Source organism: Prionailurus bengalensis, chromosome C2, assembly GCF_016509475.1.
Source record: "Prionailurus bengalensis isolate Pbe53 chromosome C2, Fcat_Pben_1.1_paternal_pri, whole genome shotgun sequence".
NCBI classification, from domain to species: domain Eukaryota; kingdom Metazoa; phylum Chordata; class Mammalia; order Carnivora; family Felidae; genus Prionailurus; species Prionailurus bengalensis.
This window is the reverse complement of record NC_057350.1, coordinates 6,109,401-6,180,528: the sequence shown is the minus strand read 5'-3', so window position 1 is coordinate 6,180,528 and position 71,128 is coordinate 6,109,401. Positions and strand designations below refer to the sequence as shown.

At 47.9% G+C, this 71,128-nt stretch overlaps 1 protein-coding gene across 2 annotated transcripts; it reads left to right on the top strand.

Moving 5' to 3' along the window:
- The first annotated feature begins 36,303 nt into the window (after positions 1-36,303).
- B3GALT5 (beta-1,3-galactosyltransferase 5) lies at positions 36,304-70,413 on the top strand. Of its 2 annotated transcripts, XM_043593569.1 has the most exons (6): positions 36,304-36,478; positions 47,870-47,931; positions 62,322-62,426; positions 62,814-62,982; positions 68,182-68,342; positions 69,382-70,413. In XM_043593569.1, the coding sequence occupies exon 6, from the start codon at positions 69,382-69,384 to the stop codon at positions 70,315-70,317; it is 936 nt and encodes a 311-aa protein (XP_043449504.1). In that variant the 5' UTR covers positions 36,304-36,478; positions 47,870-47,931; positions 62,322-62,426; positions 62,814-62,982; positions 68,182-68,342; the 3' UTR covers positions 70,318-70,413. The 2 variants fall into 2 exon arrangements, with proteins under 2 accessions (XP_043449504.1, XP_043449505.1); XM_043593570.1 differs by lacking the exons at positions 62,322-62,426; positions 62,814-62,982.
- The last annotated feature ends 715 nt before the right edge of the window (positions 70,414-71,128 follow it).

The window sequence follows — 71,128 nt, the reverse complement described above, 5'->3', positions numbered from 1 at the left end:
ACCTTCAATCCTTGCCTCTCTTCCCTCCAGGAAGACTTTGCTTCCTTGATGTTTTCAAATACTGTGTTTTCCTTCACAGGAAGTACGAGGTTCAGTAAGGCCAGCAGATCAGGAGACAGTTGCCGTCGAAATGATAGTTGCTTATTCACAGCTCCCAGAGGAGGGAGCGCACCACGCTATGACACGGGGCGGGGAACATGTGGATAAACCCCAGGTGGGTCAGGAGACAGAGGGAGAGGGGAAATGCGGGCAGGAGCCTTTACTATGGTTCCCACAGGAAGGCACAACCTTCGCAGAGTAAGCAGGCATGGTACAGGCCGGCTGGAAAGATTTCAGCAGACTCTGGAGCATAGGGACTGTCCCTCATTGTTTGGTACGTGGCCCCAGGTGATGAGGCCCAGGCGGCTAGCGGAGAGAAAGCATGAGTGTGAGGGAAAGTGGTCAGGCGTGTGGGCTCTGCCTTGGTGGGTTTGCACTTGGGTTTGCACTTGAAAAGCATGCAAGTTGTTTACCGTCTCTAGGAACTGGCTAGTCCTGGGTGGGCAGTCTCTCCAGGGTCAACAGGGCCCCAGGTGTCAGAGCATCAGAATAGAGAGAAGAAGGCGTGGCTAATACATCAGGAGGGTAAACAGCACTAGGTCTTAGATCTCAGGACTGGAGATAATCCGAAATGCCCTGTTTTGGGAACCCAAAAGTACTGGGGAATACTGCTAAGACGGGCGTAGAGGTCATGGGCGAGGAGGCCGCGTAAGGTGGCCATACGCTGAGGAGATGGGTCTGAAAAAGCAGCGACAACCACCAAGTGGACAAGCCAAGTCTGTAGGAATCTTAAGTCTATGCAGAGGCTGAACGAATCCTGAAAGAGACCAGACTGGCTTGTGTCATAGAGCGCTCGCAGTGTTCACAGGGACTCGAGTGTTACTTGTTTGAGGCGCCCTGCATGGGGACTGAACTAAGTTGGGAGCTCCTCGCTAAAATGTTGGCCCACATCCAGGCATTGTTACCCTGCACACCTTCCGACCTGTTCACGTTGTTATGTCGGAGCCCGGAATGCGTGTAGTTCTTTATTATTCGGGCCAATATATAGTGGGATCGAATAAAGTGTTTGATGTGTGTGCAAAGGCAGAGTTGATTTCTAACAATCCATAAATGGTGTCTCAAATGTTTAACTCACGCACACACACACACACACACACACACACACACACACTTGGATCTGCCATCAGAATGGCACAGTTACCCAGCTCTTGGAATCAGGGAAATAAATCTGGTTCTTAGTGGAAATGTCTCAGCAAAAGGTGGAAAAACCCTTAAGCCTCATTTCTTCGGTAATCTTTGCTCCCTGCCTCCCAGGGCCAGTCCTGAAGCCGATGAATGTTGCAAATGGCAGCAGGTGACCTCTTATATTTCCTGTGGCTAGAAGTCCGGCCGGTACTCGATTTTACTGCCCCTCATGGGTAGGAGGGTGGTTTAGTGGCCCCGAGTAATTCTGAGTAACAACCCAGCCTCTGAGGCCCCCTTTTGGCTCTGCTCTGGAGAATGGGCACGGGGACAGAATGACTGTTCCACTGAGACAAGAGAAGGAAGCCAACGGGGAAAGACTGAGAGTTGCAGAAGCACCTCAAGCTGGAGCCTCGTTTTGTCTCCTTTGTGATATTCCTGTTTCAGGGGGAGGTAGTGGTGTGGGTCCTTTTCTTTCTTTCTTTCTTTAAAAAAAAATTTTTTTTTTAATGTTTATTTATTTTGGGGACAGAGAGAGACAGAGCATGAACGGGGGAGGGGCAGAGAGAGAGGGAGACACAGAATCGGAAACAGGCTCCAGGCTCCGAGCCATCAGCCCAGAGCCCGACGCGGGGCTCGAACTCCCGGACCGCGAGATCGTGACCTGAGCTGAAGTCGGACGCTTAACTGACTGAGCCACCCAGGTGCCCCATTTCTTTCTTTCTTTTAATGGTTTCTTATTTATTTTTGAGAGAGGGAGAGTGCACACGTGCACGAGTAGAGGAGGGGCAGAGAGAGGGGGAGAGAGGGCGAGAACCCCAAGCAGGCTCAGCACTGTCAGCGCAGAGCCTGACATGGGGCTCGAAGGCGTGAACCATGAGATCATGACCTTGTAGCGGCCCCTCAGATCAACGTGATGCTTGAAACATCCTATTGGAGGAAAACATTAACTAGAACTGTAAAACAAACGATATAGCTATAAGAAAAACCTCTACCGAAATGTCTCTCTGGGGAGGCGGTTGATTGACGTTGCTGAGGCCCCGCTGCTGGGAACGCCTGGCCCGCTCAGGGTGGACCGCTGCCTGCTTCCTTTGCTCACACTTCTCCGCTTTCTCAGGGACCATGACCACCTACTATGGATCTGATCAGATTCTGTGGATCCGATCAGATGCTTTGATTGTGCCCCCTCAACCCTAGATGACTCCCGCCGCGCGTTCAACAAGTTCTGTTTTCCTCCTGAGAACACTCCTTAAACAATGTGATGAGTTGTGACGTCCGCTGATGATTGATATCATTTTCCCAATAAATAGGAGAATGAGGAATTGTTCGGGGCGACCGTCCTTCCAGCTGTCGTCCCCGGCTCGCTGTCTCTTGCAGCGGACTTGTTTGTGCCTCGTTCTTCTCCCTGGGTTACGAAACCGGCACGACCTGAGCCAACCTGTGTGGTCTGAGGGCAAGGTCAAATGGTAAATTCTGGAACTGACAGAGATTGCTCAGGGGTCCTGAATACATACATGTCGGAGTCAGGGTTTGAATCATTATCTAAAAGCCACAACTCGGGGCGCCTGGGTGGCGCAGTCGGTTAAGCGTCCGACTTCAGCCAGGTCGCGATCTCGCGGTCCATGAGTTCGAGCCCCGCGTCGGGCTCTGGGCTGATGGCTCAGAGCCTGGAGCCTGTTTCCGATTCTGTGTCTCCCTCTCTCTCTGCCCCTCCCCCGTTCATGCTCTGTCTCTCTCTGTCCCAAAAATAAATAAACGTTGAAAAAAAAAAAGCCACAACTCATCTTCTCTTACCCTGTTTATATACAACAGGAGGTGATAAGCGCTGTAAATACTCCCACCTGCCAGCCTCCCTCTCTTCCTTTTCTCTCCTTCTCTTCCCCGAGGCTCCCGCTCGCCTCTCTCTCTCTCTCTCTCTCTCCTTTCTCCTCCTGCTCCTTCCCCCCTCCTTCCTGTCACCCTCCTCCTCCTTTCTCCAACCCCACCCCTCGCCCACCTTCTTGCTTATTATTATAGCTCCACCCACTGAACGTTTACTGCCTTCCGAGCATTGTGTCCAACACTTCGCCTAGAGCTTCTCATTAAGTCATACAGTTGGCATCACCATCCCCTTTTTGCCACAAGGAGGCTGACTTAGAAACAGCGGGCGGCTCCCCTAAGTTCTCGTGGCTCCCCAGGGGCCGGGACTCGACTCCAGATTTGCCTGACTTCAAAGCTGGTGCGCTTAGCTACTCTGGCCGTGGCCTGCTCATATGGCTCCTTATGTCCATTTATCTTTAACTCTCACTGGTGCAGAAAGAACAGCACATAGTTTTTCCTCTCGGCATCAGTCGTCCCCAGACCTAACTGTAAGTTTTATGAAACTTCAAAGTAAATAGTAACTGCCCCTTGCATCATTTAAAAAACATCTTTTTTAATGTTTATTTATTTTGGAGAGAGACACAGCACAAGTGGGGAGGGGCAGAGAGAGAGAGGGAGACACAGAATCTGGAGCAGGCTCCAGGCTCTGAGCTGTCAGCACAGACCCGACATGGGGCTCGAACCCTGAACCGCAAGATGATGATCTGGGCCAAAGTCGGATGCTTACCCGACTGAGCCACCCAGGCGCCCCTGCCCCTTGTATCATTATATATTAATGTAGGTTGGGTTGACCTTACCTTCATAGTGACAGTTGAGATTCTGGCCCTCATGGAGCTGGTCATTTCTTTTTGCGCGTACTGTGCTTACCATGACTGGTGCGTGGGGGGCCAGCCTCTGGCCGTCTCTCCAGAGACCTCTCTTGCAGCCCCTTAAGTGATGCTAACAATTCCCCCAGGACCTTTGCTTTCCTCTAAGGTCCAATATGGTACATCTGTGATTCACCGTAAGTAATCCTGATCTCCGGAAAGGAATTCACGCCTACAAAACATAAATGATGGTTTTTAGTTGGTCACTATTATTTTTACTTTATTCTATTCTATCAGTAATACATGTTTGAAGAAGAGTAGTTTTTTTTTTTTCCTTGTTGAAGTGACTCGTCATGGGATTTCCACCAAGACGTGAAATAGACAGAATGTAAGGACATTTGTGTAAAGGCATAAATTCTGTTGGTAAGGCCACACTGTGCTCCCGAGTGTGGAATACTGGCCCCAAGATGGATTATCCTCCTAAGTCAGAGGGTCACAGTGGCTTTCCATTCAAGAATAAAGCCACTACAAACTACATAAATAGACACCAAGGAACCAGTCTGTTTTCAAGAAATTTCTGTAGGGGCGCCTGGGTGGTTCAGTCCATTGAACATCTGACTTCAGCTCAGGTCATGATCTCACAGTTCATGAGTTCGAGCCCCGTGTCGGGCTTTGTGCTGACAGCTCGGAGCCTGGAGCCTGGAGCCTGGAGCCTGGAGCCTGGAGCCTGGAGCCTGCTTCGGATTCTGGGTCTCCCTGTCTTTCTCTGCCCCTCCTCAGCTCATGCTCTTTCACTCTCTGTCTCTGTCTCTCTCTCTCTCCAAAATAAATAAACAAACAAACAAACTTTGAAAACAGATTTAAAAAAAAGAAAAGACGTCTGTAATTTGGAAAGCACCCTCTATTTCCCGACAAACTATTTGTCCGTTTGAAAATCCAAATAGGTTAGCAATTACAGATGGCTTTCTAAAATCCTCTGCACCTTTCTTTCCTCTTTCAAAATAGTTTTTTATATTTGACGTCAACAACTAATCATCTAGGCCAATTTACTAGCATGTGGCCCAGCTTTAAGTTTTATTTATTTATTTCCACCCCCCCCCCCCAGTCTTTTGTGGTGAGGTGTGGAGAGTGGAGGAGGGCCTGGTAACTATGGCAACGGCATTGCCACAAGGAAGTAGCTTTCAGAGCTAAGGCGCTCAGACCAGGAGGCTAATTCCTCTAACAAAGCCTTTTTTGTGTTCGAGTGGGCCCAGGAGAGCTCAGGGTTGTGACAATGGCTGACAAACCTTCAGCCCCAGGACCTGTGAGGGAAAGATGTGAATCTTAATCTTCGCATCATTAATCATTTTATGAAAAAATGAATTTAAAAAATGCTAGCAAACCTCGGGGCACCTGGGTGGATCTGCTGGTTAAGCATCCGACTTTGGTTCAGGTCATGACCTCGTGGTTTACAGGTTCGAGCCCCACGTCGGGCTCTGTGCTGACAGCTCGAAGCCTGGAGCCTGCTTCGGATTCTGTGTCTCCCTCTCTCTCTGCCCCTCCCCCCCCTTCTTCTGTCGCTCTCTCTGTCTCAAAAAAGGAATAAACATTAAAAAAAAAATTTTTTTTTTAATGCTACCAAACCTGATGAATGTCCTCCTATGATTCGGGTTCCTCTCCTAAAAGGTATCATTGCCTCACTAGACATGTTCCCACAGAAATGCATTTAGGGCTTGTCCACATAGTCTGGACGTGTTCTTTCAATCTTTCTCATTTTGTGCCCCAAATGCCCAGTGACCAAAGCTGTCTCAAATGGCTGAACGGGATTGGAAACACCATCCTTTCTAAAATGGGTTTGTTTTAAGATGGTTCCTAAGACGGTTCCTACTGTTAGAATGTCATCCTTCCTTCCGATGCCGCTGGCTTACTCGGTTTTACCCTCAGTTTTCCGACCGAAATGAAGTGGGATGAAAAGTAGCATCTTTGGGGCGCCTGGGTGGCTCAGTCGGTTAAGCGTCCGACTTCTGCTCAGGTCACGATCTCGCGGTCTGTGAGTTCGAGCCCCGCGTCGGGCTCTCCGCTGATGGCTCAGAGCCTGGAGCCTGCTTTGGATTCTGTGTCTCCCTCTCTCTCTGCCCCTCCCCCGTTCATGCTCTGTCTCTCTCTGTCTCAAAAATAAATAAAAACGTTAAAAAAATTTTTTTAATTAAAAAAAAAAAAAGAAAAGTAGCATCTTTGCCATGGTCATATCACTTATTTCTAAGGCTGTCTGCTTTAGCCACATTATTTAGGGAGTTTACCATCAACTAGCAGCTCAATGTAATGAAGTCAAGAGAAAATCGATCCAAAGGTAAGAAAATGTTTGGGGTGGGAAGTATTGAGCCCGAAAGGAGGCTCACTTTTGAATTCTAGAGGAAGAGTGCTCAGTTTGCAAATTTTAGGACAGTAAACATGTCCCTGAATTCCAGTTCTTTCAATCCATGATGACAGCTACGTTGGAATTTACAATGGCGAAAATCTTAGGTGTCATGGCTTGATTTTGGGCTTCTTGTTTTCCAGGTATGAAATTTTTGATGAATTATTAAATATCGTTTTGGGTGATTCTTGAGTGCTAAAGTGGGAATACAAATAGTACCAACCCCGAGAACGTTGTGAACGTTAACTAATTTGGCCTGGGTAGTGTACTATGTAATGTACGTGAGGACAGGAGGTGCTTCTTCACCTGTGTGTTATGATGTCAGTACAAGCTTCATGGCCCCACGATGGCTGTTAGTCAGACCATGTGCACATTTCTTTGGAAACTATTACTTCAGTACGGAATGTGGTGATGGGAAGGTCCAGTAAGAATTAGCCTAATTCTTGGCTTGAGTTTAAGGTTATTCAAGATGCTGGTTTCAACTTCTGGACTTTACAGCTTACCAGTAGGGTTCGCCATGGGATTGGCAAACCATTCTGTTCTCTACACGACGTCCTGCCCTGGTGATGGGGAGAGTGTTCTTTTTCCAACAGAGGAGAATTAGAATGAAATGTCTGCAGGTGAGTGGTGTTCCTTCAGCACCTGCAAGCTTGGGGTCTAAAGCAGGGTAAAGGGAATGCCAAAAGGAATTCCAAAGGCAGGAAGTTAGAAATCAGCATCCAGGTCATTTCCAGCCCAAGAGCCTTGACCTGTGGTTACAAATCTATGACAGCACAGTGTCCTGTGGATCTTACAACTCAAGAATCAGAGCAGTTGAAGGTCTAGCCAGACGGCCTCTTCCAGATGGCTCGGGTTTCCGTTCTTGAAACCGTAAGGGCGGGATCTGCCAGAGCCTGTGTGTGAAGACCTGAGTCTACGACTTTGCCGGGAGTAGGGGAAAGGGGCAGGCCTCCCAGCTCATCTGCTTTATGGCTGCGTGAACTTGAGTGGCCTTGGTGCCGTCAGGAGAGCCTTGAAGTATGCCAGTAGGTGACATGCAGGAACAATGTGCATATTGATGAGGGAGCATAAGGCAGGCTGACACCCGGCAAACACCCCCACCCCCATCCCAGGTGGGATGTGTGTGACATTCCTCAGTCACCCCTGGCTGCCTCAGAACAAAGGAAAGGAAAGAAAACAAATGGTTAACTGATAGAGATCACAGGACCCGGGTCTCCATCAATTTGCAAATGTTTTAGTAAATTACATGGAAAAGACAATCTTATCCACAGCCTAATCTCCAGAAACCCATAGACTCAGTTTCCTGGAGCCCCAACATCACCCTCCCCTCCATAGTGATGTGGGGAACAAAGGCAGAAGGAAATGGCAGGTAAGATTTAGTTTCCTTATAACCTGCAGCCCACTGACAGCACTTGAGGCAAATCCAGAGTAGGATTTTCTCCAGGAACCCCCTGCCGTCCTAATGTTGATGACTTAGTAGAGGGAAAACAACCTTAGTTTGACCATAGCAAGGCTGCAGGTAACTTAGGAGTCCTCTTTAGCACATGGAAGTCCTTTTGGAGACCTCCCTCTTGCCTTTACCCCTGCCCCCAACTCCCTAGTATATAAGCAGTCGCTCCACACAACCCCAGTGTAGCTCTTTCTGCCCACGGGTCCTGTCCCCCGTGCTTTAATAAATTCACCTTTTTGCACCAAAGAAGCCTTCATGAATTCTTTCTTGGCCGTCAGCTCCGGAGCCCCACCGCTCCAAAACCCTATCACGTATTACGTGAAAATATACCCTAAGTCCCTAGCACAGCTCATGGTGCCCCCAAAGCCCTCAGCTCAGGCATAAGGGCTTCCTAAGGGGCTTGGGGGCTTCTGACCGCCCAAGGGCAAGTGCTCCCCCACACCTCCCTGCTGTGCTCTGAATTAGGTGAGCTCCCTATGGGGTGATGCGGGGTGGCTCCGAGAGTCAGAGAGTCGAGTCGTGGGGTTCTGGGCTGTAGGTGCAAGGAGACTCCCTCCCCCTCCCCCACCCTCATGAGCCACAAACATTGGTGGAGTCTCCCTGGGAAGCAAACCCAGAAAAGTAACCACCTGTGTTAAGGGTTTTAGGCTCCTAATGCCTTCAGAGGTCCCTGTGAGGACCCTGGACACCTCCACAAAGCTGGTTAGGGCTGGAGACAAGCTTGCAGCCCCCTCTGTGTCAGTCTCTATCTCTCCTTCCTTCTGGCTGTTTCTCTCTGTCTCTGTCTCTGTAGACAGCAGTAGAAGTTACAGGGCAGAGACAAATCCTAACGCACTCCGAAAAGACCCAATTAACCGTGCACACGTGTAATGACAACCCAAAGAAGGTCAAGAACTTTCTCGAAAGGGCAAAGTCCTCGAAGCATGGGTATAAACTATGTCAGGATATCAATAAGCAGCGACTCACAGGAACAGTTATAAGTTTGCTCCGAGTGCCCCTGACCTGCAGGGTGAGGCCTCCCCGACGCCCCTCGACTTCAGCATCGGCATCGTCTTTCTGAAAAATCATAAAAATAATTCATGCTCGTGGTAAAAAGAAAAGATTCAGAGAAGGGAGAGTAAAATTTCCCTTTCACTTGCTGATCCTTCTTTGAGTCTTTACCATTTAATAAAGGCTAATTGTTAGTAACTTATTAATAGTTAATAAAAACGATTAATATAGTTTGGCATATTCTTCTAGAATTCAAATACATATTTCCTAACAGAGAGAAAGCAAGTTGTAGAATGATATGAAGGCTATAATATAGTGTAATGGGTATAATATGTATTACTATGGGTAATAGTATAGCATGGGATGATACATTTTGTTGGATGATACATTTTGTTCTGACTTTGTTTCCTTTCTATGTAAAATATCCAGGCAGTGTTTCCCTATCCGCAGGCTTAGATTTCCTTACTGTTTCGAAAAGCCAAGGTCAGTGTTACTATACTGACTTACCCAGGCTTACACTGTACACTTTGGGGATCGTTTCTCGTTCTTTGCTATAACAAATAATGCTACCACGGACATTTCTGTAGAGCTGTTATTGCGTATTTATGTAAATATCGACAGGCTACATTCTTAAACAGGATTTTAAGAATTTAAACGCTGTTAGCTTGTACACTTTAAATAAATGTTGCCAAATTCCTTCCCAGATATTGTACTTACAATCCAGCCCACGGTGTATAAGAATGTCTGTCTCCCATACTTCAACTGAAAATTGTTGCCAACATTGGAAGTAACGCATTTTTATTATTTTTCTCTTAGTTTCTGTATGAGCCGGTTTGAGACAGTTTTCCTATGCTTTCATGTGAACTACCTATGCCAATCCCGTTTTTCTCTCCCTGTGGGTGGCTCCTTACAGATTTGTAAAAGCTCTTTGTGTGGTGAAGAAGTAAGTTCTGTCTACCCATGTGCCGGACTTACTGGGACTAGATTAATCATCATTTGTCTTCTGACTTCGGTTATGATGTTGTGTTTTTCTCTCATGCAGAAATTGGGAAGGGTCATGGACTTAAATTATTAGCCTCTTTTATGGCGTCTGGGGTCAGCAGTCTTTAACTAGCAAGGGGGTGTCTGAGGTTGACGTGACATTTTTGTGGTGGGGGTAGAATATCTTGTGACTGGAGAAGCAGCTGGGTTTTTGTCGAACAGTGCCTGCTTCCCTTACTTTAGGGCCCTGGGAAAATCTCAGAAAGACTCACTAAAATATCGCCACCCTCCTGCTTCTAGGGATGCTTCTAGTTCTGTGGTTATCAGAGCAGGCCTCCGTAGGTGTCTCCTGAAGAAGTGGCACGTTGCTCTGCCTGACTCATCGGATGTTGTGGGAAGTGGGCCTTTGGTCCCGATTAATAGGGCAGACTCTGCTTGATCCAGCTCCTGAGTTTTCTGTAGAGACAGCTGCTCGGGTGAAAATCCCAAAGGAGATGTACAGAGGCAGTAGAACCCCACACGCCTTCCTTTTCTCCTGAAGCTCTGGGGTAAACCCAAGGGGTGGCGATTAAGACAAGTCAGGAGACATCGGGTCTGTTAGTGATCTGGCCACACTCTTTCTGGACAGACCTGGAATGATGGGTTAATAAACCATAACCTCCAAAAGTTTCCTTTTTTTTTTTTTAATTATTATTTTGTATAATTCTTTCAGATTAATTGTTTGCCTCAGGTTATGAGGTGTTTCCATGATGGTTCAAATAAGATTTGTGTTTAATTTAACGGTATTAGTCTCCTGGGTAACAAATTACCATAAATTTGGTGACTGCAAACGGCAAAAATTTATTCTCTCACAGTTCTGGAGGCCAGAAGTCCAAAACCATGGTGTCAGCAAGGCTGTGCTCCCTCGAAAGGCTCTAGAGAGGATCCTTCCTTATTTCTTCAGCTTCTGGTGGCTCCAGGCACCTGTTGGCTTGTGTCTGCCTCTCACCCATCTTTGTCTCCATTTTCATGTGGCCTTCCCTTCGATGCATCTGTGTGTCCTTTCCTCCTCTTATAAGGACACCGCTGTTGAATTTAGGGTCCACCCTAAACCTAGGATGATCTAATCTTGAGAACTTCAAGTGAACTTCCCTGCAGTGATACTGTTTCTAATAAACTAATGTTCTGAGTTTCTGGGCGGACATGAATTTTGGGGAGACGCTATTTAATTCACTACATCAATTGGAGAAAATAATCTCAAAACTTTTAGGAAAATGTAGACTCTTTTTAAGGGGTTAATATCCAAAATATACAAAGAACTACAACTCAACACGAAAGAAACAAACAATCCTAGGGGCGCCTGGGTGGCTCAGTCGGTTAAGCGTCTGACTTCGGCCCAGGTCATGATCTCACGGTTCGTGGGTTTGAGCCCCGTGTCGGGCTCTGGGCTGATGGCTCAGAGCCTGGAGCCTGCTTCCGATTCTGTGTCTCCCTCTCTCTCTGCCCCTCCCCCGTTCATGCTCTGTCTCTCTTTGTCTCAAAAATAAAATAAAAACATTAAAAAAAAATTAAAAAAAAATTAAGAAACAAACAACCCTATCAAAAAATGGGCAGAGGACCTGAATAGACATTTTTCCAAAGAAGATATACAGATGGCCAACAGGCACATGAAAGGATGCCCATCACCCATCATCAGGGAAATGAAAATCAAAACCACAACGAGATATTACTTTATACCTATCAGAATGGCTAAAATCAAGAAGGCAGGAAACAAGTGTTGGCGAGGATGTGGAGCAAAAGGAACACTTGTACGCTGTTGGTAAGAATATACACTGGCAGCCACTGTGGATACGGCATAGAGGTTCCTCAAGAAATTAAAAATATAAATACCATATGATCCAATATTACTACTACTGAGTATTTACCCAGTGACAATGAAAACACTAACATGACAAGATATATGCACCCCTATGTTTATTGCGGTGTTACTTACAATAGTCAAGACATGAAAGTGACCTCTGTGTCCATCAGTAGACGAACGGATAAGGAAAATGTGATATATACACACAATGGAATATTACACAGCCATAAAAAGGAGGAGACTTTGTGCCATTTGAGGCAACATGGAGGGACCTGGAGGGATTTATACTAAGTCAAATAAGTCAGACTGAGAAAGACAAACACCATACGATTCCACTCATAAATGGAATCTTAAAAATCCACACAGCGGATACAATGAAAATGTTTGGGGATATAGGTGTTTCTTAAAAACAAGTCATAAAAGAAGCTCAGAGAAAGGCCCAGGTGTAGAATTATAAATAGTTGGATTTTATCAGAATGATAGTGGGGGGGCACCTAGTGGAGGTTTCCCCACGTCTCCTTTGTGACCTCCCCCAGCCTCCTGTGGTGGAAGGCGCCCCAGTCACCTGGTCGCCTGCTCTTCCTCCCGCAGGTCACCGGGAAATGCCTCGCTGGCTGAGATATTGTTGCCGGGACTCAAAACTGCTTTCGATGGGAGCTCACCGATCATGCCAGAAAACGGGTATCAAAACTTTCACCACACATCATTTGGGGCCCAAAATGACACGATGCAGGTGCGTCATCTGTGTGTTGTTCATCAGACGGGGGTGTGTCCCAAGAGCAAAGCCACCTTCCCAAAGAGGACGTGGCCTGACTTGGCCAGAGGGTCTGGAAGGCTCTTGTGAGCAATGTGGGTGTTGCTGTTGGGAGTGTTAGAGGCTCCCTGGGATACAGGATTCTGATGCCCAGTCGTCCCCCCGACTGCGGTGTATGAACAGTGCTCTAAGGTGGGCATGGCTGTCTTCCTCTCCACCAGCTGGAGGTGGTCGGTTTCCAGAAGCCACAGGTAAATGCGTCCCCGGTACAGAGCGCATGCCAGAGGTCTAAGCAGGGATTCTGAGAAGAAAAGCGCCCTCGGAACCTGACAGAACGATGATGACCCTGGAAGACCTGCTTCCTCAGGGCCTGGCTCTGCTTTGCCTGGCAGGCGATTCGGTCCTTTCAAAGTCCCTGGAAAGCTAGCTATGGTGGGCACGCAATTCCCAGGGAGAGGAGTTAAGGGGAGCGCCTGCCTCCCAGCACGGTTTCTCTGCTCTCTGCCCCCATCCTGGGAACGCTGCTGGGCTGGGTGGGAGAGGAGGAGATGGGCAGGTGAGATCTAAACACTGGTGAGAAATGAAATTATTTGGCTAAATTTGGAACTTTTGAGTATGGTTTACATTCACTGCGTGTAAGCATATCACAAGAGGACAAAATATGTACAGACCTTAAAACCAGTTGATGGTCACGTTTATGTTGATTTAGGGTGAAAGGTCAGAAGAACTCTTCCGTGGATGACACTTGCAGGTGGTGGGGACCATCTGTCCAATCACTAAGAGAGCCTTGAGTTGAGACTTCCAGCTCTTGAATTCTGGACTGTTCTGAAACCCAATGAGTGGGTCATAAAATGAATGTTCAATGCCCTGAGCCAGCCTCCCTATGCTAGAGACTGGGGAGCTGGGTGATGCCATTTTTACTTCTCCCTCGTATGTGCATACATGCCGATCCACCCCAGTAAGGCAAGCAGCGCCACCTAGAGGAGAACAGAGCTGTTACACCAAGCCCCGCCCAACTGCGCCAACCAAGCCCTAGAGGACCACCGCAAATCTCTCCAGCTGCTTAGTTTATGGACTATAAAGTGCTTCATAGTTTGACTTCTTGGGGAAACTGGATGTAGATTCGTTCGGATTTCATTCTGCTCGCTGGTCCATGTATTCAATTTTTTCTTCTCTTATTCTTGTATACAGAAAGAGAAAGGTTTTATTTGCATTTTCTCTTTTCATAAAAATATTTTTCTTTAACCTTTTTCCGCTATAATTTTTACTTTTTAAAATTTTTTTGTAAATTTTTAAATTCTATTTTGCTTTCTTCATTTCATTTTATTCTATTTTATTGTATGCACTTTAAAATTTTTTTAACCTTTTCTTACTTTTTTTTCCCTTTTCTTTTCTTTCCCTTTTTTCTCTAATCTGTAAAGCTTCTTTCAACAACCAGACCAAAAGACACCTACGATCTAGCTTCCTTTATTTGATTTTGTGTGTGTGTGTGTGTTGTTTTAATTTTTAAAATTTTATTTTTTACTTTATTTAAGATTATTTATTTTGAAAGAGGGGGAGAGGAGAAAGAGAGGTGGGGGAGAGGCAGAGAGAGAGAGAAGGAGAGAGAGCATCCCAAGCAGGCTCTGCACTGTCAGCACAGAGCTCGATTGATACAGGGCTCAATCTCATGAACCGTGAGATCATGACCCGAGCCCAAATTAAGAGTCAGAGCCTTAACCAACTGAGCCACCCAGGGACCCCTGAGGAATCCTTTTATTTATTTATTTATTTATTTATTTATTTATTTCTTTTTAAAAATATTATTAACAATCTTTTTTTTTTAATGTTTATTTATTTTTGAGACAGAGAAAGACAGAGCATGAATGGGGGAGGGGCAGAGAGAGAGGGAGACACAGAATCCGAAGCAGGCTCCAGGCTCTGGGCCATCAGCCCAGAGCCTGACGTGGGGCTCGAACTCACGAACCATGAGATCGTGACCTGAGCTGAAGTCGGACGCTCAACCGACTGAGCCACCCAGGCGCCCCAGGAATCCTTTTATTTATTTATTTATTTTTATTTAAAAAAAAAAATTTTTTTTTCAACATTTATTTATTTTTGGGACAGAGAGAGACAGAGCATGAACGGGGGAGGGGCATAGAGAGGGAGACACAGAATCGGAAGCAGGCTCCAGGCTCTGAGCCATCAGCCCAGAGCCTGACGCGGGGCTCGAACTCACGGACCGTGAGATCGTGACCTGGCTGAAGTCGGACACTTAACCGACTGCGCCACCCAGGCGCCCCATGGAATCCTTTTAAATAGAGGAATGTGCACACCTCTCCACTGACTGACTGACTCACTTATTTATTTGTTTATTTTAGAGTTTATTTATTTTTGAGAGAGAGAGACAGACAGGCAGAGCATGAGTGGGGGAGGGCCGGAGAGAGAGAGAGGGAGACCCAGAATCCGAAACAGGCTCCAGGCTCTGAGCTGTCAGCACAGAGCCTGACATGGGGCTCGAACTCGGGAACAGTGAGATCGTGACCTGAGCCGAAGTTGGATGCTTAGCCAGCTGAGCCACCCAGGCGCCCCTCTCAGCTGACATATTTAAATGGGGGCTAAGCTTTGCTTCAGTCCTTGGGGAGGGTGTCTTCTACAGCAACATTATGCTTTAGAATTTCACCTTGGGTGGGTGCCCTGAGGACTGAATGGCTTATTTAGAAACATGTTTGTCCGTTTGGGTTTAGAACATCCTGTTTGCCAAACATGACTAAGTCTGATGCTTTTGATCTTTCTGTCATAAAACCTCATTTGAATGTTCCGATTCAATGCCTACTGTAGAAAAAGAAATCCTCATGTCTTAGGGAACATACATACACAACTGTTCACTGTGGTTTGTCTCTGGGTTGTGCCCATGGCATTTGCAGAACTTGGTGCAGCTCTGGAACGTTTGGATTATTTCACAGCAAGCAAGTGTACTTTTGATGTTTTCAGTGCAACTATGGGAAAAATCATGTGCGTCTCTGCTGATGTCCCCAAATATCCCTTTTCTATTCTGATGATGTGGAAGTGGCTTCCTACTTTTGATGTTCTTGTACTATAAATTCTGACCATGATCTCTTTTCAGTGGTCACAAACTTCTCAAACTCTTTTGTTGGCATCCCCTTGACGTAGTCTCCTGTTGAAACACAAATTTCCCCACTATCTGGATTTTTCTGTTCTCTTTATTTTTAAAAATATCTTAAAATTCAATGATCCAACTACAGACTCTTAGAAGGGATATTTAGCCTAGGGAAAAGAAGATTTGAAAAAACAAAATGACGTTTCAAAACTCACCAGTGATATTACAGGGAAAGGCATCTGAAGAAGACGGAAGGCCGCAGTGGAACGTCTTGGAGCTCAGCTTTGAGAAATCATGTATAAAGGTTGGAGGGGGAGGCGCTCTATCTAAATGGAGTAAAACTCTTTGGCAGGGATCTGTACGAAGAGGGTCAGGGGACTGAAAAACGTAAGATCTTTCCTTGAGAAAGATACTGTTATGCAGGAGAAGGAGGAAGGCCAGAAGAATCGCTCAGTCTGTGGTCTGCCAAAGAGGCTAGAAAGAGTGGAACAATATACAAAGGGAGGCGGACATAGGAGACGTGGAAGGGTAGCCATAAAGTCTAACAGGCACTTATATGGTGGATGGAAGCATCAGCTCCAGATGAGACAGAGCCCAGAGAATTCCTTGGTGCTCCTGCAAGGTACCTTTAAGGCTGCACAGTCATGAATAAGGGCTCCAAAGACTGGGAATAGACTCGTGCGAGTCCTTTTCAGAAAAAAGGGAAAAACAGACTCTCTGGACCGGTGAACGTCAAGTCGGCCCCTGGTAGCTTCTGGAATGGTGCGTGAAGCAGACGGTTTCTGAACATTCACAAAAGGAAATCGTGAACTCTGAGTGCCAGCTGAGGTTCCTGATGAACCATCACCAATTAGCCTCATTTTCCTTCTTGTTTTTAATGAGCGCATTTAGGAATATTGCATGCATGTTTTCATCTCATGAAAACACTTGATGAAGTTTCTCATACTCTTCAACGAGTTGGGGACATGGAGAAATAGGCTAACAGCCAGAAGGTGGATCTTTTTTTTTTTTTTTTTTTTCGTGGCAAAGGCTTTGTTTTTTAATTTTTTAAAAATGTAAATCCAAGTTAGTTAACATAGTGCAGTATTGGTTTCACGAATGGAATTTAGTGATTCATCACTTACATATGACACCCAGTGCTCATCCCAACAAATGCCCATCCCCCATTTACCAATTCCTCCCCCCCCCCGCCCCCCACCCTGCCCCAGCAGCCCTCAGTTTGTTCTCTGTATTAAGAGTCTCTTACGGTTGGCCTCCTTCTCTGATTTAATCTCATTTTTCCAGAAGGTGGATTCTTAACCGATGAATGACTGTGTTCAAATAGAGTCAATTAAGGACATGGTGTTGAGGTAAAGAGCTGTAACCTTGGGCCACAAGTTTCTGCCTGGGATGGTTTTTGCTGTTAATCATGCAGATGAAGAGCTAGTGGATTGCTTATGAGACCACAGGGTCCCTGCAAGCAGTCTTGTAGACATTCGTGTCCCACATACAGCTTTGGCTAATGACTTGCACGTATTGGGTGATCAGTGAGTATTTGTCGAGAGAATCAATGAAGAAACGGAATGCTTGTGAATTAAAATTCACAAAAAAATCTCAATGGAAACTGCCATTGAATACTGAAGATGAAAACTTTCTCTAAATATTGGAATACCTGCCAAAAACCAATATACGATTTTAAAAGAGGACCTTTCTGAGTCACTGGCCATGCAGGTTGGGGTTGCCTGAGCTGGGAATCCTGCATCAGGATGCTTAAAACCTTATCAAAAATGTTTGGTCACGGGGCACCTGGATGGCTCAGTCAGTTGAATGTCCGACTTCAGCTCAGGTCATGATCTCACAGTTTGTGGGTTCAAGCCCCGTGTCAGGCTTTGTGCTGATAGCTCGGAGCCTGGAGCCCGCTTCGGATTCTGTGTCTCCCTCTCTCTCTGCCCCACCCCCGCTCACGCTCTGTCTCTGTCTCTCTCAAAAATAACATTAAAAAAAAAAAGTTTGGTCACCATGAAGCCTTAGGATACCCAGGTTTACCGGGAGATTTGGGTACGAAGGGGGTTAATGGGCTTCCTTGTTTATAAAATCAGGAGCGCTGATAAAAGGAAGTAAAGCTTTGAAAGCTACGAGTCCTGTACCTGCTCAGGGTCATCATTAGCCAGCTTCCCTTGGCGTGTACATCTGATGGAACATGCTTCTGGCTGCAAATCTCAGCAAGCCCTGTTGGATGGGAACATGAAGCATCGCTGTACTTGTAGACGTGGTATTTCCTTTGTGGTGTGAATCAATTATACCTGTGAGATGCCAAAAAAAAAAAAAAAAGATTTAAGAAGAATAAATAAATATTTTTTGCACTTAGCGTATTCTCTTTTTCCCCCCACTGCATGTGCTGTGGGTGTGCTATGCCTATGGTTGGGGCTACGGAAAAACTCAGGCCACACGGATAGAAAAGTGGTGTCTGTCTGGTCCCATTTTTTTGTCTGTAGTGGCCGGATCACACCTAGAGTATTGTATCTATTTATATGTGACATGTTTTCAAAAGGAATGTACAGACTGGACCAAGTCTAGAAACGGGCAACTGGAAACAACAATTTTACAGAACTGGTGAAAAGGATGAGAGATATTCAACTGAGGAGGAGGAAACTTGAAGGAGAACCGGTTGCTAGAATGGTGTACCAGATTAGTGCTGGCCCTGGAACCGATTGCATCCAAATCCACTGGGGACATTCTCAAAACTGAGGATTTCCAAGACCCAACCCAAGATCCTGTCCAACTCCAAGAATCTGTCACAAGACAAAGCAGAGGTATTTTTGTAGGTTGTCATGTATCTATGGCCCTAGGGGAGCATTACCTTGGAAGAATCCACCGGGACCCAGGTAGATTGGGTGTAGGAAGTAAGAGTGACTCAAATCAAAAACCAAAACCAACCAAACAAAGATCTGGCGGTTGACAGATCTAGTGATGGGCGAATTGTCCTCACGTGTGGTTGAGAGCTCCCTGCCGCTGGAGAGGCTTAGAGAGGGGGTGGATTACTAAGATGCTATTAAAAAGGACTCCAGCTTTGGGAGGGGAATTAATTTAGAAAAGCTTAAAGGTTCTTCAATTAATTCAACAAAGACTCACTGAGAGGTACTACAGGGCTAAGGATAAAGGGTTGAGCAAGAACAAGGCCCTGTCCTCCTGGAGCTCACATTTTATGATACAATGGTTTCAACAAAGTGCAGCCTTAAAGAAGGCCAGAGTAGGAGATGGAAAAGCCATGGGCCAGCAATTACACGGGGAGCCATTTCACTTAGAAATAAATGGATTCCCATTTATTTAGCAAGCCATTAAGTTGAAAGAAAAGAAACAGGGAAAATTGGTTTTGAGTGTAAAATTTAGGCTAAGAAAGTTGGCCAGTATATAATGCACCATTAAGTCTTCTGACTTATAGAGAGAGAGAAATTTAGTGTTGCTGTGTTCAATAGAATGAAATCCTGATGCTTAGCCTTCAGACGGACGAGAAGAGCAGACAGGCAGGTTGGTGATCCCAGAAGGGAGTCATGGGTGCACCTGGTTTTAGTCATTGGCCTTGGAAAGGGGTGTCAGCTGGTAGGTAGGTTTTTTGGGAAAAGGGCCCTTCGGCAGTAATGTTTTTGCACTTCTTTTGAGTGTCAATCAGAGGAAATTTATTTATTTACTTATTTCAATCTGTATTTTTGAGGAAAAGACGGAGTGTGAGTGGGGGAGGGGCAGAGAGAGAGGGAGACACAGAATCAGAAGCAGGCTCCCTGCTGTGAGCCATTAGCACAGAGCCTGACGATGGGCTCCAACCCACCAACCATGAGATCTGAGATCGCGACCTGAGCCAAAGTCAGACGCTCAACCATTTAACCCACTGAGCCACCCGGGTACCCCCAGGCCAGGATATTTTTACTTCACAGGGTTTCCAAACTCCAGAGGAGCAGAGAGCTTGGTAAAGAGGCTGTCCCATGGCTCTGCGTCCCCAGCGTTGTGCACATCCAGGCAGAGTCTTGTTCCTACACGTGCTGTTGTTCGTACACGTGCAGAGGCTGTTGTGAAACGGCAGGTACAAATTTGTGTAAAATTTACAAGGCTTTTTGATCCATGTTTCTCTTCCTAGACAACACACATCATCACGTGGGGGGTGGGGTGGGGATGCAGGGCATCTTTTTTTTTATGTAATGAGAAGAAAAGAAGAACAAACAGTCCTTTTGCTAAATATGTGGGAATCCCTGAACTTGGCTTTTCACCCAGGGCCCTCAAGCACTGTGTGCACGGTGCTGCCCCGGCTTCCACGCCGTCTGCAGCCTCTCGCTGGGCAGTGCGGACTCCTGACTTCCTGCGGGAAAGGAGATCCCCTTTTGGTTTGAACTTCACACGCCATGCTGATCGTAGGGAGATTTTGGTTAGCAATGCAGGGTTTAAATCCATCTTTACCCATGTTTTAGCACCTGTGGCTCAGAATCTCAGCCCACCCTACACTCATCTGTTCATTCATTCATCCATTCATTCCTTCACTCTTCCTGTAGCCCTTGCTGAGGCCGCTGGGCACCAGGCCTGTTCCCACTGAACCCGCACCCGGCCCGGACGTCTGGGAATGCTTCAGTGGACTCGCCAAGGTTGTGAGCTTGTATGAGGGAGGGCCTGGCCTTTGGATCCATTTTATAGGGTTCCCCTGTTTTAGGAGTACGTATTTCTACTCAGTCTACTTTCTCACCTTGACAAATAATTACTAAATGAATGCCCGTTCAATACCTCCTATACTTTTCATCAAAGGGCTGGCGTCGTCTGCCTTTCTGGAACTCCTCTTCCCTGGAGACCCTCTGCCCCGCTCTGTTTCTGGCTGAGCCCTGCTGGGGATGCAGTGAGCCCAGGGATGAGGCAGGTGGGGTTCCCAGACAATGCAGGGTCAGCCAGTTGGCCAAGGCCTGCGTACAGGTGAATGGAGCCCTGAGGCCACAGCCACAGGGGTCCCTGGAAAAGTGGGATACTTTAAGTTGGGTCTACGTGAGTGCCATATTTTCTCTCTTCTATGAGAGTTAGGAGAGTTCAGTGGGAAGGTGTACATGTCACAGGATAGATTCAAATAAAAAATGCTGTGAAATCGTCATAAAACAGGGCCATGAGTGTGTACCTGGGTGGTCGAAAGAACACCTGCTGTGCACTGGTCAGTGTGGATAATTCTTGGACAAAGGAATGTTGTACGTGGAGTCGAATCCTTCCCACCCTCCTGGGGCCCTCCTGCTGCCTGAGATGACTGGCTGACCACAGAAAGGAAAGCGAGCCATCACACCCAGGTCTACACTACCATCTTGGATTCAGTTTGTCACAAAAGTTGCAAGTAGAAATTTCATGACTCAACGATACTGAACAAATTAAATAGAAATCATGCCCGTTTGCAATTCTCACAATAATTAATAATACCAGAATGAGAGAAAATAGTTTCCTTTAAGGCATGATATATATACATTTATAAGGATATTGTCAATAATTACCTTAAGGTAGGAACGTATTACAGCCAGCAGAGATGGGCTTTATCTTTTTTATTTTTATTTATTTATTTAAAAAAATTTTTTTTCAACGTTTATTTATTTTTGGGACAGAAAGAGACAGAGCATGAACGGGGGAGGGGCAGAGAGAGAGGGAGACACAGAATTCGGAAACAGGCTCCAGGCTCTGAGCCATCAGCCCAGAGCCTGACGTGGGGCTCGAACTCCCGGACCGCGAGATCGTGACCTGGCTGAAGTCGGACGCTCAACCGACTGCGCCACCCAGGCGCCCCTCTTTTTTATTTTTTTTAATGAAACAAAAATTTTAAGTAATCTCCACACCCATCGTGGGGCTCCAACGCAGGACCTTCTAGATCAGGAGTCACACACTCTACCCACGGAGCCACTGAGATGGGCTTTATCTTAAAATGTAGTGTGTTCGGATTATCCTCAGTTGAGAAGGGTACTTATGGGTAGAAACAAACTTTCTTAAAACAAATTAACTGGCAGTTAACACATCAGTCTTTGTACTTGACCACGAGTATCCTTCTCAACCTGAAAAGTATATAATTAAGGGAGCATAAGGTAGGCTGATGCTCTGCAAAGAGCACCCCTCCCCCGCCTCCCCCCCCCCCCCCCAGCCAAGAACAAAGGGGAAAACAAGTGATTAACTGATACAGATCAGAGTCATGCAGGACACCAGTCTCCATCAGTCTACAAATATCTTAGTAAATTAAAAGAAAAAGGCAGTCTTATCCACAGCCTAATCTCCAGAAACCCACAGACTCAGTTCCCTGGAGCCCCAACATCACCCTCCCCTCCACAGTGATGTGGGGAACAAAGGCAGAAGGAAATGGCAGGTAAGATTAAATTTCCTTATAACGGCCCATTGACAGATACTTGAGGCAAATCCAGAGTAGAAAGCTTCCCCCCCCCCCCAACCCCTACTGTCCTAATGTTGATGACTTACTAGAGGGAAAACAACCTTAGTTTGACCATAGCAAGGCCTCAGGTAACTTAGGAGTCCTCTTTAGCACATGAAAATCCTTCTGGAGGCCTCCCTTTCGACTTTACCACCCCTGCCCACAGGTCTCTTTCTGCCCACAGGTCCCCCGTGCTTTAATAAATTCACCTATTTTGCCCCAAAGACCTCTGAAGAATTCTTTCTTGGCCTTCAGCTCCAAACCTCCATCACTCCAAAACCTCTTCATAATCGCTAAGACATAGCTACATTAGCAACACATTACCTCTATAAAATTAAACTAGGAAGACTAAGTTTCTCTTTTATTTATTTATTTTTTAATATTCTGGGTTTGAGAAACAAAAGAGCTCTCATGATGGTTTTGACTTCATTAAAATCTAGAGAATGCCCAACAACCCCAATTATTTTTGTTAGTTCTCCTTTTATAAGGCAAAGGAGCCAATATTCATGTTTACCTGGTGGCTGTCCAGGAAACCGCAAAACTATTTTAGGTGTAAAAGACATCTTAACAGCTTCGTGATTCTAAATTTGGGACCTGAATTTAGGAAAACAGTATTAAAGTGACTTGTCAAAAGAGATTGGCCGCAGAGCAAGAAATATGTTGTCTTGGCATCCTCATCACTAAGACTGAAAATACAGCTTTTAACATGAACATGCTGGGGCGCCTGGGTGGCTCAGTTGGTTAAGCGTCTGACTTCGGCTCAGGTCATGATCTCACGGTTCATGGGTTCAAGCCCTGAGTCGGGCCTCTGCGCTGACCTCACAGAACCTGCTTGGGATTCTGTCTCTCCCTCTCTCTACCCCCCCTCTGCTCTCTTTCTCTCTCTCTCAAAATAAATAACATTAAAAAAAAAACTTCGCTCATTGGGGTGCGGTGCCTGGGTGGCTCAGTCCGTTGAGTGTCTGACTCATAATCTCGGCCCAGGTCATGACGTCACGGTTTGTGAGATCGAGCCCTGGGTAGGGCTCTGTGCTGATAGCGTGGAGATTCACTCTCCTTCTCTTGCTTTCTCTCTCTCAAAATCATTAATAAACATTACAAAAATAAAATGAACATGCTGAAAGCTAACATAACAATAATTCAGAATATCAATCCTCACCGAGGAAGAGTCTGTATTGCTGCATCTAAAGTGACCCAAGACCATCCGCTTCTGGAGCTGCCTAATATGGAGCAAGCTTTTCTCTTCCGCAGATTGTACAGATTCCACTGTAATCTACCACCGTAGCTTTTCTCTATCACAGTTTACAGCTAAAAACTCTGGACAAAACATGCATAGAAATTACCCGATGACTCTGAAAAGCAAAAATGGCCGACGGATCAAGGAGAGGGTGAATTTTCCCTTGTGTGAAACTCACCTGGGGTGAGTTTTCTGTTTCTGTTTTTGCTTTTTTTCTTTCATTTCTTACTCTTTCAGCTCTGACCTGTGGGTTGTCCTGGTTGGGGAAGTGTGTGCTCAGCGTGGGCAGCAAAACCTTGAAGAGAAGCCGCATGTGTCTGGCCAGGGTGCCTGGAGAGATGGGCTTGTGTGCTCCAAAGAGCTACTTTCTCCCTCCCTTTTCCCTCATTGCTTTGCCCTGAGTTAGAATCCAGCTGCATTGAACACCATGGTAGCAGTGGGAGCTGCTGACACTCTTCTAGAAATTTGCTTTTCTGGATGGAGATTCAGGACAGGGGGCTTCCAGGAGCTAGAGGATGCAGAGACAATTCTGACTCTGAAAACTGAACGGACGTTGAAGCCATTGCCAGAGAGGGTGAAGCAAAACTCGTGGTCTGAACTAACCGGTTGGTTGACAGCTAAGATAATAATACAGAAAAACATCAACAGTCTCCGGAAGATTGTAACATGACCCGGAATCTCACAACACAGTATTTGAACTGTCTAGGATATAATACATATTTATTCAACTTACAAAGAAACAAAAAAATGTGACCCATTCTCAAGGGAAAACACAGCCCCAAGATCCCCGAGATGTTGGACTGATCGGACACACACATTAAGGCAGCTATTGTAACCGTAACAATCTTGAAATGAACGGAAAGTTAGAACTTCTCAGCAGAAAAATGTGGAGCAGAAAAAGTAACATGGAAAGTTTAGAAGCGAAAAATGCAACTCTCAAATTAAAAAACAAAACAAAACAAAACTCACAATGCTAGACAGACCCAATAGCAGAGTGGAGCTGACAGATGATGACACAGGAAAAAGTGAGGGAGCTTGTAGAGAGATTCAACGTGTGACCCCAAACTTCTCAAATTCTGTAAGACATAACTTCATACAGTTAAGACACTCAGCAAACCCCAAACAGGATAAAAAGTAAAGAAAAGCAGGGGCACCTGGGTGGCGCAGTCAGTTACGCATCCGACTCTGGTTCAGGTCATGACCTCACGGTCCATGAGTTCGAGCCCCGAGTCGGGCTCTGTGCTGACAGCTCAGAGCCCGGAGCCTGCTTTGGGTTCTGTTTCTTCTCTTTCTGCCCCTCCCCCACTTGCGCTCTGTCTCTCTCTCTCTCTCTCTCTCTCTCTCAAAATAAATAAATAAACAATGAAAAAAAAAAAAAGTAAAGAAAAGCATATCCAGACACGGAAAAACAAAATTGCTGAAAACCAAAGAGAAAGAAAACACCTGGAAACAGCCACAGAGAAAGGAAAGTTTGCATACAGGTGACTACGGTCCTCGTCTGAAACCCTGGAGGCTGGAAGGCAGTGGGTACCAGGCTGGCTCAGCTGGGCTCTAGGCTGAGGCCGAGGGTGGCTGGTAACTCAAGACACGGGGGTACCTGAGCCAGGAGCTGAACAGAAGAGTCAGGGTCCCAATGCCAGAGACCAGGCAGGGTGGGACTGCTGTCCAGAGGGTTCAGAGGGTGGATGGAAGCCTGGGCATGTGGCCCACAAATAAAATGGGATGGAAGATTCTGGAACCTCCCTATGGGGGAGGGGAGCTGAGGTCACCTGACTGATTGCCCAAATGGCTGCTTCTGTGTGAAGTTTTGCTTTGCTGGCAGAGGGTGAGACAACCTGGCTTGGGAACTGGGATGGGGGGGGGGGCGGTTCCTCGGGCTACTCCTTTCCTGATACCCATCATGCTCTTGGGAATCGTTATCCATACGCTTCTCTCCCTTGTCACACTTCTTCCTGAAGGCCCACCAGGATGCCCCATTTGTTTCTACATTAGCATCTAGCACTGTGCCTGACATACAATGACTCCCCATGGATCTGTGTTGAACAGAGGAATCGATAAAGAAATATAGTTTGCAACCACCACTGTTTTATGATTTTTATCATAATGCACAGCAGGTTTGGGGGAATGACTGGCTGAGAAGGCAAAGCCAGGAGGAAGTTGTGGCAGGGATTTTAACACTCAATTTGGATTCAACAGGGGTATGTAACCTGATGTGAGCCCTCGGGGCAATCACAGAGGATGCCCAGTGAAAACACTGTCGGTTCCAGGGGCGCCTAGGGGGGCTCAGTGGGTTAGGCATCCGACTTCAGCTCAGCTCACGGTCTCGCGGTTTGTGAGTTCGAACCCCACGTCGGGCTCTGTGCTGACAGCTCAGAGCCTGGAACCTGCTTCGGATTCTGTGGCTCCCCCTCTCTCTCCTTCTCCCCTGCTCTCACTCTCTCTCTTTCTCTCTCAAAAAGCAACAAACACTAAAAAAAAAAAAAAAACAAAACCCCAACAACTTTAAAACATTGTTGTTCCAGTGTTTTCAAGAGCTCTTGGGGCAGGTCAAATGTAAAGACTGGAAATGATGGTCTTGCCCTTGCCTGTTCTGTAGAATCTAAACGGAAGAATTGGGCTGCGTAAATTATTAAGCAACAAATTTCTAATGCTATAAAATTAGTGATGTGTCTTTTTTATGATCTCTTTTATGGAGATTAAACCCTTCGATGGGGAAAATACCTGTGTCTGCTTTTCGAGAGCCGGGTGAAGTACTTGAACCTCTGCCCATGGCAGCCACCTACGCCTTTGGCTTTTTACCCTCTTTCTTCGTAGAGCTCTTTCTTCAGTTTCTAAATGTATTGATTCGATGCCAGCAGTTTAATTCATTCCAGAATTGTATTCACTGGCAGATGACGCTGCGCTTCCTCCCACGAGGGAATCCTTTTATGGTCGACGATAACTCCATCAAGACGGATCCATGAAGCATCCTGTTTATAGTTCTGCAAATGGAGCCTGGATTACATAAGGGATCCTCGTTTGTTTGCACGCAGCTCCCACAAGGGTGCATTGCAGAAATATTAACTGCAGGATGCGACTCCTTTAGAGCACATAAGAATTAATAGTTGATGGGATCAGATAATTTCCCAAAGTCCTTTCACTGTGACCAGGGCTGGAAGTAAGTGACAGGATGAACAAAAACACCTTCCCCCAAATACGGGGCACGACCAGCGTCAAAATGACAGAGGGAGACACAAGATTTGGGCCACCATCACTAGTGTCCTCTCCCCTCTCCGGGTTCCCAGCCCAGCTGCCCCTGGTGCTCCAGGGATGTCACTGTGGCTGGGACTGTCCTTGGCAGTGGCCGCCTATGGAGAGAAGCATGGCCTCCTATGACAGCACACCTACCGGCATCTTGTGTCCCAGCACACGGCCTTACATGCCACCTGCTTCTGCAGATAACGCACTCGTTTTCAACACAGCTCTTTCATATCTAAAATTTTTTTTAATGTTTATTTTTGAGAGAGAGACAGAGTGTGAGTGGGGGAGGGGCAGAGAGAGAGAGAGAGAGGGAGACACAGAACCGGAAGCAGGCTCCAGGCTCTGAGCTGTCAGCCTAGAGCCCGACATGGGGCTCGAACTCACGGACCTCGAGATCATGACCTGAGCCGAAGTCGGACGGTTAATCGACTGATCCACCCAGGCGCCCCAGCTCTTTCATATTTTAGCCTGAATGACTGACAACTGGCTGTATCCAAGAATACAGCCATCTCTATCTCTGTGATGCAGAGGGTGGGCTTCTAGGGGGCCCTAGAAGGCAGGCAGGGCTTTCCTCGGTGTCCCCTTGTGCATGATTTAACACTTATGTGGGAACCCATTCAAGGTTCAGGAACATTAACACCAATGCCTGGGGTCTCTGTCCCCAAGTGATGTGACAGGTATGTGAACCAATGGAGGGCAGCCTCAGGTGTGCCATGTGGTGAGTGCTACTGCAGAGGCAGGGACGGACATGGCTGGAGGATGAAGTCACTGACTTTGAGCTGGGGAGAGAAGGTGGCATTCGATGTGGGTTTTGAAGGCTAAATAGGAGTTTTCTAGGGACCCAGGGAAGGGAAGGATGAGCAGGAAAGTCATAAATAATGCCAGAGTGCTATGTCACAAATGGCAGACTGTCGGCATGGCTGGTGGGAGGTGCTGTGCGGCCAGGTGAGGATACACCTCTCCAGAAGCACCCATGGTTTCCAAGCAAGGGCTTGAGTTAGGTCAGATTGTTCTAACAGTGGAGCTCAGGCCGGTCATGGAGCGCCTGTAAAACACCAGCCAGAGGTGGTGGCACCCGGGCCGGGGTGGCAGGAGGGGCTGGATGGAAAAGATGTGCTCAGGGAGAATGGACTGGGGTGTGTGAGGGAGAGACGAGGGAGCTCAGACTTCTGACCTGGGCGTCAGGCTGGAGGGTAACACTGTAGATCCAGAGAAATGGTCTTGGGAGGTCTGCGTTCCTGATGGGGAAGCTTATGAGCTTAGTGATGATGGTCTGCTCCGATAGGTCCCTTGCCTCGCACATGGAAAGATCTCGAACGCATCCGTGTGCTTTCTCTGCTTCCCACCCCCAGCCCCCCGCCTGCTTCACAGTCTCTTGGCATCTCTGTTCACGGCAGGAATTTTGGCTTGGGTTGGCACATTCATGCTTGGGCATTCTGTAAACGGGAGCCAGCCATTGATGAGGGACTGGGTCTCATCCAAATGGGGAGATTTAGAGCTTCCTGCTTTGCCACTCACTTTTCTTGGACAAGACACATGAGAACTCCTTCCTTGGCTGCATCGGGGCGTGAAAAGGCAGGCAGTGCTCCGAAAAGTGCGTGCTCCTCGTCCCAGGGAGAGAAGGATCCAGGACCTTAAGAAAACAATCACATGAACACGTGGCGTTTAAAGCACTCAGTTTTGTTTCCAAGCGTGGTGGTTATTTTCTGTCCCTGGGGCTTGGAGAACAATGTGGTCCAGCCCCACAAATGTCAGAGGCTCAAGTTCCCTCCCCATGGACAACCTTCCTCCCCTCTGTGTTCATGAACTTTGATGTCATGCTGTGCCAGATGGGTATCAGATAATAGCAGAAATAACAGACGTAGCACATCATTAATTATTTTCCATGGGTTTATTTTGCTTTAGAATGCTCTTACCCAAAGCGGGGACCAAAGTTGGAACGTTAGCCCTATAGCAGGCTCTTTGAAAAAATGGGTTATATTTGGTAAGTTTGGAAAAAGCTGAATTTCTTGTGTCCCTCTTGAAATTCACAATCCAAGGGCGCCTGGGTGGCTCAGTCAGTTAAGCCTCTGACTTGGGCCCAGGTCACGATCTCACGGCTCGTGGGTTCAAACTCCGAGTCGGGCTCTGTGCTCAGAGCCCAGAGCCTGCTTCGGGTTCTATGTCTCCCTCTCTCTGCCCCTCCCCTGCTCTCTCTCTCTCTGAAATATAAATAAACATTAAAAATTAAAAAAAAATTCACAATCCATAATGAGGGCTCTGGGAAGTCCTGGCTTAAAAAACTGTATAGTAACATTCACGTGAATACCGTGATCACCAATACTGTTCTGCGTATTTGAAAGTCACTATGAGACTAAATGTTAAAAGTTCTCATCACAAGCAAAAGACACTAATTATGTGGGGTGAGGAATACTAACTAATTGTTGGTAAGCATTTCATAACATACAGCTATATCAGATTATTTATGTTGTACACCTTACACCTACACAATGGTATGTGACAATTACATCTCAATAAAATTGGGGCAAAGAATTGTGTAGACAGGATCTCCCCAAATTAGTTGTTAGTACACGAGACCCTGGACCTCATTTTCTGTGTTTTAAATACAGGTTTTTAATGTCCAGGGGACAGACTTTTACAAATCTTGTCCCGGCACAAACGATGAGAACCTTAAAAGTCACGCTCTGCAGTCCATAAAAGAGGAAAAACCAAGTTGTAGAACCACGGGTGATGGACAGCAGGGCTCTTTCTGGACCTTGAAAGAGTATCTTGCCCTCTTTTGTATCAATTTCTCTACCCCCTGCTCCTTTTGAAAAAATCTTGTCTCTAGTTTGTTCATTTATTTTTTATTGCTCTCCACCCTATTCCTGGATGTTTTGCCTCAGACAAAAGTAGGGTGATTGGTTCCTTATCTCTTTTTAAAATTTTAAAAGGTATCTCATCCAGCTCCCAGCCCAGGGCTAATTATGGATTTATGGGTTTCCTTCTCTGAAACCAATCTGTGCTAACCTCTGTCAGCTCCCCATTCATTCAGACTAAAGTGGGAGGCACTGCATCCTTAATTCTTTCCCCAACTTTAAATCCATAACATTTATGATAAAAAGCAGGGGGGGGGGAACTGGGTGGGCGAATGAAATGCGTGGACATAACATTATAACTTTAGATTATTTCTAGCTGGTAAGAGATTGCTTTACATGGACCCATCATTTGGTCTGTCTGTGGTTCAGTACTCCCATCTGCAAAATGGGGATATAATAGCACCTACCTCATAAAGTTGTTCTAGAAATAAATGAGTTAATGCATGTAACACATTTAGAGTAATGACTGGCATAGAGCTTTAATAATAACTAATAGTAAGTCTGCTTTTACGAAAGATGGTCAAGTGAGTTTGCCTAAGTTGACTATGATCAACTCTTTCTCCCAGGCATTACCCAGTAAAACGAAGAAGGAAAAGTTCTGGAAAACAGAGCCTTCACATCCCAGCGTTATTTATGCATCTACCAAGCATTGTAGCACTCCTTACTTTATTTTGCAGCTCAAACGTGCTTCTGTGGGCACTCAAACAACCATGCAAAGGATCCTGGAATAATGGTGTGTGTATGGGCGGGGGCGGGGGGGGGTACTCTGCGGCCTGGGTCTTGGTCCTCTGCCCCCCACTTTTTAAATTTTTTTTTTTCAACGTTTATTTACTTTTGGGACAGAGAGAGACAGAGCATGAACGGGGGAGGGGCAGAGAGAGAGGGAGACACAGAATCGGAAACAGGCTCCAGGCTCTGAGCCATCAGCCCAGAGCCCGACGCGGGGCTCGAACTCCCGGACCGCGAGATCGTGACCTGGCTGAAGTCAGACGCTTAACCGACTGCGCCACCCAGGCGCCCCTACCCCCCACTTTTTAGAGATGTGCTCCTGGGTCATTTACCCAACCCTCAGTCAGAGCTGGCATGTATGGAGGGCTCGCCATGCCACTCCACATGCCAGGCAGTTCAAAGCACCTTCTTCACACTTCTCCACTGTGGACATGGGGCAGGGAGGTGACAGGGCTGGTAAGTGGCTTTGGAGCCTGTGAGGCCAGTCCCCTACTGGGTCTGCCTGGGGGGGTTATTAGAAGTGTGAACAGGGCTGCTTGCATAAAAAGTGCCTTGAAGCTGGGGCGTCTGGGGAAAGTCACTTTTGGTTCTAGTGTGATTCCACACCATGGAAGATGCTCTGTTTTCTCACCCCACTCTGGCACAGCTGCAGGTGGGCAAGAGGGAAGGACTTATCGAAAGGGTAGGAGCCTGAGGAGAGACAGAAGGCCCGGAGTGAATCCTCGGAAGCTGCCAGTATTTGACTCTCCTTGGCTACCTCTGTGTTTGCTACCGTGGTCCCGTTAACCATCGTGGGTGCTTAGAACTGGAAGGAATCCCCCCATCCTCTTGTGTAGACACGTGGGGGCATCGTGGGGCATGGCCCTGGGCATAAGATGGTACCTCAGGGGGAATGGAAGGAAGGAGAGCATTGACGGGACTGGAGGCTGTCCCTCAGTCCCCAAAAGAGCAGCTCTGACCCAGCTCGCTTCCCGACACTGGAGGCCGACACACATTCCATTTGAAAAAGGAGTTTCTAGGGGCACCTGGGTGGCTCAGTCAGTTAAGCATCTGACTTCAGCTCAGGTCATGATCTCACGGTTCGTATGTTCGAGCCCCGCATTGGGCTCTGTGCTGATAGTGACAGCCTGCTTGGGATTCTCTCTCTCCCTCTCTCTCTGCCCCTCCCCTGCTCTCTCTCTCTCTCAAAATAAATAAAACCAGAAAAAAGGATTTTTTAGTGCTAAGAAGATATGGAATATAGCAAACTATGTCAAACCCTTGGTTAGAAGCAACTGGTCCTTCCTCTGTGTTCCCACCATATTTTGTTAAACTTCTGTTAACGTTCTGGTCACTGATTGAAAAATTGATCTCTTTCCTGCCACTGGGTGTCCATGAAGAAGAAAGATGATGACTTTTTTTGTGTGTGCCCTCCTCAAGGGATGATCAATGTCTTAAGCCAATGCTCCAAAATTTATGTTTGAATGAATGTCATGTTTAGCAAATGGCCCCCAGGGACTCAACCCTCCCTTCGATGTGTTTTCTTCAGGAGCTGTTTGCTGAGCTCAGGGTACATGAAAACCTCCTCAATTGTGGAAAACACTTTAAATGTGAAGTTTGATTTTCAATCTGTCAACAAATCAGTTAGCACCATGTAGACAGCTTCTCTGACAAGGGTGATGTGTCCCTCGACGGATGGGTTTCCGGATGGCAAATGCCTCTAAAGGCAAGGCTGAGAGAAGGGGGTGCCTTCACGCTCTGGCCACGAAACATGCAATTAAAACAAACTGGACAAAGAAAATACTGCAGAATGAAGCACTCTAAATGATGAAAGCACGAGGTGCCACAGGGGCGGGCCCAGCCTGTGACCGCACTATCTTACTTAACCCTGACCACAACTCCATTGTCTTGGCCACCGATGGTGGCGCCATCTTACAGGGAGAACGTTGCACAACCAGGTGCCCCTACTTCTCCATCGCCTCCCTGGCTTGGAACTTCTGTCCTTCACATTCAAGGCGAATATCTGTTTTTATTTTTTAATTAAAAAGTTTTTTTTTTAATTTATTTTTTAATGTGTATTTATCTTAGAGAGAGAGAGAGAGACAGAGTGAGTGGGTGAGGGGCAGAGACAGAGAGACAGGCACAGAATCTGAGCTGTCAGCACGGAGCCCGACGTGGGGCTTGAACCCATGAACCCTGAGATCACAACCTGAGCCGGAGTCGGACGCTCCCTGACTAAGCCACCCAGCTGCCCCTCAAGATCAATATCTGTTTTTAGACTTCAGAATCTGCTTAGGTTTACATGCTTCAGCACTCACTGGAGATGTCAGGGGGAGCATCCATCTGGGTGAATAATGGCTCACAGCGTCAAGAATTTAGTATCAAAAGCCCCCCCCCCCCCCCCCCCCCGCCGACAGCTGGAAATCAGTGGCCATTCTCTAAGAATCCTTGAGTTTTTCATGTACCATAAAATTGCATTACTCTAGAATAATCCCGAAAGAAGGTGAAATACTTATAACAAAAGAAGCAACTTTATTTACTGCACTTTGGTTGTGGCCTGGTGGCTGGAGGGCTCTATTTCTTCAGAGGTGACCAGGGTCATCTGAACTCAGCCTTTCTCCCTAATCTGACATTCTTTAGACCAGTGTAGACTGCCCGTTCTAGCCCCACTCTGGGCGTGAATCCCTTCATTGGCTGGGACCACACACGACCCAACCTGAAGGTATGACTGGCTACAGCTATGTGGGCCAGACTGGGCACCCCCCGTCCGTCGTCTGTCGGGGGGTGGGGATTACAACTACTTGACAATTATAGCTGCAGCTTCCCCCCCACCCCCAGTGGGGGAACAGGCAGCCTCAGCGTGGTCAGCCCAGGCTGGCAGGCTTCTGCGGGCCACGTGGGTAGGGTGTCCCCTGAAGGGTCCCTCCCACAGCCAGCACGTACACCAGCCGTCTTTTCCTCTGAGCTCTGGAGCTCAGTTCCGACAGCCCTTCCCTTTGCTCCGTGATGACTTTGTTTAACGTTTCATTATGCTGCTGGGGACTTGAAAAACCTTCCCGGCACCACAGTTCGAATTAGTACAGTGGCCTCCTTGGGACACCGTTTTCCAGGCATCCAGGAACCTCCGATCGGTCTGTTAATTTGCATGAGGGTCCTTGGGGGTCTCAGCCAGAATGTCACTTCCAGCCAGGCTGTTTAATCAGAAACGCAGGATTTTCCTGCTGGCAGTGGCCTTAAGCTCTCTGAGATGGGTTCGATGTAGGCAAACTGTCCTCCCCGCACCAGTCGTCACTGGCCTACGTAAGGAGGGGAAGGATCGCTCTCTGCCTCTCACAACTCCCAAGACCCAACCCATGGGCATTTGACCTCTCTGCTTTCTCCGCTCTTTCCAGCCACTGCACACGCTTCTGTCCATCTTCCCACTTATTCATTCAACAAGTATTGCTCAAGCATCCACTGGGTGCCGGGCCCTCTGCTGGGGATGCGGTGGTCTGCCTTAAAGTCCTATTCTGCAAGGGGAGACAGAGCACACAGAATGAAACAAATGGTCTATGATGTCAGGCAGCGAGGCAGGACGGAGCGGGGTTAACAGGACATGGAAGGACAGAGCAGGACGGTGTGGGTGCCTGGGTGCTCAGGGAGGGCCTGCCTGGGACCTGGCATTGGAGCAGAGAGATGAATGAAGCCAGGGACAGTCCCGTGAATATCTGGGCGAGGAACATTCCAGACAGAGGGAAGAGGAGGTGAACAGATCTGCACTGGGGATGAGCTCAGTCTGTTCAAGGAGCACGAGAAGGCTGGTGTGACCGGAGGAATGGGACTTTGGCCAGGGGCCCCATTATGTAGCACAGTGGTTCCAATCTGCAAATTGGCCCTTTTGTGTGGGCATCACTAAGAAATATGTGTGCTGGGGGCGCCTGGGTGGCTCAGTCGGTTAGGCGTCCGACTTCGGCTTAGTTCATGATCTCACAGTTTGTGGGTCTGAGACCCATGTTGTCAGGCTCCGTGCTGACGGCTCGGAGCCTGGAGCCTGCTTCGGATTCTGTGTCTTCCTGTCTCTCTGCCCCTCACCTGCTCACTCTCTCTCTCAAAAATAAATAAACATTAAAAAAAATAACTGTATTCTATAGTGATCTGTGGAGCACTTGGTCCCCTTGCTTCCTATTAGAGCAACTGTTCCCAGCTCGGGGCAGGATTTCTCCCTCGAGGACAAGGGGCAAGGTCTGAAGACAACTGTGTGTGAGAGTGTGTATGCTGCTGCCATCTAGTGGACAGAGGCCAGGGATCCTGCTAAATACCCTACAACATGCAGAGCAGTCTCCACACCAACCTCTGACCCCTGCTGTCTACACTGATGGTGCATATTCCTGTTGTGGGTCTCAGCAGCCTGTAAGGCTGGACGTTGGGCCGGCAGTCACGGGGTCCCGGGGTCCCTGCTCTGAAGCGGGTGTGGGGTGGGGGTAGGGAAGAGCATCCAGCGAGGAAGCTTGCATGGCTCACAGCTGAGACCCACCCCATGGTGAAAGGGACAAAGCAAGGTCTTTGCTAAGGTCTTGCAGTTAAGGTCAGAGTCTTAACTACGGGCTCCCGCCCCTGAGACGGTGCTTTCATTTTCCTGACGTGTCCAAGGCTGTGCCGTTGGTGTGCACCTCCCTACCTGGTCTGCCCTGTTCTTTTTTTTTTTCAAAAATTTTTAACGTTTATTTATTTTTGAGACAGAGAGAGACAGAGCATGAACAGGGGAGGGGCAGAGAGAGAGGGAGACACAGAATCTGAAACAGGCTCCGGGCTCCCAGCTGTCGGCACAGAGCCCAACGCGGGGCTCGAACTCACAGACCCGTGAGATCGTGACCCGAGCCGAAGTCGGACGCTTAACCGACCAAGCCACCCAGGCGCTCCTGGTCTGCCCTGTTCTATTCGCCCATTTCCACATGGTAATACTGAACCACTGGGCAGGCGAATGCCTGTTTGAGGGCCCTTCCTCTGCCCGGAAGACGTTCTCCTCACCCCGGGCTCTTTCCATCATTGTGTTCTCAGCTGGAACAGTGTCCGTTCCTCCCCAGGCCAGCTGCCCTGGGACCCAGTCCCCCAGGATGCCAGAAGCCAGTCGGCTGAGCCTGGCGAGCTAAGGATGTGGGAGGGGACTCAGGGAAAGGGTAGGGGAGTGTGTGAGGACCGGCTTCATCTCCCTCACCCTCTGGGTCGGTCCCACCTGATGGCTCCCTGGACTGCATCCTGCCTGGTTCCGCCGGCTGATAGCGCTCAGCTTTGAGTGCGCCAGGCCATTTGGTTACCCCAGGAAACTGCTGTCTAAAAGCCGGGAACCGCGCAGAAGCACGGGGGAGTTTAATCATCCAGGCTGGTCTTTGTGCTACATTGCTACTATGTTCTTACTCATCAGCCTCTTCGCAGGCTGCCCTCCCTCCACCCCGCTGAGGCTCCCGGCTCCCTCCTGGGGGGGCCTCTGCTTGCAAACTCTGGACGGATGCCCAACCTTTCAGAAAGGCTTTGGCACTCCAGCTCACTGAATTATTTTGGGGTCTTGGCCACCCCTCTCCTCCACATCAGTTTATTTCATCTTTGTGCAAGAAGAAGCATGCTAGTCTTGGGGTGGGGGAATCAGGCCTGGCATCCTCGGGAGGCACTGCAGATACGAGATTAAGGGAAAGATGCTGGATTGATTTGGTCTGGGTAGGGCCTGGGCCCTGGGATTTCAGGGCATGTTACTCTGCAGCCAGAGGCGACAGCCATGGAATTAGATGATCGGTGATGTGTCTCCAACTCTTAAAAAAAAAAATCATGTTAGGTTAGGCGGGGGTCCCCATGACACCACATCTATATGTCACTATTCCTCTGCTCACCTTCCTCTAGTCCTTACCTGCTCTGGGCCTCAGTTGCCTCCTCCGTGAAATGCGGAATGGGAATAGTACCTACTTCATCCTAAGGCTTACACAGCCCCCCAAACTCCCCATTCCGTTAGCAGACCTCTCTTCTTGCTGCTAATCAAACCGTTGGCGACAAAAATAGCCTATAAGGGGGGGGGGGAGGGGAGGGTATCCTTTCTGGAGGCAACTCGGGTTTGAGAAGCACAGGGCCGCACTGCCTGCCCGGTACAGAGTGTTCTCCGAGTTCACTTTGGGACGGTCCCCCGGGAGGCCAGGAGGGAAAACGCAAAGAATCGGCCTAAGGGGATGTGAGCAAATTCCACCCTCCCGAAAGTCTGCCGCCCCGCGAAGGATGCTCTTCCCCTCGGGGCTACGGAGGCGGAACGCCGCACGCGGCCCCCGCCCCCTCCGCCGGCGCTCCGCCGGGTGGTCCCGCCGCCGCCCCCCCCGCCCCGCCCCGCGCCGGGCGCGAGGGGAAGGGGGGGCGGAGATCCGGGGCGCCCCCACCCCCCGCCCCTCCCCGCCCCCGCGTCCCCGCCCGCCCGCCCGCCGCCTCACCTATCAGATTTCCCGGGCGCCTCGCCGCGCCGCTCCTCCCACCTCCTAAATGCCGCGCGGAGGGGAAAGCCGCCCTCGGCCTGGACCCGGTGCCTGCGAAGACTGGCCGCGCGCCCCTGGCTGTGCCGGCCGCAATGCGGCTCTGAGCTCGCCGCGGCTGCAGCCGGGCCTCGGGGGAGTGCGGGGCGCCCGGTGAGGCGGGGGAGGGGGCGCGGGCGCAGGGGACGCGGGAGGCGCGGGGGTGAGGGGAGCGCGGGTGCAGGGGCGCGGGCGCAGGGGACGCGGGAGGTGCTGGGGTGCGGGGAGCGTGGGCGCGGGAGGTGCGGGGGGGGGGCGCCGGCGCAGGGGGCGCAGGGAACGTGGGAGGTGCAGGGGTGGGGGGGGGCGCGGGCGCAGGGGGACGCGGAGGTGCGGGCGTGAGGGGGTCGCGAGGGACGCGGGAGGGGGTTCCGGGAGGTGCCGGAGCCGGGGACCTGGAAGTGGGAGAGCGGGGCTCCGGGGTGCAGGGGGCTCCGGGGACGCGGGACCTGCGGGGGCAGCGGGGGCTGGGAGCGGAGGACGCGGGGTTGACGCGGGCGCGCCCGGGCGCTTTTGACTGCCCAGCGCTTAGGAGGAGCGCGGGTTCTGCAGGCTTGTCCTGTTTTCTTTTTTCTTTTTAAATTAAGGAAAAGAAAATGGTTACACATCAGATTTCATAAAACTTGGTCTAACAGTGAAGCGAGGTGAATTTTTAAAAAAATAAATAAAAACTTGGTCTAACAGTGTATTTTTTTAAAAAATTCACCTTGCCTTTTTTTTTTTTTTTTTTTTTGGTGAGAACATTTAAGTTCTACTCATCACATTTAAACTACACGACACAGTGTTAGCAGTTATGCTCATGATATTACATACATCCTCCAACCGGTTACCTGTTTTCCCAGCGTCCGCCCCTGGCAACCACTTTTCTTTCTCTTCTTGTGAGTTCCGCTTTTTTATTTTTATTTTTTTAAATGTGTATTCATTTTTGAGAGATAGAGCACGAGGGGGAGGGGGCAGAGAGAGAGAGAGGGAGACCCAGAATCCGAAGCAGGCTCCAGGCTCCGAGCTGTCAGCGCAGAGCCCCACGTGGGGCTTGAAGCCACCAACTGTGAGATCGTGACCTGAGCTGAAGTGGGAAGCTTAACCTACTCAGCCACCCAGGCGTCCCATTTTATTTTATTTTTTTAAATTCCGCCTGCAGTGTTTGTCTTTATCTGGCTTTTTTTTCTTTCTTTCTCTTCTTCCTACTTAGCACCGTGCCATCCAAGTGCATTCGTGTTGTCCAGTCGGCAGGATTTTCTTCTTTTTGAAGATTGAACACCGTTCAGTTGTATGCATACATCACATTTTCTGTGTCTCTTTTATCTGTCCACAGACACCGGTTGTTTCTGTACCTTGGATATTGTGAATACTGCTGAAGTGTGCATGGGAGTGCGGATACCTCTCTGAGATAATGTTTTGGTTTCCTTTGGATTATGTGCTAAGAAGTGAGATTGCTGGATCATATGCTCCATTTTTACTTTCTTGAGGAACGTCTGTATTTTCTAGAGTAGCCGTGCCAGTTTGCGTTCCTGCCTACAGTACTCCAGGGTTTCCTTCTCTCCACGTTCTGGCCAGCATCTGTTATCTCTTGTCTTTTTGATAATAGGCATCCTAACACACAGCAGGTTATTGTGGTTTCAATTTGCATTGCCTGATGACGAGTGATGTTGAGCATCTTTCCATGTACCTGTTGGCCATTTGGATGTCGTTGGAAAAATGTCTGTTCAGGTCCCTTGCCCAGTTTTTAATTGGGCCATTATTATTACCTCTGCTACTGATAACACTATATCCATGTACAAAGTATTATCTCTGCTCACACCACACACTTGAGGAAGTGGTGTTGAGAGGTGGGCACAGTGCAAACATAGGATGGGGAAAATTAACTTGGGATGGAAACATCCTACGGTTGAAATGAGTAACCCAACCTGAGAAACAAACAAACGCGACCCCCTGGCGCGCTGGAAGAGGTGGGGGGAGGGGTGGCTCCTTGCAGTGGGGTTTGTGGAGGACTGACCGGCAGGAGGTTTCAGAGGCTTCATGAAGGAGCCACAGGAGGGGGTTTGGCTTTGCCCACAGGATGAGAAGGACATCTCTTTAGGTCGTTCCTAAGTGCGGTGAGCTGCCTTACGATTTTATAATCAGTGTTTCTCATAATGTCTCCACCAGTCACGTTTGTGCATGTGCACGTGTGTGTGTGTTAAATGTGTGCAGTTTACCCTGCACCTGACTTTTTTTTTTACCCTATTCCGGCTTCACTTTTTTTTTTTTTTTAATTTCTGTTTAGATCTCTGACTTGTTGGGGATAAATACAGCTTCCAATAGAAAACTCTTGAGTTTGCTCTGCAGTAATCAGATGTCGTGAACTTACATGTCACCCTTCCTTTATGTTACCATGAGAAGCTTCTAAAAGTCCCTGTTAGGTATTTGCCTGTTGTAAATGTTAACGTCACCGCCCCCGTCCACGCCTCCTTCATTTGCTGTTTCTGCCCTTGCTTCCTGAGATGCAGGAAGCAAATTTAATGAAGACATGGGGGGAGACATCATATTCCCATGAATCCTGGGGGTGGGAGGGCCTTAGGGTATTTTATAGATGGAAATTCCTAGGGTCACATTTGTGGGTAAATACATACTGATTCTACTCATCCTCACATGTAATGAAACATTTTAGTTATATAGTCTTGTAGGCGCACCTCTTTAATCGCGTTTCTTCTTAAACAGGTGCATGTAATACACAAATTGTTTCAAAGACGGCTTTTAATATCTTCCTTTTAGTGGAATAAATCAGAGAAAGACAAATGCTCTCACGTAGATGCAGAATCTAAAAAAACAACAAACCCCAAACTGAACTCGTAGATGCAGAGAACATGTTGGTGGTTGCCAGAGGTGGTATGTGGGTGGGTGGGGGAAAAGGGTGAAGGGCATGAAAAGGTACAAATTTAGAGTTACAAGATAAATAGTCCTGGGGATGTAACGTACAGCGTAGTAGAAAAAAATACGGACATCTATCTTTTCTTTAAGGAATGGCTGCTTATCTATTGAGACCTGTTTTCGGTCTCCTTTCAATTTTTCCTTTCCAAGTCAGTTCATTTTTTATGCTTCCCAACTAAAAAATAACTAAACTTGTGTGGTCCATTGACATTTAGCTCCTGCATTTGCAACTCAGAGCAGAAAGCTACCTCGCTAAGTTATCTCGAAACATTGACAAGGACAGTGTTGTCTTTGCAAAGGTTCCAGAACATGAGCGCCGTTTCTTTTGTGGGATTTCTTTCTTTTTAAATTTATTTTTAATTAAAAAATTTTTTTCTTAATCTTTATTTTTGAGAGAGAGAGAGAGAGATACAGAGTGCGAGTGGGGGAGGAACAGAGAGAGAGGGAGACACAGAATCCCACGCAGGCTCTAGGCTCTGAGCTGTCAGCACAGAGCCCGATGCGGGGCTTGAACTCACAAACCTTGAGATCACGACCTGAGTCGAAGTCGGACGATTAACCCACTGAACCACCCAGGCACCCCTTATTTTTAATTATTTTAATGTTTATTTTTGAGAGAGAGAGAGAGAGCTTGAGCAGGGGAAGGGCAGAGAGAGAGGGAGACACAGAATCCAAAGCAGGCTCCAGGCTCTGAGCTGTCAGCATAGAGCCTGCTGCGGGGCTTGAACTCGTGTACCATGAGATCATGACCTGAACCGAAGTTGGATGCCTCACCGACTGAGCCACCCAGGTGCCCCTCTTTTGTAGGATTCCTAAGTAGGTACTTTGAATAAACAAGGACCACTGTTGATGTCTGATTTTATGAGCATCTATATACCTGACCACTCCTCCTCGAACAGGTGCCAGTCTCATCGTTCATCAGGGGACACCAGTGGGCAGCCCTTCTTCCTCAGTCCTGCTGGACTGGCAGTGAGACCCCGGCCAGTTTGGATCAATCCTGGAAGGGTTTCGGGGGCCTCATCGCTGCCTTCCTGAGCCTGGAGTTGGCCTTGGGCCCTGAGCCAGGCGCTGGTGTCCCAGGGGAACTCTTTGTCTCCCCAGGATGCTTGTCCATTTGACTGGGCTTCAGATCAAATTTCGACTTAGTCTTCTGCCAGGACTAGATCCTGATCCTGAATCCCGGTTCCAGTGACCGTAAAACGCTGCTTGGTCCTTGTCAGCCTCTTTCCCCAGATGACTGGGATGCTGGAGAGTATGAGCTTGACTGACCTTGAACTACCACATCTCTATCCACCTGAGCATAACTGTCAACATTCAGCCAGGGGCTCCTCCAGAGAGGAGAGGGGCTCCTCTCTTTCATTGGTCCCCTTGGGAGACCCCAGGCTTGGGACCTCCTGTGGTACTCTCCCGACCTTCCTCCCTCTGTCCCCCATGATGGCATGCCTCTGCTTCCCTTCTTTGTCCCCAGGGAGGCCCCTCGAGTGGGTAAGGGCTCCTCCCAGTGGCCCAATTCCAGGCTCTTCTCCTTTGCCCCTAGCCCGAGGACAGGGGTTCCTTCAGGCTTTGTGGCTGCTCTCCCGTGGATTTCAATGAGACGTTTTCTTTTGCCTGCAAGGGAGCAGAGGTATCCGAGCCTGTGCCTGAAGAGGGGGTGGCTAAGATGACTTATCTTCCATGTGGCCTTCACTTGAAACCCAGAATTAGGAGATTTGGCTGTTGAGTAATGAGACTCGTTTGAAAACAGATCAACCAGGATTTTTTTTTTTTTTTTTTTTTTTTTAACCTGAAGTCATTTGGGACCAAGTTGGGTACGTAAAGTAGCTAATCATCCATTTACTCATTTGGCAAGCACGCACGGAGAGAGGAAAGGCTTGGGCTCTGGATCCAGATGCCTGATTTCACAGCCCAGCTCTGCCAGGCACTTGTGTGACCTTGGGTATGTTACTTAGTTTCTTTGTGCCTCAGTTTCCTCCATTGAAATGCAAGAGAAGAGGGCTCATTTCATAGTTGGGGGGCGGTTAGGAGGATTAAATGGTTCCATATGAATAAAGCTTTAGAACAGTGCCAGGATATGAACAAGAGCTACATAAGTTAGAGCCATTATTATTATTATTTGGTCATTTTCTGCCAAGCACTTTACTGTGGTTTTACCATGCCGCGTAAGATTTTTTCGGGTCCAGGGGCGCCTGGGTGGCTCAGTCTGTTGAGCCTCTGACTTCAACTCCGGTCATGATCTCGGTGTTTGTGAGTTCAAGCCCCACTTTGGGCTCTGTGCTGACAGCTCAGAGCCTGGAGCCTGCTTCGCATTCTGTGTCTCTCTCTTTCTCTCTCTGCCCCTCGCCCCCTCAAAAATAAAGCAAAACATAAAAAAAAAATTTTTTTTCAAGATTGCTTTGGGTCCAGGGGTCCCTGGGTGGCTCAGTCGGTTAGGCGTTGGACTTCAGCTTGCAGCATGATCTTACAGTCCATGAGTTCAAGCCCTGCATCGGGCTCTGTGCTGATGGCTCAGAGCCTGGGGCCTGCTTCCGATTCTGTGTCTCCCGCTCTCTCTGCCCCCTGCTTCCCCACTCATGCTCTATCTCTCTGCTTCAAAAATAAACATTTAAAAATTAAAAAAAAACAATAAGCAATTATGATGTAAGTATAAGTTTCTTATTAAGAATTCCTGGGGGTGCCTGAGTGGCTCAGTCGGTTAAGCATTTGACTTTGGCTCAGGTCATGATCTCGCAGTCTGTGAGTTCGAGCCTTGCGTCAGGCTCCGTGCTGACACCTCAGAGCCTGGAGCCTGCTTCGGATTCTGTGTCTCCCTCTCTTTTTCTGCCCCCTCCCCCCAATAAATAAACATTAATAAATATTAAAAAAATTTTTTTTAATGTGTATTTAGTTTTGAGAGAGAGAGAAAGAGAACACAGCACGAGTGGGGGAGGGGCAGAGAGAGAGGGAGACACAGATCTGAAGCAGGCTCCAGGTTCTGAGCTGTCAGCACAGAGACCAATATGGGGTTTGAACCCATGAACCATGAGATCATGACCTGAGCCAAAGTCAGATGCTTAACTGACTGAGCCACCCAGGCACCCCCATTAAAAAATATTTGAAGGGGCGTCTGACTTCAGCTCAGATCATGATCTCATGGTTCATGGGTTCGAGCCCCGTGTTGGGCTCTTTGCTGATAGCTCAGAGCCTGTAGCCTGCTTCCGATTCTGTCTCCCTCTCTCTCCCCTCCCCTACTCGTACTCGCTCACTCTGTCTCTCAAAAATAAATAAATGTTAAAAAAAAATTTTTTTTTTAAAAGATTGTTTCAGGTCCAGAATGAGGCATGAAGATAGGGCAACAAAACTAGTTTTCTTTTGTTGAATTAAAACAATAAACGCACCCTGGTTTTAAAGGTAATTGCTAAAAAAAAAAAAAAAAAAAAGAAAGTGCCCAAGCAATTTTGTACAACAGCAGAATTGCTGTAATAGAATTACTAATGTCAGGAGCACAGTATTTAATTTGTTGTCTCACTTTTGGTGCCTGACCCTTTTATGGAACCTCTGACCCTCTTGACTATCTGAAGCCGTTCTTGGACCTTACTGTGTAAGCTTACAACTGTCTGTTCTGTTTCTTGCTATCTGTCTCATATTTTTTGGTCTGTAGTCGTGGTTTGTCTCCATATGTTTCCTGAGCTCTGCAGTGTCTCCTTGTAATCCCATGCTTTCTCATTGTCATCTTGCTTTGCTGGTTTCCTGTTCTTAACGTCTTGTAGCCGCAAATCATTTGTTGTAAATGCTTTTTTTTTTTTTTTTTTTTTTAGCTTGGAGTGTGGTCAATCTTTTTAAAGCTTAAAGTGCGTGGTGTTACACCGACAGCTTTTAAAATCATTGTTTACAGTAGTAATCATCCCACTTTCTCATGAAATATTGCAAATCAACCTCAAGGCTAGACGTGGAGCCAGGGTTGGAGAAGTATCCATCCATCCGGGGATACTTGCCTTGTGTTCACGGAGTATCATGGGGACCTACGGGGAAACTCGTAACCCACTTCCGGGACGTATTTTCGTCCAGACTGGTTTCTTCATTTGTCTTTTGCACATTCCCTTCCCTTTGCTGTCCCTTCTCTATAGTTTTATGTGTAGCTGCTATCTCTCTTGATGTCAAGTGTATTTGAGAAGGGCAGATTCAGCTAGACCTTCAGATATAATTTGAGTGAATGATCTTGGATTGCACCTCTCCTAATGGGAGAACCGTGTTTGCCTTGGACCTTTATTTAATCTGTGTTCTGGATATCACGTTTTCTCTGCCTTTCTGTTGCCTGAGGGTCTGAAGGAGGAGGTATGGCTAATTATGATTGGTGGGTTTAGTCTCTATTTATGTGTCCTGTAATTGTATCACAAGTTGTTTTCAGGGTACCCTTGGGGTTCAAACTGCCTCCGAATTCAGAATGTAGCTTGGTAAATTTTTTCCCCAGAGTATGAAGTATTTCAAACATACAGATGAGTTAGGATTTAAAATATATTAAGCATTTAATTCAAGAGGCTGGAAAAAGGCAGTTAACATTCCAAAGGCAAGAGAAGGGGGAAAATGAGAATATGAGTAGCAGTGAATGAAATAGAGAATAAAACAAACAGCGGTAGCTACAGACTCAAAAAATGTTTGTTAGAAAAACCAACAACAGGGGCGCCTGGGTGGCTCAGTCAGTTGAGTGTCTGACTTAGGCTCAGGTCATGATCTCACGGTTTGTGGGTTCGAGCCCCGCATCGGTCTCTGTGCTGATGGCTCAGAGACTGGAGCCTGCTTCAGATTCTGTGTCTCCCTCTCTCTCTGACCCTCCCCTGTTCGTGCTCTGTCTCTCTCTGTCTCAAAAATGAGTAAACATTAAAAAAAAAAAAGAAAGAAAAGAAAAACCAACAACATAAAGCCTAGCAAGATTGAACCAAAAAGAGAAAAGGAACACAAACCAGATTAAAAACAAAGAATATCCACAAGCACAGAGAAACAACCTTTTTAAATCAGAATATTATGGACAACTTTATGCCAATACATTTCAAAGTTTAGATAAAATCATTTTGTAAACAATCACAAATAACAAAGTTCACTGAAGAAGAAATAGAACCTGAGTAAAAAATAACAACTAAAGATACTGAATTTGTAATCAGAATTCTGCCTGCTCCCATCCTAAAAAGACAACAACCCCCCAAAGATTTAGGGGTGAACACTAAATTTTAAAGGCACAGCAAAAAACCACGCTTTCTATTGTGCAAGCTATTTTAGAAAACAGAAAAGTTCTCCACTTCAGAAAGAGATAGTAAAAAAAAAAGAATTAATAGGTTCTCTTCTAAAAAAACCCAGTATCTCTTCTAAACACAAGTGAAATGTTCCTAAATAATATATCCGGTTTTTATTAATATACTATATCAATAAATTAAAGGAGGGAAGAAATGCATGATTACCTCAAAAGATGTAACCAAAAATAAATGAATCAATAAAACTCTGCACTAATTCATAATAAAGAAGGGAATGTTAAAATTTCTTTTAATGTTGATTTTTGAGAGAGACAGAGGCAGAATGCGAGTGGGGGAGGGGCAGAGAGAGAGGGAGACACAGAATCCGAAGTGGGCTCCAGGCTCTGAGCTGTCAGCACAGAGCCCTATGCGGGGCTCAAACCCACCAACTGAGAGATCATGACCCAAGCCAAAGTCGTACGGACACCCAACCGACTGAGCCACCCAGGCGCCCCAAGAAGGGAACTTTCTTAATTTGCCAAAGGTATTTATCAAACGCCTAACATAAACATCATATTCATGGTGAAACTTAAAAGAATCCCCACTAAAGTCAAAAGCAAGACAGGGATGTCATTATCACTGCTTTTCTTAAACATTGTACTTGAGGTTCTAGCCAATGCAAAGACCAGAAAAGAAACTAAGCTATTCTTATTTGCAGACAATATTGTATCAGACCCAATAGACCAGGTTATGCCATAGTAACAAACAGCCCCCAAATCTCAGGTCTTAATGCTGGACGTTTATTTTCACAGAGGTAAAGTCTGTTGCTGATCCAAACTACTTTTCGAGGCAGCTGCCCTTCATACAGCGATTTGTCATTTTCTGCCATTTGGATCTTATGACATGTTTCTATCAAGATGTACTTGCAAAAGCAGAGAAGAGAGAGCTAGAAAATCGAGCACGTGCAGTGAAGTCTCTTACCACTTCAGCTCTGATTTCCCTGGCCGGGAAAACCCAGATGGCTGTGCCTAACTTCAAAAGTTTAGGAAGTGAGGGGCGCACCTGGGTGGCTCAGGGGGTTCAACGTCCAACTCTTGGTTTAAGTTCAGGTCATGATCTCACTGCTTGTGAGATTGAGCCCCATGCCAGGCTCTGTGCTGACACCACTGAGCCTGCTTGGGATTCTGTCTCTCTGTCCCGCTCCCACTCATGCTCTGTCTCTTTCAAAATAAACAAACAATAAAAAACATTAAAAAATAGTTTGGGAAGTGAAACCCTCCCGTGTGCTAGGAAGACACAGATAACCAAAATATCAAATACGTAAAACATTCAACAGAATCTGTTAGATTTGTTTATTCTCTATTTCCCTATGGATAGAATGGAATTTGTTAGTTTTCTTCATCAGGTCATTATTTTTTTAAAATTTTTTTTAACGTTTATTTATTTTTGAGACAGGGAGAGACAGCATGAACGAGGGAGGGTCAGAGAGAGAGGGAGACACAGAATCTGAAACAGGCTCCAGGCTCTGAGCTGTCAGCACAGAGCCTGATGCGGGGCTCGAACTCACAGACCGTGAGATCGTGACCTGAGCCGAAGTCAGATGCTTAACCGACTGAGCCACCCAGGTGCCCCCATCAGATCATTATTATTATTTGGTTTGCTTGTGTTGTTTTCTGAGACGATGTGTAAAAATATAATTTATCCTATGGTACTGTCAGTTTTTGTGTTGTTTATTTTGAGGCCAAGTTGTAAAAAGTGTACAGGATCTATATTACAAATTATATGGTGAAGTGCTGTGTTGTATTGATGCTTCTGGCTTGAATTCTCTTCTGTGTCACAGAGCTGTTCTAGGGATCTCCTTGACCCCAATTCTTGCTGGTGTCTTCCCCACCTGTCTTTGTATCTTTATTTTGGGTGTATCTTTTGAATCTGCATATAGATGGATATTTTTTTGGCCAATCTGATAAATTGTTCTTAAATAAGTGAGTTTAATTTATTTATAATAAGTGTGGTTTCTGAAGTACTTGGACTTAATTTTATTGTCTCCTGTGTTTTCTCTTTACTAGGTTTTTTTCTTTAGTTCTCTTTATTTTTTGTTTCCTGTTGAATTAGTAAAGTTTTCTGTGTTCCCATTTTCTCCCCTTGCTGATTTTCAATCTACAAACTGTATTTCCATTATTAAAAAAATTTTTTTGGGGGCGCCTGGGTGGCTCAGTCGGTTAAGGTCATGATCTCGCGGTCTGTGAGTTCGAGCCCCGCATCGGGCTCTGTGCTGACAGCTCAGAGCCTGGAGCCTGTTTCAGATTCTGTGTCTCCCTCTCTCTGACCCTCCCCAGTTAATGCTCTGTCTCTCCCTGTCTCAAAAATAAATAAACGTTAAAAAAAAAAATTAAAAAAAAATTTTTTTTAATGTTTATTTTTGAGAGAGAGAATGGGGGAGGAGCAGAGAGAGGGAGACACAGAATCCGAAGTAGGCTCCAGGCTCTGAGCTTTCAGGTAGAGCCCTATGTGGGCCTCTAACCTATGAACCATGAGATCATGACCTGAACTGAAGTTGGATGCTTAGCTGATTGAGCCACCCAGGCGCCACTCGTTTTAAGTTTTTTTTAAACATGAAAAATTAGGGGCTCCTGTGGCTCAGTCAGTTAGGCATCTGACTTCAGCTCAGATCATGAACTTGTGGTTTGTGGGTTCGAGCCCTTCATGGGGCTTGGTGCTGATAGCTCAGAGCCTGGAACCTGCTTTGGATTCTATGTCTCCCTCTCTCTTTGCCTCTCTCCGCCTTGCACGTGCTCTCTCTCAAAATAAATAAATAAACATTAAAAAAATTAAACATAAAAAATGAGTTATTCTTATGGGCATAAATTAATTAAATTTAACCACATATTTGGTCAATTTCTATGCTCGTTGTGTCCTGTATTCCTTGACAGAGGCCTGAGTTTGACGATCTTTTTGAAGTGCATCCATTAATAATTCTTTTAGTGAGCCTCCATGGTGATAAAGTTCCTATTTGTGTGTTTGAAAATGTGGCTTTACTCTTGTATGTTATTTTAACTGGGTACAAAACTCTAGATTGGCAGTTTTTTCCCTCTGGTGTTTTGAAGGTAACACTGCATTATTGTCTGACTTACATTATCAGTTATGGGAAATTTCTGTCCCATCTCTTTTTCGGGCTTTTGTGGATAATATTCCTGTCTCTCTGGTAGCCTTTGAGACTTTCTCCTTGCCCTCGATGTTTGTTAGTTTCGCTAGGATAATTTGAGGTGTGGATTTACTTTTAATCATTGTGCTGGGCACTTAGGCTGCAATTTTGATTTGAGAACTCCCATGTTCCATTCTGGAAAATCCTCAGCTGATATATCTTCTCATCTATTCCCTTTATTCTTTTTTTCAGGAATGCTTACAAGATCAAGCTGACCCTCGTAACCTGTCTGTTACATCTCCTTTGTCTTGCTGGTAAGTCCTGGCTGTGTTGGAGGCAGTTATTTTGGGGGGTGGTAATAATTCTCCTTTCAGATGGGCTTTTCCTCACTGTGGAAAGTGGAAGGCAGGGGTAGGTTTTTGATGCCATTTTAGTCTAGAGGGCCATTTCCCTGAGGCTTCCTACTTACCACCCCTGTTGATTTTTCTCAAGCTCGGGAAGGGAGACCAATAAAAATAAGACTTTTGTGACCTTTCCCCTAGGTACACTTCCCCAGTGAATTTTTCCCACAGGTAAAATTCAGGCGTTTTCAGTGTTTTTCCCTGGCCACCGCTTTCAGGGACCACGCCCATAGTCATACTATCATTTGAGTGTTGCCTGTCTACTTTTGGCCAATTTGAACTTACGGTTTTATGTCATTGTGGGCAAAGTAGAGAAACAAATGTCTCAATACCCTATTACACATTTAAGCAGTAAGAGTTGGTACTGTTACTCAACCCATGAGCAGGTCAGAGTGGGTATTCAGTGCCCCCGTTTCGTATGAAGCCTGGCACAATGCCCAGGTGTTTGACATCGTTGGAGGGAAACAGGTGTCTATATAATTGGACAGGGATTAAGAAACTGAGAAATTTGAATGAGGCAGAATCAGTGGTTGAGGGGTGGCCTTACTAAGGTAGGGGTGTAGATGGAAAGATGGTGGTCAACATGCCATAGATACAACCCGTCACCAATGCTTCTTAGCTCACACTCAGGAGTTTCCTGGAGGACCCAGAAGTAGCCAAACTGGATTGTTTTGATACCCTAATATGGCTTTCTCAAGGACAGAGTGTCCAGATACCCCCTCTGCTAGTTATTAACTAATCACGTGACCATTCCCAAAACGTGCAAGATTCATCATTCTAGGACTGTAGTTTTTTCTTCTCATTCTAACTCTCCTGTGAATCTTGGTTTTGCTTCTGTTCTAAGAATTAGTTTACCAGCTGACTGTCCCATGAGAGAAAATAATTTGTATGAAAGATAAATGAACTACATGCAACATAAAGGAGCTGTTTCTGTTATCCTTTGATAGATTTATGCTTTCTTTTTTTAAAAAAATGTTTATTTATTTTTGAGAGAGAGATGTGTGTGAGTGTGTGAGTTGGGGAGGGGCAGAGAGAGAGAGAATCCCACGCAGGCTCCACACTGTCAGCAAAGAGCCCGAGTGGGGGCTCGATCTCACAGACCGTGAGATCGTGATCTGAGCCGAAATCAAGAGTCGGACACTTAACCGACTGAGCCACCTGGGCTCTGTGACAGACTTATGCTTCCCATTTGGGACTTAGGTGGTAGCGCTGTGTCTAATATTGACTGACAGGCACCTGTTCCAGTTTCCTGTTTTGCTGACTTGTAGCACAGTCTATTAACACTTGTCGTGTTGAAGCTCTGTCTTGAGTCATGGGCAGCATCCTGTGGCCCGCCACACGGAAAGTGGTTTGCCTAAGTTATTCCATTAGATGAAACGTGGAGTAGCTTTTCCAGGCTAATGAAAGTTGATCATGCCAGGCACTGTGTGGGAGGTTTAAATGGTTAGAGAAGCCGAATGATGAGGTTAGAAAGGCATTTTTCATGTAGTTGGTTCTTGGTGACGCAGATTCGTAGATCCCATGGCTCTCACCTGCCGACCCACCTCACCTGTGCTGTTGACCCAGCTCCAACCCCACTCGTCAATCTTTTAATGTGTCTGTTTTCTTTCTTCATTAGTCCGTGGGATGTGTTCTTCATAAACTGGTCTAGGGCCAAAAAGTTTGGGCAGCCCTGCCTAGGAATTTTCTTTTTTGAGATTTACTCTGAACGTTAACTTTGTAAAGTTTCCCCAAAGTCCTGCAGTGGAGAAGCTCGTCTAATTCTCTTTAATCCAGTGGTTCCCCAACTTGCAGTCTACCTGTCTGCCACCCCGATGCATCCCCCCAGACACACGGCAGGTCCTCTGGGTGTGTGGTGGGCACAGTTTGGGAAAACCTGTCCTATAGCGATAGAAAAGCCTCTACATCCCTTCTAGCTCTGATCTCGGCTTCCCTTCAACCCTTGATTTTTTCTCCCCTTTTCTTGTTTTATTAACACTGTTACTAGTGTGCAGTATCGATACAAGTTTTATCCACAAAGCTTACAATTTAGTGAACTTCCAATTTTTTTATCATTGTGGTAAAAGATACGTAAATTATGTTGGCCACATTAGCCACAATTCCCTGAAATTCAGTACACTCACGATGTTGTGCTCCCATCCCTGCTGTCTAGTTGCAGAACACTTGCGTCACCCCAAAGGAAACCCTGTGCCCGTTATCAGTCACTTCTCCCCACAGCCCCCAGCCCCTGGCGACCACTGTACTACTGGCGGACTTTTCATCTGACTGCTCTAGGGAACCTCATATAAATGGAGTCAGACAGTATCTGGTCTTTTATGACTCGTTGATTTCACTCGGCATTATGTCTGCGAGATCCATCCCTGTTGTAGCCGGTGTCAGAATGTTTTTCCTTTTTAAAAACATTTTTTAATGTTTTTGTTTATTTTTGAGAGAGAGAGAGAGAGAGCACAAGCCGGGGAGGGGCAGAGAGAGAGAGGGAGACACAGGATCTGAAGCAGGCTCCGGGCTCCGAGCTGTCGGCACAGAGCCTGACGCGGAGCTCGAACTCGTGAGCCAGGAGATCATGACCTGAGCTGAGGTCGGATGCTGAACCGACTGAGCTACCCAGGTGCCCCCAGAATGTCCTTCCTTCTTAAGCCTGAACACTGTTCCACGGTGTGTATAAACCATGTTTTGCTTATTCAGTCATCTGTCAATGGACGTGTGGGTGGCTTTTTGGGTAGATCCTCAGAAGCGGAGTTACTGGGTCATATTGTAATTCTGTTTCCTTCTTTGAGGAATTGCCATGCTCTGTATCGTAGAATGCGGCACCGTTTTACATTCCCGCCAGCCTTGCGCAAAGGTGGGCTCCAATTTCTCCACACACTTGCCAACACTTGTTAATTTTTTTTATTTTTGGGACAGAGAGAGAGCATGAACCGGGGAGGGGCAGAGAGAGAGGGAGACACAGAATCGGAAACAGGCTCCAGGCTCTGAGCCATCAGCCCAGAGCCCGACGCGGGGCTCGAACTCACGGACCGCGAGATCGTGACCTGGCTGAAGTTGGACGCTTAACCAACTGCGCCACCCAGGCGCCCCATAATTTTTTTTAATGTTTATTTTTTGGGGGGGGTGGGGCAGAGAGCAAGAGGGGGACACAGAATCCGAAGCAGCCTCCAGGCTCTGAGCTGTCAGCACTTGTTAATTTTTTAAAATTTATTTTTATAAGAGCCCCCCTCGCAGGTATGAAGTGGCATCTCATGGTGGTTTTGATTTGCATTTCCCTGATGATGAGTGATGCTGAGCATCTTTTCATGAGTCTGTTGTCCGTCTGAATTTCTCCTGTGGAAAACTGTCTATTCACGTCTGTTGCCCATTTTTGAAATCAGTGTTATTGTCGTTGTCGATGAGTCCCCTACTTGTTAACAGGTAAGACTCTCTTACCGGCATCAACTTTACTTCTGGGGAGGATGTTGGCAGCATTAATTTCTTTTCTGCCATCAGCCATCATTTATCACTGTCCTACTTGTCCTAGTCTCTGGCTGAACCGCGAGGCTCCATTCCTTCCCACCCCTTTCTACGGCCTGTGTTTTGGACCCTTGTCTTTTTAGCTGTTGTTTCCTTGACTGGGCTGTTTTGTTTAAGTCCACTTCCCCATCACCTTCCTTTTCTTCCTAAAGGATTGTGTCATCCGCTGTTTGATTTTAGCCACGGTTACTCCACGGAAGCAGCGTTGTGGAGGTCCAAGAGCTTCTAGCTCCCCGCAGCCCTCTATGGGACTGGCACTGATGATGGCCCTCCCTTCTTTGGGCTTCCTTGGTCCCTGGGATACTTCTCTGTGACACCGAGTGGGGGAGTAAGCAGTGGGTGCAGGACTGTGGGCCCTGGAGCACCTTAGCTTGGCTGTCGATGCTGACTTTGTCCTTTAACTCATGCCAGGACCCGGGCTGGTGACTTCACTCTCGGGGTTCTCCTCAAAAAGAACTTTGGCGCCCACCGTGAACATGCGTGGGAAGGATTTGCAAGCAATCACATGAGAAGCACTTGGCACGGTTGCCCGTGTGCAGGACGTGTCTGTGTCAGCCACTGTTGGCACGTTAACGTGGTCTTCCTCCTGTGTATCCACTTGATCCCTCTCCGCTCCCAATTTCCGTCTTCTGACTCGTGTTTCCTAGATTCTGTTCTTTGTTCTTCATTAGTCTAATCCCAGACATTGTGTCACTCTTGCCATCTAAGCGTCCCACCCTGTGCGGGCAGATCTAATGAGGTCGGTTCACTACATTTTAGCGGGAGGCTTCTTGTAACACAGATCTCAGAATTGTGCTATAGGGATGTATGTTCTGGAGGACACTTGACTCTTGTCAGATCACTGCACGCCAGCCACCCCCTTGCCAGCCGCCCCCTCGCCAGCCACCCCCTCACCGGCTCATCCACAGCCATGTTGGCGACTCTTCAAATCTGGGAGAATTTAGCCTTTTCACCAATTTCTATGAATTGCATTATTAAAAAAATTTTTTTCTTTAATGTTTATTTATATTTGAGAGAGAGAGAGTTGGGGAGCGGCAGAGAGAGACAGAGACAGAATCAGAAGCAGGCTCCAGGCTCTGAGTTTGAGCGCAGAGCCTGACGTGGGGCTTGAACTCTGGAGCTGTGAGATCATCACCTGAGCCGAAGTTGGATGCTTGACCGACTGAGCCACCTTGGTGCCCCAGTAATATTTTGTTTTAATGTTTGAATTAGTCCAGTCCTGCTTTTTGGTTTTATTATTCCTGCTCTTTTCTGTAATTTTTTTGTTTGTTTTCTAAATTAGTTGAGAGAGCTTAGTTTTTAAAAATTTCTTTCTTTTCTTTTTAAAAAAAGTTTGTTTATTTTTTGCTTGTTTATTTATTTATTGAGAGAGAAAGAGAGCACGCAAGAGGGCGTGAGCAAGGCAGGGGCAGAGAGACAGAGAGAGAGGTGAGAGAGAATCCCAAGCAGGCTACATGCTGTCAGCACAGAGCCTTATGTGGGGCTCCATCCCACAAACTGAGAGATCATGACCTGAACTGAAATCAAGAGTTGTATGCTCAACGGACTGAGCCACCCAGGCTCCCCTCTTGTGTAATGAAAATACTCAAGGCTATGCATTTGCCTCTGAAAGCAACTTTGAACACATCCTTAGGAAGGCTCTGTGGTGGTCTCATTTGTTTTGTTTTATAAGTAATCTGTTCTTACACATTTGATTTCTCCTTTGACTTCTTAGTCAATTTTCTTTATTTCTTGGGATTTGGGATGATCTTGATCAAACTTAATTCCTTTATTGCTTTATGGTCAGGATGATGGCTTATTGTTTTCCTCTTAAGTCTGTATACAGTTCCATTGCTATCGGGAGTATATGTGGTTGTAACAGTGGAAATACTGGTTTAAAATGAACACGAGCAGGATTTGAAAACGGTGCTTATGCCTCACTTATTTTAGTCTAAATTTGAGTTCTTGTTTCTCCAACTGATACGTTGTGTTTCTTTTTGTTATTAAAATAGAATATATATTCTCAATAAAATTCTTGGGGGCACATTGCCAGTTTGGGTTTTCATAGGAAAGTGGTCCCGCCTGTTGTATAACAACCAGCACTCAGAGCCAGATAGAGTGACAAAATGACGAGGTGTTGTTAAAAGTGGAACAGGACGGCTCTCCAACAAGCCCACCAATGTTTAACGATTTTAATGAACTTTAAAAAAAATGTCATATTTTCACTGTGATTCATTTTACATTCAAATCTGTGGTTTTCCTGCCAGAGTTATCTTTAGCGAAAGCTGTGTACGTTCAGCTAGATTTGGAGGGGAGGGAATGTGAGTGAGCCTGGAAGCAGGTCCCAGATCCCACAAGAAAGCCAGGTGTCAGAGCGGGGATTTCCTGGGCATCTGGGTCTTGGTTCTGTTAATCTTGGGCCACACTCCCAATCTTGGCCACACTCCCTGACACGTGTATGGCAGTGACAATTTTGGCCACGCTCCCTGACACGCGTATGGCAGTGACTCAGTCAGGACCACTTGGGCATGGGTGACTTAGCCAGTGAAATGTCCTCCTCACACATTTCTGGCTTCTCCCACTGATCCCTGGCGTCCGTGCTGGGTTTTCAAGTGACACACGAGGGGGTGACTGGCATTTGACGAGAGATGATGGTCACCTGTTAGCATTTTCTTTTTCCATCTCAGGGAATGTGGTTTCCATCGGTGCACGGAAAAGCCGTGAGTGCCTAGAGGTGGCCGGAGGAGGGAAGGCCGTCCAGGGAGGGAAGACGAGGCAGAAATACAGGAAAGGCAGGACACAGCTGAATGGGAATCGCCCCCGCGCTGTTCTTGAGTCTTCAGTGTAACCCTTTGTCTTGGAGAACTGTCCCTCCCTGTCGAGTTTTCTCCAAACAGAAAGAAAAATCTAGTGGGGAAGAGTTATGTGGAAAAAACCACTTTTCCCTTTCAAAGTCTTCCCAGAGAGAGGAGGAAGCCCTCGCTGACAGAGCGCGTGGGCCGTGGGCGGAATTCTGTCTCACACCACTGTGCTCGCAGGTGGTGGCTGCTCTGAGTCATGTTATCATTTATTCCTCAGTAAACGCGGAAGCGTCTAGGGCCGCCGGAACAAGGCACCACAGACCGAGGGGCTTCCCCGAGAGAAGTTGGCTGCCACCCTTTGGAGGCCCGAAGTCCCAGATCAAGGCGAGGAGGGTTGGTTCCGAGGGCCACGAGGGAGAATGTGCTCCAGGCCTCTCCCCCAGCTTCTGGTGGTTTCATGGCCATCCTTGACGTTCCCTCGCCCGGGGCTGCATCACCCCGGTCTCTGCCCTCACCTTACGTGGTGTTCTGTGTATGTGTGTCTGGGTCTGCATTTCCTCTTTTCTAAATTAAAAACGTTTTTTTTTAATGTTTATTTATTTTTGAGGAGGGGGGGAGCAGAGAGAGAGGGAGACACAGAATCGGAAGCAGGCTCCAGGCTCCGAGCTGTCAGCACAGAGCCTGAGGTGGGGTTCAAACCCACGAACTGCAAGATCATGACCTGAACCGAAGCCGGATGCTCAACTGACTGAGCCACCCAGACGCCCCTCCTCTTTTTTTTTTTTTAAGTTTATTCATTTATTTTGAGAGAGAGAGTATGAGATGGGGAGGGGCAGAGAGAGAGGGAGAGAGAGAATCCCAACCTTGCTGTCAGTGCGGAGCCCGACACGGGGCTTGAAGCCACAAACCATGAGATCATGACTTGAGCCAAAATCAAGAGTTAGACGCTTTACCAACTGAGCCACCCAGGTGCCCCGTGTCACATTTCCTTTTTATAGGGGCACCAGTCATATTGGATTAGGGGTCCACACTACTCTGCATGACCGGATCTTATTACGTTTCCAACGATCCTATTTCCAAACAAGGTCACCTTCTGAGGTCCTGGGGGTTTCGAACGACCTCAGCATATGAATTTGGGGGTGAAGAGACACAATCCTAACCCATAACACTAAGTATTTATTTACACGCCCATTAAATGTTTAAGGAGCCTCTATTATGTGCAAAGTGTGATATGAGGCATTGAGATTTAAGTAAATATGAGTAAAACATTTCCTGTACCAAACCACTTACAGTAAAGTAGGAGAGGTGTATAAACAAATAGCTGTGATTGGCGGAGTCATGGTAAAGGTAGGTACGAAGAATTGTGGTGCCAAGAAGGGAACCGGTCAAGCCTCCTCGCTGGGGAAGAGACCACTGTGGGGGCAAAGCTTGAGCTGGATGCGAAAGGATTCAAAGAAGCTCACTAGGTAGACTGCATGAGACAAAATGGCGCATTCACGGACTTTGAAGCCATCTTGTGGCAGGAGGATAGGGCGCACCGTGGTGGGTGGCCACTGCAAAGTCTTAAGTGTTAGAGCAGTGCTATTGGACTTGTAGTTTCGGGAACGTTCTTCTGACTGACAGCATGGAGGCTAGAGCATAGGTGGTTAAGTCTAGGGTTTGTGAGATAAAATGGTGGGAATGACCACGGGTCTGGTGCTTGTGGCACTGAGTGGATTCCAAGGCCCTTCGGTCTGAGAGAAAGAGTGGAGCTTGAGATTATCGGTGGGATGTCCAGTGGCACTTGGATTTGGGGTCAGGCAAAAAGCGTGGAAGGACAGTATGCGTTCGGGGATTGTTTTGTGTCTAGCCATGGGAGCGGATAATTGTGTCAAATAGAAGAGGGCATCGGGGGCACACCAGGATTTTAGGGGCAGGATGAGGAAGAATTGCCAATCGAGGAGAGTCAGAGAGAAGGATCAGGGAGATCGGACCAGGTGGGCACCCCACCGAAGCCGAGGAGTGTGGCGGTGACAAGGAGAAGAGCTTGGACAGAAACCCCTGACATCACAAGTAGGTCATGGAAGATCAAGCCGAGAAAAGCAGTGTGGCCTGTGGCTCAGTCTTGACGTGACGTTTTCAAAGTCTCTTCTGATATGTATGTGTGTGTCACCAGTTCGGTGTCCAGAACGGCAATTTGAACCTTTCCTGAGATCTTTGGAAGAACACCGAAGATGAGTCCATCCATAATGCCCAGCAAAGTTTTCAATTCTTGCTACTCCCTCTGTATGCTAACCCCCGCCACCCTTTCTCCTGCCCTGGTGTCTCTCATCTTCCTGTCGACCCTACTCTGCTCCCCTAGTCACTCTGCCTTTTCCAGCATTTCTCAACTCTGTCCTCATCTACCACCCGAACTCTGTGCAAGGAGCAAGCTGGTAATGGGCAGTGTTCTCGATAGACCGGGGACCAGGGCTAGGCTCTGCGCATCCCCCTGTGAATTCTTTCCTGACCCCAAACAAGCTGTGGCTCACCTTTGGCAGGGTGTTTTCGGATGAGCAGTGGGCGTGGACGCAGGTTGCTGTGGTCGAAGATTAAATTAACTAATTGGTGGACGAGGCAGTGGTGAGCTCCCAGAAGGTGTCAGGTGGTTGGGATAAGGTCTCTTAAACACTTTTTTGGAGCGAATATTTGTTTTGCAGTCAGACCTACAGCAGAAATCCACACAGGCAGTGACTGTCATCCTAAGTGAAAAGTCAACACATTTGCGTTGTTCGTTATTATCTATTGTCATTGGAACTGATGAGGAAGAAATTCACAGTTCCCCCCGGACCTGAAGCCCGGGTCCCGGAGTGTGGACAGGGATTGAGGTGTGAGTGTGAATGCCCCTTGAGAGGAAGGAGTGAGAGCAGAGCATTGGAGCTTAGCGATGGTCGTAGACTCTGCCGGGATGTTCACTTCAGATCATTTGTTCAGTAAATATTTGCGCACCTGCTACCACTGTGTTAGGCCTTGAGGTTCCTGGGCCTCTGGGGAGTGAAGCAAAGCAGATACATATCCCATCATTCCTGATCCGAAGATTCCCGATGGAAAGTGACTATTGGACTCTTTTATTAGAAGGCTGAGTACTTTAGGGAATAGGGCAATGGGTGCCATGATGCACCTAGAGGGGGAAGCGGAGATAGACGGATGGCTCCGTGCACTACCTGAGGGCCGTGAGGCTTTGCCTTGACTGGCCGTCTTGCGCTTGGTCCCCGGCAATAAGGGACTCCTAAAAAGTAGGTGTGACTCAACATTACTTGTCACCACTATGGTAAGGCTTTCTCAAGTTCAGTAGTGAGGGAAAAGTTCAGTTTAAACTACTGAACTCGTTATGAGGCATAACGACGTTCACTTTCCCTGCGACCGAAGTGTCTCTACAAGGCTTGCACTGTGATCTAGGTAAGAGTATTTGTGACCAGAACAATATTCGTATACAAATGGCAGTTGTAAAATTTGTTTCTAGGGTGTCAGGTAGAAATTTGCTTTCTTAAGAAGACTGCGAAGATGTTTGCCCAGTCTTTCTAACATTTGCTAATTCTCAGGTGTCCATTGGTTTGTTCTTTATGGCTCATGTTTGTAAATGAACCTGCAGGTTGAACAGGCCTGCAAGGCTGAGGGAAGTGTCTTGGCAACTGTGTAGGTCAGTGTTTGAATCATGAAAAGGGGCCCTTCAACCTCCCCGATCAGTGAGTTTCTTGTCCAGGCGTCACGGCCTCGAAGTTTTGTCCAGAACCTGGGCAGAGGCACCGGCTTCAGGCCAAGCCAAGTGATCTTGAGCCCAGCGAGCAGACGTCATGACGTGTTGCCTTATCTCTGTTAGAGACACAAATTTCGTTTCCTAGTCAGTCACGTGTTCTCAGTGCGATCCTTCCTGAACAATCAGCAAGTAAGAGAAGCTGAGGGAAGTTAAGTGGTCATCCTGTAGGAAAAAAACCCACAGGCCTAAGAACGTAGCTCGTCACCTTGAGGTCGAAATCACCTGCCACACCTCCCGTGGTGACATCGAGAGCCCACTGTCCGAAGAAGGGCTTTAATTCTAGCAGGCGATACATGGTCATCATTGCAATCAGCAGTGGAAGCCTCAGGATGGGCCTGCCTGCTGGCACTTGGATTTCAGCTTTTTTGGCTCGTTTGTAGACTTTTGTGGTCTTCTTCTGTCAGGGTTGAGAGGTAGCCATGAGTGACCAAATCTGTGAAGAGAGAGTTTTTCCATCATCAGAGGAAAGTGGCACGTCGAGGGTGCTCTTGATGGGCCCTGGAGAGTGAGGTGTTCGGGGTTTGGGCCAGGAGGCTGTTCGGCAGAGGATTAGCTCCTCTCAAAGGGTCCCTTCTGCCGTGTGGACAAATCATGAATGCTTTTGACCTTTGTGTGTGTACAGCCGTGGTTGATTACCGTGTACATGCACTATTTTCTCAAGGAAATTTCTCTTCCGTTCTCTTAACCATATGCCTACCTCCTGGGACCAATAGGCAAATGCTGGAATTAATGTGTGGAGTTAATTCCTGTCTTCCTTCTCTGCATGGCTTTTTGTTCCCTTCCACACGAAAGCATTTGACGTTCTGTCTGAACACCCTCATAACACTCCACACGCTGCCTCTGGTAACCCGCCAGCCCCCTCAGGGTGAGCAGTAGGGGGTGAAACTCTCGGTTTGGCTCTTTCTTCCATTGAAGTACGCCAGGTTCTGTTTCTTCTGGGAATAATTGAGGTCTTATGAAATGTACACAATGCAAAAATACCTAAGGCAGCGGAAAATTTTGCGAAAAAAATTTCATCCCAGGGAGATGCCATACACAGCAAGGGTTTTCAAGTAAGGAAGTGTATCCACGTTGCAAAGAAGCAAGCTTTGGCTTTTGGAGACGTGGGCATCTTCTCATTGGCTCATACAGAGCTTTCCTTTGGGCTTCTATGTGGCAAATATGGTGCGTTGGCAGCTGCTACCACAGTGAAAAATACCGAAGGAAAGTGGTCCTTGCTCTGCTGGACGAAGCAGCAGGAGTTACCAAGCAGCGGGAAAGCCAGTCCAAGGTTTGCACAAAAAAATAAGAAAGTATGGGGCGCCCGGGGGGCTCAGTTGGTCAAACGTCTGACTCTTGGTTTTGGCTGAGGTCATGATCTCACAGTTTGTGGGTTCAAGCCCGGCAGCAGGCTTCATGCTGACAGTGTGGAGCCTGCTTGGGATTCTCTCTCTCTTCTCTCTCTCTGCCCCTCCCCCGCCCTCTCTCTCTCTCTCTCAAAATAAATAAACATGAAAAAGGAAATAATACAGTACGATCCATTAATGAAATTGACAAAATACCGGACGGTGGGTGCCATGAGCAGTAAATGAAGGCAGCGCTTTGCTGAGGAGTTGGGGGTGGCGGGTGAGGGGTGAGCTAAGTTGGCTGAGCGGAAGCGTGTGGGGGTGCAGGTGGAGGCCCAGAACGCACGCAGGGAGGGACGTCTGCACAGAAGGGAAAGAACAGGTCTGTTTGTGGGACTGAAAGGGAACAGGAGTGGCCTGAGGGCAGAGGTGCCGATGTTAACGGAACAGATGGTGCAGGGCAGGGGCTAACTGATAAGGAGCCCTGAGTCGTCATCGTAAAGGTTGGCTGAACCTGCTCTTCCAGAAATGAAATTTCAAGCCACGAAGACACCTCGCAGGCAGCACGGGCCAACCTGAACGCTGCCTGTTTTGTCCTCTGCCTCTTGTTCAGGGAACCTCATGTAAAGTGAAATCTGGGCCCGGGGCGCCTGGGTGGCTCAGTCGGTGGAGCGTCTGACTCTTGATCTCGGCTCAGGTTGTGATCTCACGGTCGTGGGATTGAGCCCCGAGTCGGGCTCTGTGCTGACAGCATGGAGCCTGCTTGGGATTTTCTCTCTCCCTCTCTCTCTGCCCCTCCCCACTTGTTCTCTCTCTCTTTCTCTCTCGAAATAAATAAATGAACTTTTTTTTAAAAAAAAATTAAAATCTGGGCAGGCCAAATTGCAGAATGATCACATTCACTGGTTTTAATTACTATTCTTCCTTCTCTTCCCTGTTCTGTGGTTCGTATGCTCAATTCCTATCACTCTAGAATTCACGTTGAGGCCATCCAGGCAGCCTAGATTCTGTGGCTCTACCCTTTGGGCCACAGGACTGTGGACTAATCAGGGATAAGATGCCCCTCCACCCCCGAGAAATCTCTTGTACTTGTTTTCAGGCTGTTTTACGTGGGATTAAAGAGTACTTTCCTGCCTGTATTTCACCAGACCCAGGCAATCGAAGAGCTTTTCCAGTTTTTCCAGGTTTTTGTCACATAGTTGACTGTGTAGAATAATCAGCAGACCCATTCATGATGTGGCGCTGTATCCTTTCTGCATCGTACCAGTTGGTTTTGTTTGGCGTTTGGTCAGAAGAAGGGCCCCCAATTCTTAGCTTACTGAAATAATCCATAGCTTATTTTTTAATTTTTTTAAATGCTTATTTATTTATTTTGAGATAAAGAGAGAGAGCAAGCAGGGCAGGGGGCAGAGAGAGAGGGAGAGACAGAGAGAGAGAGAATTCCAAGTAGGAATTCTGGCAGCAAGGAGCCTGATGCAGGACTTGAACCCACGAACCATGAGATCATGACCTGAGTTGATAGGAAGGGTTGGATTCTTTTTTTTTTTTTTTTTAATTTTTTTTTTTCAACGTTTATTTATTTTGGGGACAGAGAGAGACAGAGCATGAACGGGCGAGGGGCAGAGAGAGAGGGAGACACAGAATTGGAAACAGGCTCCAGGCTCTGAGCCATCAGCCCAGAGCCCGACGCGGGGCTCGAACTCACGGACCGCAAGATCGTGACCTGGCTGAAGTCGGACGCTTAACCGACTGCGCCACCCAGGCGCCCCAGGAAGGGTTGGATTCTTAACCAACTGAGCCACCCAGGCTCCACCAAAACTTTTTATTTATTTATTTATTTATTTATTTATTTATTTATTTATTTATTTATAAATGTTAATTTTGAGAGAGAAAGAGAGAGACAGAGCGTGAACTGGGGAGGGGCAGAGAGAGAAGGAGACACAGAATACAAAACAGGCTTCAGGCTCTGAGCTGTCAGCACAGAACCCGATGCGGGGCCCGAACTCGGGAACGGAGAGGCCATGACCTGGGCTGGAGTTAGACGCATAACCAACCGAGCCCCCCAGGCGCCCCCAGAGCTTATGCTTTAAGAAGCCCACTGTAGATTGGCCCTTCCTGAATCTGTGGACAGACACTATTTGTTGCCGTCGCTCCCTTTGACGCTGTGGCTACAACTGTCCCGTACAACTGCTCAGTGTTATTTGGACTGTTTGGGAAAGAACGCTTCAGAGGTTTAAAGGAATCAGGTTTTAAAAACCTTGAGCTGTGATTTTGGTTTCTGAAGGCTTGAGAGTTGCTAGCAAAACATTTTTTTTTTAATAGAGAGAGCTTCAGCAGGGAGTAGAGTGCAGAGCAAGGGGGCAGCAGGGGTGCCTCTAGACCCCCCGAGCATGTTCACGTCTCTCTCAGTGTCTAGGTTCGTGTCACCAGGCCAGGTACGATCATCTTGTCCATGTTCAGGAGGGAATGAGTCTAGAGCGTCTGGAAATGGCCCTTCCCAGTGGGAAGCACAGCGGATAGCGTGGAAAGGCGACATTTTCCTCTGGGTAGTAAGTTCATGTAATTGAGGAAGATGCAAGGAGTCTCAGGAGACTCTGGGACTGCTCGCGGTGACACAGCCTTTCACGTAGTAGGTGCTCAGTGAATGCTGGAGGACGATCCTTGCTCTGGATGGAACTGTGCTCCCCGTCCCTCAAATTCATGTATGTGGTGGCATTTGCGGGGGTGGGGGGACTTTGGGAGCTAATGAAGTTCCGATGAGGTCATGCGTGTGGGGCTTGTGTGGTGGTGGGATTAGTGTCCTTGTAAAGAAGAGACCCAAGAACCCAAGGGAGCCCCTGTGCACCTTCCTTCCCCTCCCTCTCTGTCTCTCCCTCTCTCCTTCTCTCTTCCCCCCTCTGCCACGTGGGGACACAGTGAGAAATCGGCTGTTGCAAGCCACGAGGAGGACTGTCCCCAGAACCCAACCATGCTGGCGGGCTGATCTCTGACTTCCTGCCTCCGGAGCTGCGAGAGATAAAGGTCTGTTGCTCAAAGTACCGCCCAGTCTGCGGTATTTTGTTGCCTAAAATGTCATTCCTGAAAATGCCTTCTGAAAGCTCTAAATTCATCGAGTCGGAGACAACTGATCATTGGCATGAATCCCGCGCTGTATCTCCTCAGATGCCTCCTTGGTTTGATTGGAGCGGCCATGTGCAAAGTTAGTGGGAGGCTTCTCTGTTGTCTTATGAGTAGGAGAGAGAGGCCCCATCGGACCCCAGACTCATCAGGGTGGGAAGCCTCGGGAAGGACTGTGGGCTCCCTGGGGTCCTCAGAAAACGCAAGGTCCTGAGCCTGCCCTGCCTGGTCTCTAGCCTGACACCCAGATTTTCCTTTAGTACAACTTTCCCTGTTTCTGGAACCTACCAGGCCCTTCCGGATTCCCTGCCTCTGCCCCTCGGCCTCCCTGGAGCATCCCCTCCCACCCCCATCCCGGCAGACCTCTCTTCTCTCCTCTACGCTCTCCAAGAAAAACCAGAGCTGGTCAGCGGATAAAGCGGAAGGAACTATCGCCGTGGGGGGAGACCCCAGGATAGAGGTGGGTTCAACTCCGAATATGGCACAGACAAGTGGGATGTGTAGCCAAGGAGCAGGGCGTTGGGGGGGGGGGGCGGGGGCAGTCAGTGGATGACAACTTCTTTTATCTTTTAATTTTTTAATGTTTATTTATTTTTGAGAGAGAGCAGCAGGGGAGGGGCAGAGAGAGAGGGAGACACAGAACCTGAAACAGGCTCCAGGCTCTGAGCTGTCAGCACAGAGCCCAACGCGGGGCTCAAACCCATGAACCGCAAGATCATGACCTGAGCTGAAGTCGGATGCTTAACCGATTGACCCACCCAGGCGCCCCCAAATACCCCCTTTTCATAAGGACACGAGTTATAACTAGATGATGGCCCACCCTGATGACCTTATGGCGATTTGGTAAAGACCCTGTCTCCAAATGAGGTCACGTTCTGAGGTACTGGCGGCGGGGGGGGGGGGGCAGGACTCCCAACACCCCAATTTCAAGGGGGACACAAATCAGCCCGTAGCAGACACTGACCCACGCAGCAGAGCCCGTGACTCTGTCTCTCAAAGAAATCACCCGTGATTTCACATCCCGTGATAGTAGTTGTAAACGTTTCCAAATATGGGCACGGCTCCCGCTGCCTTCAAAATTGAGGCAGTTATCAGACCTGGAGCCAGAAATTGTCAGATGCTGCAATAAAGAAGTGCACACATTGCCCTGGTGCGCTTTAAAAACTATTTTGGTGCACTTACTCCGACGTCGTTGATTTCCTTTGTAATCCTATATGTTTGGAAGCAGCCAGCCAGGAGCGAGGCTCTCTGAGGGCCTTCTAGACCGCTCTGTCCGCTCTCCTTTGGCTTTGGGTCACCCCGTGAACAGGGCGCCCTGCTTGTCTGTGACCGGAAGCACGCTGGGCCGAATACTGCTGGCCAGGTGGAGCTTGAAGAGGAGTCGAGTTAGGAGTCGGTAGTCTCAGAGGGCACACTGGGATAAGACCCAGGACAGAAATAATTACTGCCATGAAGTCAGAGCTTTCCAGCCACCCTGTGAGGCAGACGTCATGATCCCAGTTGGAGACAAAGACGCAGATCAGCAGCCTTGAAGTGTCCTGGGCCAAATTACGGCGCCCTGTTGATGGAGCCAGACGTGAACGAGATCTTCTGTTTCCAAATTCCTCCATGTTTCCATCCCAGCAGGCTGCCTGAAATGAACAAAAAGGGATTTTTAAAATCTGCTGTCGGGCATCTTAAGCTGACTTATAATGGGAAGTGGAGATGGTCCTGGCCTGGCAATGCATGAAATATCGTAGAATGTTGTAGAAACCGCACACTTTGATCAAGGAGCCTGTCTTCCTTGTCTGGGCAACTGGTAGGTTAAAGCAGCCGTCAACACTTGAGAGCTCCCAGAAAAAGCAAGCCCCAGGCTTCGTTTCCTGGGGTCCTATTAATTCTATTTTTAATTTTCTGTAAGCTACTACGTTTTGACGTCTTAAAAACAACAATAATAAAAATGCTTTCTGGATGGGCAGGGACTGCCCACCCCCCTCCCCCAAGGTTGAGTCAATTCTTAGGGATAAGGTAGGACCCAGCCAGGACCAGATCTTGAATATGCAAACTAACCTGTCCAGAGTCACAGGTCCTCTGCTCCCTGGCCCTTGTGCCCCAGGAGATAAGATTCCTCTGCCTTGATCATCCCACGGCCAGGTGCTGGGTATCTAGGGGCCATCCCCAGAGCTGGCTCCCAGAATTATTCAAACTAGCCAGTCCTAAGCTGTTCACCCTGCTGTGTGTATTGCCTTTACCACAAAAGGCTCAAACCTGTCTGTTGCTTCTGCTTCCTGACCAAAACCTGTGACCTTCCTGTGGCCCAGAATGACAAGCCATGTCTTCTGTTTCTAAGAAGACTGTAACATTAACATTTTCTTTCAATGACATTGACTTGTCCGGGTTGTCATTCATTCCTCTTTATAAATTAAGACCTGGGCACAAAACAGGTTTGTCCTGTGATACACTGGTCCGTGAAACATCCTGTGGTGGTGGTGGGGGGGGGGGGGGGGGCGGGGAATCAGATTTGTGGCCAAATGAATTCGGGCTATGTTATAGAAGATCTCCCCTTTTCAGAGATTTATTTTTAATTAAAATTATTAAAAAATAATGGTGGTACAACTTACATACAGCAAAGTACACACGTCTTAACCCGTATGGCTCAGTGAAATTTTACATATGTCTACACCCATGTAAACCACTACCCAGATCGAGAATAAAACCAGCTTTCCAGAAGGGTCCTCGTGCCCTCTCCTGGTTAATAATCCCTCCATCAAAGGTAACGACTATTCTGGCTTCTGTCATCACCGATGTATTTTGCCTGGTTTTGAGCTTCTTATCAGTAGAATCATTCAGAACATAACTTTCATGTCTGGCTCTTTTCATTCAGCATAATGTCTATCAGATTAATACATAGTGGGTATATCAGAAGTTTGTATTTTTTAATGGCTGTGTCACATTTGATTGGCCCATTCTGCTGTCCAAAGAAATTTTTAATTTACGTTTGTGCCTTTATCAATGTATTGTGTCTTGTCTCCATGTTCATTCTTTTTTTGACTACTTGATGAAAATGACTCTGGGCCCACAGTGGCTTCTGTGCTGTCAGTGGGCCAGGCTGTGCCCTTGTCACGGAGGTCTGCATCTCAGGGCCGGGTTGGGGGACTGTCCTCAGGGTTTCTCCTCTGCTACGGGCAGTTCTGCTCCTTATATCTGCTGTTCCTGTGTTTTTAGAGATCTCTTTACTTCTTTTTTTAAATTTTTTTAATTAAAAAATTTTTAATGTTTATTTTTTGAGAGAGAGAGAGAGAGTTGGGGAGGGGCAGGGAGAGAGGGAGACAGAATCCGAAGCAAGCTCCAGGCTCTGAGCTGTCAGCACAGAGACCGATGTGGGACTCAGACTCACAAACCGGAGATCATGACCTGAGCCAAAGTCGGATGCTCCAACCGGCTGAGCCACCCAGGCGCCCCAGAGATCTCTGCTTCTTGCTAATCTCTTGTCACTCACATCCCTAGTTATAGGAACAATTCTTTATGTTAAACTTTCCCTTTGGATTACTGTGTGGCTTCTCTCTCCTGTTTGGACCCAGATGGACATCACAGGTTTTGGCACTAACGGGCAGCAACGTGTTCCGTGCGTTCTTGGCCATGCCCCATTTCTGTTGTGTCTGAGCTCGGGAGTTGTTTGCTGGGTCATGTCGTCCAGCTTTCCCTGCCGTAGATGCTGCCAGATGATTACGGCTTTCCGAAGTGTTTGTATTAATTTACACGCCCATTTCCTTTTAGTCATCCTCATGGGTGGCTGTGGTACTTGTGGTTTCATTTGCATTCCCCTAATGACTAATGATATACTTCCTTGGGTTTTGGCCATTTGGATATCTTCTTTTGTGAAATACCTGTTCACAATTCATTTTTTTTTTAATTGTGGGGTTTTTTTTGTTTGTTTTTGTGGTATTCTTGTTGATTCATAGCAGTTCTTGACAGAGTCTAGATAATAGTCCTTTGTCACATCAATGTATGGCAGATATGTTCTCCCATTCTGTGGCTTGCTTTTGAACTCTCTTGATGGGATCTTTTTTTTTATGGTATCTCTTGAAGTTCCATTCATCACCCCTTTCCTTTTAGATCGAGGAGGTCCTCTCCTGCCTGCCTCCCCCTGCGCCCCCACTCCCGCCCCAGCCCAGTCCATTAAACTTGATTTTGCAGATGTTTTCCTGCCCTTGGAGATGGATTTCCATTCCGTTTGTCTTCAGGCCCTGTAGCCTTAGGTCAGGAGTTCTACCCACCTGGCCTGGGAAGGGACCCTCCACATGACTGTCGGTTAAGACGCTGACTCTAGGGCCCTTGATGTGCTGTTACTTGCTTATTCCCTTGTAATTTGAACGTGCCCAGGGTCTAACCTGTGCACAGCCCTGTACAGTATTAGGAGGGCACACCCCTGGCCCTCTGGGCACACCGGCCCAGGAGGAACACAGCTGCCCCAGCCTGGAGTTGTAGTGATACCTACAGAGGAGCCCGTGGAGGGCAGGAGGCGGAGAAGGGAGGGAGGGACCTGCCGCCTTCTGGCTTGCCTTGATCTATAATTCATGCACTATACTGATCTACTCCAGTTCCCAGCCTCTGTGTCCGTGTCTGTAGTGCTCATAGGTTGAAACAGCAGAGCCGGGGACCCAGAATCTGCTAAATAAAGTGCTGTTCCGTTACCGACTGGATGGCTGGGCCACGCGGACAGGTCCCGGTGGGTTTTGAAGGTGGGGCTTCCACAGCAGAGCAGTTGTTTGTTCTTGGCTCTGTCCATGGAGCTGCTTTATGCTAAGGGTTCCCTCCTCTCAGCCAGACTGTGAGGGGCAGAACCTGGGGGATGTGTATTTCCTTTGCTTGAAACGTGGTGTTCCAGGCTCTGTTCCTTATTGATGCTGGGTGCCCTCCGGTGGAAGGTTGGATTCAGGGCTCTTTCCTTTTCTTTCTTTTTTTAAAAAAAATTTAATGTTCATTTATTTTTGAGAGAGAGGCAGAGTACAAGCAGGGGAAGGGGAAGGGGAAGAGAGAGAGGGAGACACGGAATTTGAAGCAGGCTCCAGGCTCCGAGCTGTCAGCACAGAGCCCGACGCGGGGCTCGAACCCACGGACTGCGAGATCATGACCTGAGCTGAAGTCAGATGCTCAACCGACTGAGCCACCCAGGCGCCCTGATCCTTTCATCATTCCACTCAGGTGCTTTTTTTGTCTTGCTCCCTGCAGAAGGACATTTTGCAGACAGGAGCACTGAGTTGAGAATAGATGGATTTCTTCCCTGTGTTAAATTCTGTAAGCCTCAACCACAGACTCTTACGTAGGAGGTCAGTTTTCAGCATGAGGAATTGGACCCAAACTGACTTGTGAGTCCACCGTGTCCCCTTACTGAGCTCCCGGTGCTGTCCTAGTGCATCAGGCCCAGCAGGCTTCTTGGGTATTCGCATGCTGTTATTGTTGTCGACAGGTGAACCAGGCGGCAGAGTTTGTCTTGATCGCACCCACTGTGCAGATAAGAAAAGTGAGGCTGGAGTGGGGGGGCGGGCAAATGCTTCTCAAGGTCACCTGGGTAGGTGGTAATGTGGTTCTGTCTGGCACGGCCGATGTAATGGGGAGGGGCTGCTGGCGAGGCATGACTGATTTGAATGGCGCTATTCTTTTTGTCTTTTCCTCATAGTGACTCTTGAGGATGAGAATCCGCATTTTGGACAAACGAAGTGAGTCCGGAACCTGACAGTGCCCCTTGGCACTCACTGACAGCTCTTTGGCAAGTTGCTTCCCGGAATCTACCCCGTGGCTTAGCTTTCAAGCCAGAGGTTCCGTCGGAGCCAGGAGAAAGTGAGTGATTTCCTTTCTTAATGTTACAGCATTAACACGGGTGGTCCTGGATTTGCTGACAATGACAGAGATGAGTGGGCACAAGATGAAAGAATCAGGACATTGAAAGAAGTCACCTAAAAAAGTAAAACCAGCACCTCTAGCAGGGACAGAACCAAGGTGCGTATCCCCCCCGCCTTCTCTGAGGTTTTGCGTTGCGAGGTGTCAGTCATCCATGGTCAACCGTGGTCCCCAAGCCGATGGTCCCCATTCTGACCTCTCATCAGAAGGTCAGCAGCAGCCTAGCACAACGTCACCCGCCTGCCTCGCTCACCTCATCACATCACACAGGCATTTTGTCACCTCCCATCGTCCCAAGGAGGGTGAGGACAGCACAGTTAGATCTTGAGAGAGAGACCACATTCACATAACTTTTATTACAGTGTATGATTAAAACTGCTCTATTGGATTGTTCATTATTGCCGTTAGTCTCTTACTGTGCCTAATTTAAAAATTAGCAAGTTATAGGAACGAGGGTTCGGCACTGTGCTCGGTGTCAGGCACCTGCTGGGGGTCTTGGAAGGTAGCCTCCCGGGTAAGGGGGGGGAGCGAAGTTGTACAGATCACAACATTGGTCTTGCTTCTTTCTGGGCGTGGTAGGGTGGTGCTTGACTCCGTCAGAGAAGAATGCAGATGGTTCGTACGTTGAGACCTAGAACACGTGGTTTCCAGTCTCGCAGGGTCTCTGGCTGGATGTCGTTATGGAGTCCGGGACGGGCAGAGCTAGAAGGACTCAGTGGGAGATCTGATCCCGTGTGTTAGAGGGGGAGTCTGAGAGCCCCATGGGCGAAGGGCGGGCTGGCCCGGAACGCTGTGCTCCGGCCTCACGCTCTGGAGTGGACGACCCTGTGGGGCATCCATGCTCGCTGCCGACGCACGGCTCGCCACCTGTGCAACGAGACCCCAGCGTCTCTGTCTTCCCCCCGCTAAGCCTCCCGGGGCAGAGCTAAGCACGCTGTCCTCCTTTGGAGGTCTAACGACTCCACTTTGCTCCTTTCAGATGGCTTTTGTGAAGATGCGACTGGTATATGTCTCGCTGGTGGTCCTGGGAGCCCTCTGTTTGTATTTTAGCATGTACAGTCTGACTCCTTTTAAAGGCGAGCCGTTTGTTTTCAAGAAAGAAAGAGGGAGCTTCCTTCAGCTCCCAGATATCAACTGCAGGCAGGACCCCCCTTTCCTTGTCCTGCTGGTGACCTCCTCCCACGAACAGTTGTTTGCTCGCACGGTCATCCGGAACACGTGGGGGAAAGAAAAGAACGTGAGTGGCAAGCAAATAAAAACGTTCTTCCTCCTGGGAGCCACGGCCAACAAGGACCTGTCGAGACTGGTGGCACAGGAGAGCCAGCAGCATCGCGACATTATCCAGAAGGACTTCATGGACGCCTACTTCAACTTGACCCTGAAGACCATGATGGGCATAGAGTGGATTCACCGCTTCTGTCCTCAGGCGGCTTTTGTGATGAAAACGGACTCCGACATGTTCGTCAACGTCTATTACCTGACCGAGCTGCTCCTGAAGAAAAACAGAACCACCCGGTTTTTCACCGGCTTCTTAAAACTGAACGAGTTTCCCATTAGGGACAAGCACAACAAGTGGTTTGTCAGTAAGTACGAATACCCGTGGGACAAGTACCCGCCCTTCTGCTCGGGCACTGGCTACGTGTTCTCCAGCGATGTCGCGGGTCAGGTGTACAACGTCTCGGAGAGCGTCCCGTTCATTAAGCTGGAAGACGTCTTCGTGGGGCTCTGCCTCGCCAAACTGCAAATCAGGCTGGAGGAACTTCACTCCGAGCAGACCTTCTTCCCGAACGGGTTACGCTTTTCCACGTGTCGTTTTAAGAAGATCGTGGCCTGCCATTTCGTCAAGCCTCACCACATGCTGAGCTATTGGCAGGCTCTGGAAAATTCTCTGGGGGAAGAGTGCCCAGCTGAATGAGGAGAGCCCGGGGGCACCCGTGGACACATGTCAGATAGCTTTGGAAGATCTTGGGTGGCACTGCTGAGGATCGACGTGGGGGTAGGGGGGGAGCGAGGAGTGGGGAGAGGCAGGGGAGGGTGATCTCCTCCACGTCTGAACCAGCACGTGAGCCTGAGAGAAACCGCTTGGTGCCCAAGCAATAACAGATGCCATCTCCTGAGTACCTACGCTGTTGCACTAAGCATGTGATGCACGCCCACGTCTTCCCATTTGCAGGGGCCGTCTCCACACTGTGTCCCCACTGCGTCCCCCTCTGACACACAGGAAACAGCAGCGTGCGGAGGCACAGGGCCTCGTCCCCAGGCTCCCGGCCAGTGAACGTTGGGGCAGCGATGAAAAATCCAGCACCGTTGGAACTCAGGTGCAGCCAACGACTCGGTCGGCCCCTCCGTCCCGGAGAGACGCCTGCTGCTGACGCCCTTCAGCCCCTTTGTAGAGTCCCCTCCGCCTCCGCTCCTAATCCTTGTGCTTTTAGCGCTGTCCCTGGGGCGAAGCAGCGTGCCCCCAGATCCTTAATTCTCTGCGGTGGGTCCAGCTGGACCCCGAGTCCCTGTGAGCGTCTCGGCCCTCCGCTCACGGCAGAACGAGAACATCCCAGGCAAGAGCCCCTCAGAAACCGCCATCCCTATATGGAAGATTTGGCTTAGAAATGGCTGCAGAGTCGGCCTGTGGTACAGATTCTTGGCCGTACTGCCGACCTCCCCCAGGGCGTCTGTTTGTTGCGGATGCCCCTGGTCTGTCGGGGTTCCCACAGGAGGGCAGCGGGGTG

Excerpts from the sequence above, each read along its gene's own strand:
- B3GALT5 (XM_043593570.1), top strand. The coding sequence starts at position 69,382 with ATGGCTTTTGTGAAGATGCGACTGGTATATGTCTCGCTGGTGGTCCTG.